The 72,089-nt window shown below is 45.1% G+C and overlaps 1 protein-coding gene across 1 annotated transcript; it reads left to right on the top strand.

Annotated features, from left to right (window-relative positions):
* The first annotated feature begins 15,345 nt into the window (after nt 1-15,345).
* LOC144755276 (zinc finger protein castor homolog 1-like) lies at nt 15,346-64,666 on the top strand. The gene is made up of 3 exons (XM_078644048.1): nt 15,346-15,636; nt 26,339-26,833; nt 63,267-64,666. Exons 2-3 carry the CDS (start codon nt 26,350-26,352, stop codon nt 64,037-64,039), a joined length of 1,257 nt encoding a protein of 418 aa, XP_078500174.1. The 5' UTR covers nt 15,346-15,636; nt 26,339-26,349; the 3' UTR covers nt 64,040-64,666.
* The last annotated feature ends 7,423 nt before the right edge of the window (nt 64,667-72,089 follow it).

The following is a 72,089-nucleotide window of genomic DNA, read 5'->3' as shown; positions in this document are numbered from 1 at the left end:
GAGCACTTTATATATCTCGGAAGGTAGCCCATCAGGGCCTGGAGCCTTACTTTTTTTAGCAGAGTCAATTGCCGAAGCTATTTCAATAGAGCTGATATCTCTGTTAAGATTGATAGAGGCCTGATCATTTAAAGCTTTAACCTGATATTGATCTAGCCATGACTGTATTAATTGCTGTTGTGGTAAGAGGTCTTCCCTATATACTTCGTCGAAATAGTGGTGAAAAGCCTGATCAATATCCGTCCTTTTATCTGAGATAAGATTTGTATTTAATATCTGTACTTCCTTAATAGAGTTCTTCTTGATATCTTTTTTTGTTTTCCAGGCTAAAAGTTTTCCGCTGGCCTCGCCATATTCAAAATGTGCTAATGAGCTAGCCTGCCATCGTTTCCTCAGCCTATCATCTAGTAATTGTTCCAGCTGTAGTTTACATACTAGCAAGTCTTTCTTATTATTCTCTTGATCAGTCAGGCTGGGATCTAGTACATCCTGTTCAAGAGCTTTAATCCTAGCTTCAATCTGGGAAATTTGTGCCTTGTAAGCTGAGTATTTCGCGATCTGGAATGATAACAAACGCCCTCTCAAAAAGGCTTTGTATGTATCCCAGACAACCGAAAGTGAAGCTGTGCCTAAATTAATAGTGAAGAACTCGCTAGATTCCTTAAGTAGTTTATCTACTATTTCCTCTTCCAAGAGAATACTTCTATCTATTGTGTATCTCTTAATCAGCTGGGGACCTGACAATTTTAGAGTTAGAGAGACCGCTGAGTGATCAGAGATGTGGGCACCAAGATGTTTTATCTCCTCTACTTGCTGAACTAGATGTTCCGCTATCAAAAAGAAGTCTAATCTGGACTTGTTTCGTAATTTCTTGTTGTGGAAAGTAAATTCTCTTTTTGTGCCATTTTTTTGTCGCCAGATATCTTCCCATCCAAACTGGATAATTGCATTGGATAGAACAACTCTAGTTTTGGGATTATGTGTGAACCTAACAGTGGTAGATTTATCAAGCTGTGGATCAAGTACTAAATTAAAATCTCCTGCTAGAATCACCGGATCCTCGTAATCTAAAAGTTCAACAAAGAGGTCTTTAAGAGGAAGAGTGTCATCCAGATTGGGACCATAGTACCCCGCTATCGTGAACTTAAATGCATGTTGTTTTATTTTTGCTATGACCCACCTTCCCTTTTTATCACACTTGGATTGTAGCAAAGTTATCTCTGAATTAGCTTTAATCAGTATAGCCACCCCTTTGGTAGTAGTTGGTTGCGAGGTGGTTATCACCTGCTGAATCCAATTTTTTTCTTTGAACATATCTCTTAATTCTTGTTCGGTAGAGTGGGTCTCTTGTAAAATAAGCACTTTTTCAGGTACGTCCTTTAAGTACTGAAGAATTCTCTCTCTCCTATGCTTGACCCGTAGCCCATTAACGTTCCATGAAAGAATACTAAGGTATGATGACTGAGTTACCCTATCCTGCATTATTTCTCATAATGAATGTGTTTAAAATCAGACTTTGAGTATGGCGATTTGGACATTTTCCCCAAATGCTCCCCACCCAGTGCCTTCCCCACCCTCCCCCTCCCATCCTGACCCACCCGTGCTCCCCTGGAGAACCCCCCTCCTTTTCCTGGCCTACTTTCGGCCTTGAGACTCTTTCTCCCGGGTGTCTACTCTATATACAAGAGAGCATTGAAAATATATAATATGTAGCTAATGTGCAGCTAAGTTTTAATGATAAATTAATGGTAGTTAAATGCATGAACTGAAATTCTCAGTACCTTGACTATTCCTTATCTTGCTCTCTTAACTTGTCATCTGTGAGTAGTTGTAGGTATTCTTCTGCCTCATCCAACCTTTTTAGAACTTTCATTTTGTTCTTATACATGACTTTCAGTGATGCCGGAAATTATAGCTGAGCGGTGGCGCCAAGTTGTTTAAAGGGTTCTAGCAGCTTACCAAGCTCCCACTGTCTAGATGCTGTGATGGAAGACACATCTGATCTGATCAGATAGGAGAAGCCATCTGTCATAAGCTCGCTAGTTCTTAATGCCCTGTTGAGGATCTCTTCTTTTAGAGTGTACGTCAGAAAGTGTACCAGGATCTTCCTAGGCCTGCTCTTGTTAGGGTTCTGCCTGAATGGGTCCCTGTGCACTCGTTGGATGTCTTTTATTATCTCTTCTTCAGACATTTCTAGATCTATTGTTTGTTTAATCAATCTGGCGACAAAAGCTTTGATATTTCCCCCTTCTGATCCTTCTGGAATTTTTAAAAGGCGTAGATTATTACGCCTTTGTGCGTTTTCTAAGGATTCCATTTTCTCTTGGAGTCCTTGCTCCTTCAGTCTGAGATCCTCCAGCTTTTTTGTGTGTTGAGTAGCCGTCTTTTTTAGTTCTGCTACTGAGGATTCTAGATCAGTGGTTCTAGCAGCCAAAGCATCGAATTTCTCCTTAATCTCCTGCTGATTAACTAGTGTTGCCTCGAAACCACTTTTAACCTCATGACTCAGGGCTTTTAACATTAGTATTACTGACTGGTCCATATCTGAAACATTTGTGGGAACTGTAGATAAGCTGTCCTCACTGTTAGAGTTCATTATATGCGTTAAGGCTGCTTCTCTTGATTCAAAATCCTTATCTTCAGAACTATATATAGCGTTATGTTTCAAGTTTTCTACAGGCTCAGATTTTTCCTCGAGTCCCAGGTACATCTCTAGCCCCTCCAAAACTTGATACTTATTGGTAGTTTCTAAACTACTTATGGCCACCCCACCTAAAGCCTCTTCCGAGAAATTAAGTTCTAGTACTGAAGGCACAGCTTTAAAATATGCCTTCAAAGAAGGAGGTGGTTTCGTTTTTTCGACTTTTTTCTGAGCTTTAGCACCTTTTTTCCCAGCTTTTTTTAGAGATTTTATTTTCGATTTTGAAATAGCAGTAGGAGGAGTGTCTAGAGAGGCATCTAAATTAGGTTGCTTTCCCCCCTTGCTCCTAAGAGTATATCCCGAAGCCTGGGAGCCTTGAGCCCCTCTTTCTGACATATGCAAGTCTGGGGTTAATGTGTATAATTCTTTCGAAATCTCACTTAGCCCATTGCATTGTGGGTTTGGTAGTTTTAAGTTCCATTTTATATTTTGAGTTTTCCCCCCTGGATGGTAGAGGTTATATCTATAGCCAGCTCTTCTCCCCTTCTTGAGCTCATATGCAGCCTTAAACCATCGTATTAAACGGTGTTCTGATGCATCATACGTTCCTACCTTTAAGGTGCAGGGAGCAGAGTGTAGCAGAAGAGGAGTCACGGCCCTTGCCGTGTCGGTATGAATGAGCCTCTCCAGACTGTTTGTTTGGGCTCTGGAAAATATATGTATAAATGGTGGGAGCAGCGAAAAACACAAGATATTCACAGGTATGTCTCCCTTCAGTGACTTTTGGTGTCCGGTTCTATTTTCCGAATCCCTCTCTCTGCCACCGCCATTCAGTGCTCAGAAGCACAAACAAGCTGATGCGAGCACCTTATGCCCCGGGCTCCGCTTCACATTTTCCCCCTTCCAGCCAACCTGAGCCCTGAGACGTTCGTTTGCTTGTTTGTTTGTGGCAGTTCAAAGAAAGGCGGTAGGAACAGAGAAAACGCAGACAACTCTGCAATGCCTCAGAAGCCGCTCTTACTCACGCCACTCCCCGCTGTCAACGCCGCTGTCAACGCCGGAGAAGCTCAGAGCCGGCACAGGCAACCAGATCGCGGCTCTGCCCACTCAGCTCAGCTCTGCTCTCCGCCCTCCATTACTTTGTCCTCGTGTTGGCGGCTATAGCGTCCCTGCAGCAATTGCTGCTTACGTTGAGAACAACAGAATACCACGAAGGAAAAGAAAGTTAGAGCGATATTTCCAACGCTACCAGCTCATAATCCGCTCACAATCCGCACAGCTCAGCGCAGACACCCGAAGCTCCAGAGCCTCCCGACTAGCCACGCCTGCTAGCCGCCATGTTCTCCCAAGCAGACCATTTCCGCGAGCTCTCCCAACTGCATGGTCAGCACCCGCTGTGCTGGCTCCAGTCCAACGAGTGTAGTTTCCGTCTGCTTCACTCTCTCTGTCAACTTCGTGTACTCTGCTCAGAGGAGACCCAGCCCAACAGTCATTGTGCTGATATCCTGGTGCAATGTGGCCTTCGTATCTGCAATTGCCTCCAAGATCTTAGTCAACTGTAGCTCTACCAGGTCCGTCTGCTTTACGTGCATCCTCTCCTGCCAGGTCCCCTCTTGCTCCTGGGTGGGGGTCTTTTTGCCTTGCTCTGGGCTTACCCATATTGTTAGGGTTGTTCCCTTCCTTATTGCTCGTCAAGTGTATTCAAATGGGGGGGGTTCTATCTTACAGGTCCATCCCCTCACAGTGTGGGTCTTGGTGGTCGCTGCTAGATACTCAGAGATCTGAATAGTCCCAGTGTACCCGCCCCAGCGGGTCGCACCACTCTTCCTCATGGGGACACAACCTTAGAGGCCTCCTTGGAGTTTCTCCCTTTTGGTGTACCTGCACACAGTCCTGATCATGAGGACATTGTAGCGGTTAGAATGCAGGCTCCCTTCCCCCTATCGGCAGCCCTGCATCCGGTGCTGGTCTACTCTATTTGCTATGAGTCCGATTGGGCCAATATTTGCCCAGCACCAAGTCCACACATTGGTGTGGCACTCTGGTCTAGCCTGAGCATGGCCCAGTGTATTTAGCCCCAGTTAATCACTGCTATGCGGTTCCCACATGCCTTCCATATGAGGATCCAGGCCGCATCTAGGTAGCTTCAGCCCCAGTTCACGGCCACCTCCCTCATCCCCACACCTCAGCGAGCCACTTCAGCGCTGTGGCTCCCTCCACTTGCCAAGATCCCCAGCCGGGTGCCAGGTCTTTGTGAACGTTGCCAGTAAGTCTGGTGGGGTGACGTCTGCAGAGGGCCCGGTGTCACCGGCCCCGCCCTGCAGTTGGGTGATCCAGCCCAACTCCATGCACCCCCTCAGATCAGGGGCCCGACTCCTTAGCTCAGGGGGTTTTACTCCCGGATCCCGTGGCACTGTCCACCCAAAACCGCCACTCCTGCCCTCCTGTGGCAAGCAGGGGATAGCAGGGCACAAGGAACCACAGTCTCAACGGAAACACGATCCGCTGCCCCGCTCAGTTTCGGCTGCTCCTGCTGCCCCACTCCGCTCCAGGCACCGGATCCTGGGGAGGCAGCCTCTCAGACTCGCCCAGTCCCAGGCGGGTTCTTCTTACTCCACTTGGCCCCCCAGAGGGCCTCCTGCCCGGCCTCACCATCCACCATCATCTTCAGTGCTCCTCTCGGCCCCGAACGGAGCCCTGCGGCGGGGCTCCGCACCTTCTCTCCACCGTTCCCCGATCTATGCCACAGTTCAGGCATCCCTCACTGCACTTCCTTGTGGTCTCGGCCATAGTCGGGACTCCGGGGCTCCGTTAATGCTCCCGCCGTCGCAGGTACACAGCTCCTCGCAGCCCGTAGGGGGGTCCGCTTCAGCAGTGACGTAACGAAACTTAAGGGGGCCCCCTTGTAAAACACTTGGAGGGGGCCCCTCGGCCGCCCGGCCCAACACCTACCACTTTGCCCCACCGCCCAAACATCTGGCATATTTTGATTTGAAACCTCCAAATGTTAAATGAAATGTCTCAAGATTGTCTTTCTCAAAGATCTAATGAGAAAGCGGGAACCCCTCTTTACATATAAGCTATGCCATTTGTAACATTAATGTCAAAAGCAGATTATTTAACTGACGCAACAAACAGAATAATGCCAAGAAGAGATCTTTTTGTCTCAGGAACTGCAGCAATCAGAACAATGCCAAAGAACGGTCCGATTGTCTCAGGAAATGCCTGTGGCTGAAGAATAACTATGAAGGGTCTGAATTGGAATTGACATTAATGGACAATAACATGAAACTTTGAAAGACAAACCCAAACCAACAATTCCTTAAAAACTCAACTGACAATATACATGAGAGGAACACAAGATATAACTCAGTATCCTGCGAAAGGCAAGAGAAATAGACTGGTGACTTATCTGCATGCCACACACTAGCGACTGTCAAGGGTTGTGCACGATAATAACATGAACTGAGGAAGCAATTTCAATCTCTACCACCATGTCTTTATTAGTAAGCATTACAAAACAGGCAGGCAAACAAGGTTAAGGAAGAAAACTGTTTGGATGCTTCAGAACATTGATGCAGTTGTTTTAATGAATTATTTCGGTAGTGTAAACATTGCTAAATACAAGATTTAAGTGACATGAATTATAGATATGTGCAAGCAACACCATAAATAACACTGCATGTTGAATAAAAACAAACCATATCAGCAAGTACCTAATGACAATCTATACAAACTGTAGTTGGTAAAGCAAAAGAAAAGTACAAATACTTTCAAAGTGCACAATAAAGCAATCACCAGTCCGGCAATAAACAAAAATCAAGCATGTTTAGTAAAACAATTAACTTTCTTCTTGCATCAACGTGAAAATACATTCAAAAACAAGTCCAGCAGTATGTAAAAATGAAGCCAGGTTAGTCAAACAATTCCCTGTTTGGTGTGTGCATAAAGGCACATATATTTCAAAGCAACTGGTAAACAATAACAACTACAGCACCATCCAATAATCAAACTAGTTTAAACTAACAATTCCCTTTTTGAAGGCTCAAATATTTCAAAGTGACTATCAAAACAGTAACAAGTACAGCAGACAGCAGCATACAAAATTCAAACCACTTTAGTCAACCAATGCCCTTTTGGTTTGTATTTGTGCATGAAGGTGCAAATTATTTAAAGTGACAGGTAAAACAATAACAAGTACAGCAAGCAGCATCATACATATATCAAACCTATTTAGTCGAACTAATTCCCCTTTTGTATGTGCACCACCACAGAAACATTTATGCAGTTTGAACATTCTGCACCTTTGCTACAATTTGTTTTTTTTGCTAAACTTTATACACTAAATGTCTTTTCCATGGACCTAGATGTGCCAGCCCACGTGGTAATTAAGGCCATCATATTCGCAGATGGCAACAGGAACATCTTAAGGATATTAGGGGCCGAGCATATTTTGGAGACCCCTATAGGAACAGTTTTGAATTTATGAGTCTATTTCAGCTGTTTCATGTCCTCTTTTGGGCGAGTTATAGACAGTGTACAGACACACCTGTCAAAATTCTAAATGTGTTTACATGTAATATTCAGGGATAGTGATGTGTGTTTTCAATATTGTAACACAGCAGCATATTATTGCAAATAATCTCTGTGACACTCTCCCATTTCTCATTTGTGTGAGGTCCTGATTTGACCAAAAAGACAATGTCATGGATGTTTCATTAAACACAACATTACTCTACAAAATGTCTGTAATAGACACACATCATCAATATTGAAAAAAGCGAAGGAAAGTTGCATTTAAAACAATCTGTTCAAGAATCATTTAATGCGATCAGGGCAATACTCTACAGAACAAAGCAGGTTTTACAGGGGGCCCCTGAAAGTCTGGGGTCCTGGGCCGAAGCCCACTTTGCCCATGTCTCAAAAAATCTCTGGATGGCATCTGACAGACTTTTTGGCGTGCCATCCCTCCTCCTTTTCCATGAATTCCCTTACTACTACTCACCAACAATGCACCTCATCTCTCTGTAGCACCTTTCTGTAAAACAGTAAAAAATTTTTATAGCGCTACACATAAGTTTACTCACAGTCAGTTCTGTGATTTGCATGGTACACGTTCTTTGTAGCAGGCATATTAACCCTCTGCGTTTTGTGGGTGGTAGGTGTGAGTGCCCATGTGAGTGCACGTTAGTGATGCGACAGTGTGAAAGTAGGGTAAGAGAAGTGACTGCAGGGTGAGTGAGGTGACCATATGAATTTGGGTGCGGATGTAATTGCAGAGTGGGACGAAACAATCATGGTTAGTGATGGGCTTGTTTAAGTGAGATTGCAGATCGAGCAGTGAGGGGGACAGCTGAATAAAGTGTGACATGGGTGCAGGGTGAGTAGTGTGCTCATGTGACTGCAGGGTGAGGTACAGGGTAAACAATGCAAGAGCATTGTGAGTGCAGAGCGATAACTATGAGTGCAGGGTGAGCGGGTGAATGGTGGGAGTGCATGGTGATCAGTCAGTGCATTATGATTGCTGTGAGTGCAGGTGAGCGTAGAAGTGGAGGGCAAGAATAGGGAGTGAGTTGTCTGAATGCAGGGTGCATTCCCAGACACTTGAAGTAACTCAGCATGTTATTGATGGTGGCGTAGGGTTTTCAGATATATATGTTAAACTATTGCTATTATGGCATTAATAAGGGATCGAGGGTGAAGGAAATAAATCATGTGCTGATCCTGCAACAAACTTTCAGTCTTGTGATTAGGGTCACCAGCTCATTATTTTGATGTCCGAGATGGGACAAAAATAAGCAGTCACCTAAAGCCGTATTTTCAGCACTTATCTGTTCATACTTCGAACAACAAATATGAATAGAAAGCACTTTTAATAGGGTACAAGGGCTGCCTGAATCATCCAGGACTGATAATTAAAGTGAACAAAGACAGAAAGGTCACATTACATATCAATACATACTTTATTTATAACCCTACTAGCAGCCCGTCACGACGTTGTCCGGGTATGAAATAGAATGTGTGTAATGTGTGTATTTGGCAAGGGCAATTTATTTTAAAATCTCGCAGTAGACAACATTTTTGTTTCATTAGAATAGGGATGGAGAAGGCCCAGCTGCAGCCCTGGTTGATGTTAGCAGGCGCGTGTAATTGGTGTAGTGATCCGCCGCCTGAGCCCGGCTACAGCCCTGGTTGATGTTAGCAGGCGCGTGTAATGTCGTTGAATGAGAGAGTTATCAGCCGCAGGTAAATCCGTTTAATGAGAGAGTTGAGTGACAGCGAGTAGGAGAGGCTGCAGTATTTGTCCCCGCAGACACGCTCATTTGTGTGTTCCCCCGCTTGAGGCCCAGATGCAGGCCTGTTTGATGTTAGCAGGCGCGTGTTTCCCCGCTTGAGGCCCAGCTGCAGCCCTGGTTGATGTTATCAGGCGCGTGTAATTAGTGTACTGATCCGCCGCCTGAGCCCGGCTAGAGCCCTGGTTGATGGTAGCAGGCGCGTGTAATTTCGTTGAATGAGAGAGTTCAGTAACAGCGCGCAGGAGAGGCTGCAGTAATGTTACTTACCAGCCCTCCAGGTGAACGCGTTTGTCACGCCCCCAGCACACGGCCACAGCAAATGATCATCTGATTAATGTACGACCCACATGGCATGAAGGGCGGAACGTAGCACACGCCCCCAGCGTGCCCCTTGATGCGGCGCAATTGCGTTCACATGGCATGAAGGCCGGACACACGCCCCCAGCGTGCCCCTTGATGCTGCGCAGCAACGTAATTGGCGCTTGTATGTACGACTCACATGGCATGAAGGGCAGACACACGCCCCCAGCGTTTGTCACACCCCCAGCGATTGTCACGCCCCCAGCACATGCCCACAGCCCACGATGTGATGGCCGTACCACACGCCCCCAGCGTTAGTCACACCCCCAGCCCACGCCCACAGCACAATACAGACACGCCCACAAGGGACTACTTTGCTGGCATGGTTCTTTTACCTTTTAAATGTATAGAGGAGTTGGCCTAACGGCTAAGGCGCTCGACCTCGGACCTGGGGATCTGGGTTTGAGTCTTGGTAACAACACCAAACATCCTGTGATTCTGGGCAAATCACGTAATCTCCCCGTGCCTAACAAAAATGAATGTGTGTCCTCATGTAACGTAACTGGTGCTATGTAAAGCGCTCTGATACCTGATACAGTTTGGGTCAAGTTCGCGCTATATAAAACTCTGCAAAAAAAATAATATGGTGGCCGTCTGCATAGCCTATGTCCTTCTGCTGCAACTGCCCTTTCCAACGCTGTACTGGGTGTTGTGATTGGTGCTGTGGTTACTGAGATTACCCGCCTCAAAGGTTTGGGCTCTCTCTTTATAATATTAGTATGGATTTAGTGTCAAGACAAGGTCTTTACAGGCTCTTTAAACAACACATGGCTGGTATTTATCTTTTGGCAACCTTACTTTATATTCCTTTTCATGAAATGCATTCTCACACTAGGACAGTAAATGTAAAAATTCAAATGTAAGGAATAGGCAAAGTGGGGGCTCAGGGGTTACTGAAACCAGAAAAAACTAAGCCTCGGTAACCAGTTTACAAAGGTATGTAAATATGCAAATAGTTTCTGGCCTCAAGGCAGTTGCCTTCGACCCCCTTGCTGCTGGGCCTTGAAGCTCAGGTCACCTGCACCCACCGAACGTGACACGCACCATTTAATTTATGAGGCAGGACTGCAATGAGCAACTCACAGGTGCAACCAAGGCCAGTGAGAGAGTGTAGTGCTGCCTGTGCGTGCTACAGCGACGATGGGCCCTTGGAGGTTGGAACACGTGGGCTTCTGCGGGCATAGATGGATTGCCATGTCTGACATTTTCATAATTTCAGTGTAATTAAGAGTGATTTTCAACAACTATGAGTGACATTTTCTTGCGAGCAAAATTATGCAATGAAGACAATCAAAACATATAAATATCAGAAATTACACTCATTTGAGCAAGAGGAAACTTGAAGAAGATCTTAAAACACCATAAATGGTGCAAAGCACCAGAAATGGAAGGGAACTCAGTCATGGAATGGCACGGTATGGCATGTCATTGTATAGTAGATGGTCATGTACTGTGCGTGTCCTTCCCTTCCACAGAGGCCAGTTGTCCATTTTCAAGCCGCGCCATCCTTGAAGACGCAAACCTGCAGTGCAAAGAAACTGCAGCACAATACACAGGGCGCAGTGCTGGCAACGTAGAACCACCTACATTGAAAAAAACATACCTAAACCTCATGCCAGGAAACAGAAATCAAAGGTTTTTGCCAACCTACGGGTTGGAAGTGTGTTTTGTTAAAAGCTGTTAGGAGTGTTTTATAACACAAGGCAGCTGGAACACGGTTTAAGCACATGACATGGCTTGAGGTACACATCATAACCAATATGGAAACCCCTATGTTGTATGTGGGGGTAAAAGGAATATTTAAAACCCCTTCTGATGCTTAATCTGCACATTCCCATGTGATGTTATGTAATACAACATTGCTGCCTGCTGCAGAGGCGCCCCTAAAATTGCCAGCCGTTGCCCACACTGGGCCCTCTCCCTGCCAGCAATCAATCAGGCAAGCACCAGGACTCCAAGGTCCTCTTTGTCCACATGGGACCCAACCCAACAGGATGTGATGCAGCCCCAACATGAATAGTTACAACACACAGATCCATCTTAGCTCCCTAAGTGTGACACTGACTCACGCACGGACAGGCACCATGCTGCATTATTATCAGGCTGAAGCAGTAGCTGTGCAGTAATCTCACAGCAAAACCAACAGCTAGTATGACTGTCAGAAGAGACCCACCTGTTTTAAATTACCCCCAAGATACAAAGAAGCACGGCCGCCAGAAAGCCAGCTACATTTGCCAACAAGCGCTTGAAATAATGCGCGCACGTACCTGCAGCACTGCTGTCAAGTTTTTAAGATTGCTGATGTGCGACATTTCAATTGCGATTGCAATCGCAGAGCCCACCTAGACACCAAAGGCATGCATTAGGCACAAGTGGTCTCAGAAGTGTAAGAAAGTGCACATAACATTCCCAACTTTCAAGGTTGTACACGGCTTTAAACATATTCCAGCCTTACAGGTTCTGTTTTTTCAGAGCGCGAAAAAGCAAAAATCATTGAGAAAGGCCTTTTTCAGAAAAGTAAGGGAAGATGTAGAGCTACCTCTTGTAAGCCTATCGCTTGAGTGAATCAGGTAAAACATCAGAGATTGTCACAATGCACAGGCCTCGATCTATGTGTGCTATAAGGTATGTTTCATAGGGAGAGGTGTGGCACTGTGGCCAGGGCGACTGACGGTGGAATCTGGGGATCACAGTTCGAACCCCGGCACCAGCAGCAGATTAGCCCAGCACCATGTGACTCTGGGCAATAGCTAGCTTAATCTTCCCGACGCCCCCCAGCGCCTAGAGACCCTTACTGGTGATTGTTCGCGCTTTACAAATGTGGATTATTATTATTATTATTATTTCTTTGGTGACTACGCGGCCACCCATTATTTCTAGACTGGAGGCCTATATTATGCTCTCAACTTTGATTATGGCTGCGGCTTTTGCACCGTCACGTGGCAGCAATAAATCACAATTTTTTAATTTTGATTTATTGCAGCCACGCGACGGTGCGCAAGACGCAACCATCCATACCTGCCAAGGTTTCAGATTACTATGTGTGACTTTTTCATAATTTCAGTGTAGTTATCAGTGACATTCAATGACTATGAGTGACACTTCTTCGCGAGAAAAATCAAGCAATGAAGACGAGGGAAACATACAATTATCATTACGAAAGTACCATGACTCCGCAATGCCATTATAACGCATGGCATTACATTTTATATGCTTTTACCACGCATACATTTACAACAAAATTCGTTGTAAATGCATGAATGGTAAAAGCATGTGTTTTTTTTAATGTTTGGATAAGGTAAGTATGGGTATAGGGGTATATGTTTTGGGGTACTGAGGTATATGTTTTGGGATGTTTGGGTATTTTAAGGGTTCAGGTATAGTTTTGGGTTATGGGGTACAGGGGTAGTTTTAGGGTTTAGGGCTAGGTTTGGGTTTTGGGGTATAGGGGTATTTTTAGGGTTCAGGGGTAGATTTGGGTTTTGGGGTACAGGGGTATTTTAAGGGTTCAGGGCTAGGTTTCGGTTTTGGGGTACATGGGTATTTTTAGGGATCAGGGGTAGGTTTGGGTTTTGGGGTACAGGGGTATTTTAAGGGTTCAGGTCTAGGTTTGGGTTTGGGGGTACAGGGGTATTTTAGGGTTCAGGGGTGGTTTTGGGGTACAGTGGGATTTTAGGGTTCAGGGCTAGGTTTGGGTTTTGGGGTACAGGGGTATTTTTAGGGTTCAGGGGTAGGTTTGGGTTTTGAGGTACAGGGGTATTATAGAGTTCAGGGCTAGGTATGGATTTTTGGGTACAGGGGTATTTTTAGGGTTCAGGGCTAGGTTTGGGTTTTGGGGTATAGGGGTATTTTTAGGGTTCAGGGGTAGATTTGGGTTCTGGGGTACAGGGGTATTTTAAGGGTTCAGGGCTAGGTTTGGGTTTTGGGGTACAGGGGTATTTTTAGGGATCAGGGGTAGGTTTGGGTTTTGGGGTACAGGGGTATTTTAAGGGTTCAGGTCTAGGTTTGGGTTTTGGGGTACAGGGGTATTTTAGGGTTCAGGGGTGGTTTTGGGGTACAGTGGGATTTTTAGGGTTCAGGGCTAGGTTTGGGTTTTGGGGTACAGGGGTATTTTTAGTGTTCAGGGGTAGGTTTGGGTTTTGAGGTACAGGGGTATTATAGAGTTCAGGGCTAGGTTTGGGTTTTGGGGTACAGGAGTATTTTTAGGGTTTAGGGATAGGTTTGGGTTTTGGGGTACAGGGTATATTTATAGGGTTAAGATGGGTTAGTGTTTAAGGGTGTTGGGGTATTTTAAGGAGTAAGGGTGGGTTATGATTATGGGGTGCAGGGGTATTCAAAGGGAGCAGGGTGGGATTAGCACACGATATTAGACATGGCATGAAGGGCGGAACGTGCCACACACGCCCCCAGCATTTGTCACGCCCCCAGCAAACGCCCACAGCACAACGCAGACACGCCCACAAGGGACTACTTTGCTGGCACGGTTCTTTTACCTTTTAAATGTATATGGTGGGCGTCTGCATAGCCTATGTCCTTCTGCTGCAACTGGCCTTTCCAACGCTGTATTGGGTGTTGTGATTGGCGCTGTGGTTCTTGAGATTACCCGCCTCAAAGGTTTGGGCTCTCTCTTTATTATATTAGTACTAGCAGCCCGTCCCGACCTTGTCCGGGAGCAATCAGGCTTCCCCGACCCCCGCCCGCCCCGACATTGTGCAGCAGCCCGGCCCCCCGCCCGCCCCGACATTGTCAAGCAGCCCGGGCCCCCGCCCGCCCCGTCCCCCGCCTGCCCCGACCCCCGCCTGCCCGGAGCCTTACCTCAGCCGCCGCTCCTCCCTCGCGTTCCTCATTTCACCGCTCCACCGCTCCTTGCCGCTTACCGCTCCTCCCGCCTGTCCGCCGGTCCTCACCGCCATTCCGCCGTTCACCACCGCTCCTCCCCCGCGCCATGTCCGCCACTCCTCCTCGCGTTCCTGGACGCCGCTCCTCCCCGCGCTCCTGACGTCAGCACGCAGGTCGCGGCCGGCGCTACTTCGAAGGGACTACTTTTTTTTAATGTTAATTTTTTAAATAACCCATATTTTTATACTTTATACAGCCTATGTCCATCTGCACACCCTGATGATTACAGTGATGTATCGGGTGTGTGGATTGGCGCTGTGGTTCCCGAGTTTACCCGCCTCAAAGGTGCAAAGTTCTTCCTTTATAATAATAGTATAGATAGATAGATATAGATATAGATGTATTTATTCAAATTACAGCAGAGGTCTGCTTTAACTATAGCGGACACGCTTATTCAATTTTTTAATATTTAATATACAGTGCGGTCCGCTTTCACTTTAGCGGCCGTGCTACAGAATCTTTTGAAATTGCATTTTTTTTCACTTTAATCTTGTCCACGCCCCTTTGTTTAGAGGCTGCTCACTGTAGCCTGAATATGCGAGCAGCGTCTTTAAAAAAGGGGCGTGGCCACGATTAAAGTGGTCTCGCATTTGCAAGAGTTTGAGCTCTTGGCATTAAAAACAACAATGCCTTTTATATTTGTGTTCCTTTTAAAAACACATAAATAAAAGGCATTGTCATTTACAATGCCAGTAGTTTAAACGCTAGCAAATGCGAGACCTTTGTATTCAAAAGTCTTCTGTTGAAATTGTGCTCTGGCTTTGTGGAATTAAACACACACAGTTGCAGATGCTCAGACAGGCAGAAACACACACTTTTAATGACCTTCGAGAGTGAAAAGAATATCAAACTAAAAATAATTTGTCTACCTGTTTGATGTTTTGCTTAATTCACAGTCAAACATAGAAACAGTTTTTAAATTTTACCAAATACTATATACTTTATTCAATTCAGTCTGCAGACGCCCTGAGCAGGCCTCGTTGACCCCCAGGGGTCATCGGAACTCAGACTTGACCAATGTACTAAGCTGTTCCGTGTTTCGAAGCCTTGCCGTAGTCCGTCTTCTCTGACTATCAATTGTGGAACTGCAGTCCTTCTTTTATATCATTTGCCTTTTACCTTTTTTTTCAGTTTGGAAAGGCTTTGCTTCGTGAGCATACTCAGTAAAAATACACCAACAGCTCATGAAGGGGAAGTAGTATTTGCTTCGTTTTGTTCGGGTGCTTTGTAGGTGTTCTGTTCCCGCATGTCCTGGCGATTAGTGTCTCGTGATTAGGGCATGTGTGTTAGAAGGTACGTGTTGTTTCCCATCCCCTTAAAGCCTCATTGTTCTTCCTGTCACGGCGAGGAAGATACTTCTTTAGAATTTTGGGAGGACATCACACTGAAAGTACAATCAAAGTGTGACACTTTGAGAAGAGAAACATCGACCGCCGTCAGGTAAGCACCTAACGCCATGACCATTGGGCTGCCTTCATCTATGTGTTTTCAGGGCAAGAATCTTCTAACTTTTTTCTATAGAATGAGAATAAATAGGAAGTGGTGCAAGTCCTGTAACGACTGGCATTAAATACTTTTTTAACATTGTAAGGTAGAAGTTAAGTGGTGTTCTTTTGCAGTTAAACTAAAATTCATGTAAATATGATAATCACAGACACTCAACGTCTATTGAGCTGAGCGGGCTTTAGTTCCCCTTCAGCCTACATGGGCTGGACTGGCTGAGCAGGGGTTGTTAACCTGTAGGCTACACGCATTAACGTACAGTTGCAAACCCTGCAAAAAATGCTTCGGTATAGAGGTAAGCATTTATGCTTTCTACAGGGACCTACCACCCGCAAACACGGATTTGAATTCAACTTTCATTTTTTTGAGACTTATAAAAATGGTATCTGTACTCAACATTTACAATGCTGCAAATGTGCCGTAGGACCCACCATGAACAATGACTATAAGAATAATTTCCTGTAACATGAACATTTCCCAAAACATATTGAAGGCTGCAACTAATGGGCGACACACCTAGTTAATATTAACAACTGGATTTATGCCCCCCAGGATCACCCGACATTCGACTTGAATGCATAGGGCTGTAAAAGCATTCTTCTCTACACTACCTCTATGGCGGAAAGGGCACCCAAAGGCTGGCACCAGCGACATAGGTGGCCCTAGTTATGTGGGGTAAGGCGATGAGAACGCTAGGGGGTTGGGGCGGTGCACATAAGATTACAACGAGAAATGCCCCTTTGGAAAGGGACATGGTTGAGGGAGGTGGGCAAATTGCAAGGTTTTGGTGCATGGGACACAATAGTAACTTCCGAAGTAGGCGATATCCTTGAGGCAGGGGAGTTTATGCCCTTCTCTATGGCTCAATTGGACTATTAGCTACATCCAACCCACTTCTTAAAATACGCACAATCCCATCATGCATGGCAGGCAGAGTGGCTCAGAGAGACGGAGATCCTGTAGTATACACCCCTTGAAGGACGTATCTTAATGGAAGAAATGGGCAGGGGTGCCATATCCCAGACATACAGAACGATTAACAATAATATGCCAGACTTGCTGCACCGAGTACGGGAGAGGTGGGTATGAGACCTGGGTAAATTTGAAGACATTGACTGGGAATCCACATTGATGCTCCCTCACGAGGTTGCTATTAAGGCATGCCTACTTCTCATCCAATGTAAAATTCTACATAGGGTCTACTATGATCGCTGCCAACTACATAACATGGGTAGGGCACCCACATCCACCTGTTTAAGATGTGCTGAAGCAGTGGGAACCTATATACCTACACTGTGGGAATGTCCTCAAATACAGGCCTACTGGAATGGTATCACTAAGGAACTTTCACACATACTTCACTCCCACTTTATTTATTTATTTATTTATTCAATTTATAAGGCGCACAGCTACCCGGAGGTTTCCCTTGACCCAAAATAAATCTTGTTGGGAATACCAAATGACGTGTATCTCCCCTGTTTCAAGCTCCTGTTTAGTGGTGGCAAAAAGGGTCATAGCGAGAAGTCCCCTCCCTGGAGATGAGGGATGGACTTTTACATGTCAGCCAAAAAAGTGACCTACCACAGTAGAGGTTACCCCCGTAAATTCCACAAGATCTGGGGGTGGTGAAGGGCTGTCTATGGGCTGGAAACCACAGGAGACTGTGTTGATTCAACGGATGGTACAATGGACTGGCTGGTCCAGCCGGATTAAGCAGTATGAGGTTATACTTGTAAGGGCTGCTTCAGGTCCATCCACAGATGTTGTTTTTTTGTGCCTCTATGCCTGGTTGAATGTATTGATCTTCGTACAAATGAATCGGTGTACCTTTAATATGTATTTGCTGAAATTGATGCTTGTTGCGCATGATTGTCTTCTTTAACTGGTTTTTGGTGTAAAACAGAACCATAAAAATGCATTTAAACAACAATAACATGCCATATATTGATTTGAAATTTTCTATTTTATTATAATCCAGAGGATAAGCCGCATAGCACCAACTCTACAGACACTGCATTGGCTCTGTTGGTCAGCGATTTCTGTTAAACATGACAACAATTGTTGACAGATGCACTGGTAAAGAGTGTCATCTTACATATAGAAGCTATTTTTAACTTGCATTAGTGGGCAGGAACTCTTTCCAGCAAACCATGACTGTAAGTCAATTCTTTTAATGAGTATAATGACTCAACACATATTGAATGGTAACTATGAGTTGGGAAATCCACGCCCCAAATTATCGACATCAGACTTTATCCCCCCTACATTACTGTGAGATAATAAGATTTAATTGCCAAATGGGGAGTAGCATGCGAGATGGGAAATTATGCCCCCTGTCTGTGCACTTTTTCCCCCATTACCAGGTAGATATTCCACCTTCTTTTGGCAGGTAGAACTGTGCTAGGGTTTTACCCCCGAGCTGGTATTTCTGAGTGGTAAAACTGCTCTATAATTCTACATCAGGCATTACTGTTCAGCTTGTAATTTGCCTCTTGATGGAAGGGGTTACATTCCGGCTTTTAGTGCTGGGCAGATCCTTTCACCACTGGCTGGTTTTAGTGTTGTAGTGTGCTAATCTGTTCTTATCTATCGTATTTTATAGCATACTTCATTTCCTGACTGACCCTCTCTCATATGTTATGTTATGTTATATATATTTCTATAGCGCTCGGCTGCCCCAGCAAAGGGGCATCCCGGCGCTTACACTAATACAGGGGGGGGGGGGGGGAGTAGCTGTGGATGTAGATTGCCACTATACAACATGAACATTTATTGGCAGAAGAGGTGGGTTTTTAACGCTTTCCTAAAAGGCAGAAGGTCATTCAGGCCACGGATCTGGGGAGGTAAGGTATTCCAGAGCTTGGCTGCCAAATATCGGAAGGAGCGGACACCCATCCGAGATAACTTGACACGAGGGATGACTGCAAGGTTTTGTCCTTCCGAGCGCAGTGTACGTTGAGGAGTATACGGTGTTAGTAGCGGACTCAGCATAGGTGGAGAAGCGGTTTTCAGAATTTTAAATGCGAGACATAAAGTCTTGAAGTGTATCCTCTTCTCAACTGGAAGCCAGTGGAGTTTGGTTAACGCACTTGCCACTGATTGATGCCGAGGAAGGCCCGTCAGAGCTCTTACTGCTGCATTTTGAACTCGTTGCAGTCTTGCTTTCTCAGCCATGTTTACCCCTAGAAGGAGCGAGCTTGCGTAGTCCAGCCGAGAGAGGATAGTAGCCTGCACTACGAGTTGACGCGTCTGAGGGTCAAAGAACTTAAGGATTGGCTTAAGGTTCCGTAAGATCCCAAAGCATGTGGCAGCAACCTTTCTTGTCTGATGAGTGAAGTTAAGGGCAGAATCCACCCATACTCCAAGATTTTTGAGTCGGGCAGTTTGCCGAGTGACTCCGGCCACCATATGTCGCCCCAGGCTGCTGCCTCTTTTCCCACAACCAGTACCTCTGTCTTCCCAGCGTTAAGCTGTAGGAAGTTATATGTCAACCAGCTAGTAATGTCGGTGAGACTCTGTTTGAAGTTCTGTGCACTCAGGCCACCCGTATCCCTTAGTGTCACCACTAGCTGAGTGTCGTCAGCATAGGATACCAGCGACAGTCCCCCTCTCCTGGCTACCTCAGCTAGTGGTCGAACATATAGGTTAAATAGGGTGGGGCTGAGCGCTGAACCCTGGGGGACACCCTGTCTGATGGAACGCTCTTTAGAGAGGAATGGGGGGATGGACACCCTAAAGGATCTCCCACAGAGGAATGCTTTAAGCCAGTTGAGGGCTTGTCCCGCTATTCCTGCCGCCTCTAACCTGTACAGCAGCACCTCGTGTGATACCGTATGGAAGGCAGCACTGAGATCTAACAAAATCAGTGCTGCCGTCTCGCCAGAGTCTAATATGGCTCGGAGGTGCTCCGTCACACTCAGGAGAGCTATTTCGGTGCTGTGGCCAGCACGAAAGCCATGTTGAGACCTATCAAGTATAGAATTGGTCACAAGAAATTTTGTCAAGATGGTGTTGACATGGGACTCTGCCACTTTAGCTGGCCATGGGAGCAGTGATATAGGTCTAAAATTTTCAGACAGAGTGGGATCTAGCGTAGGTTTTTTTAAAACTGGAGTGACCCATGCCTGTTTCCACCTGGAGGGAATCGTGGCAGTGGAGAAGGACAAGTTAATTATATCCCAAAGAGGGCCCAGTACTGTCCAGTCTGCTGCTCTAAATTGTGCAGGTTTTAGGGGATCTGCAGGCGAACCGGAGTTAATTTTTTTGCAAAGTTTGCAAAAGTCCTCTGGACTAAGCGCAGGTATGTCTGTGAGCTTGGGAGTGGTCATGGCGTCCAGTCCTTTAGTGTACGGTACTGTTGGGAAAGAGTTATAAATCTTCTGGATTTTATCCATGAAGAAGGATGCTAAATTCTCGCATAGCGAGAGTGAAGGGTTAGACTTTTCAACCAATTTTTTGGTACTGAGTTCTTTTAGTATTTTGAAGATGGTTTTGGAGGTATTCTGACTACTGCTAATCTCCTTCGCGTAATATGCGGCTCGAGTTCTGCAAATATTACGATGGTAGTTTTTTTGTGCTTGGACGTATATGACTTTAAGTACTGGGTCATATTCTTTCCTCCATTTACGCTCAGCGGTTTTACACTCTTTCTTAAGGGAGAAAAGGTCTTCATTGTACCATGGGCTAGATTCCTGTGAGCGTGTCCTAATCCATTTAGCCGGAATGAGGGCATCTAGGGCCTGATTGATCCAGCTACAGAAGCCCTCATAACCCAAGTTTGGGTCTACGTTATCGATGTGAGGGTCGGCTATGAGGTGAGAATGCAGATCTTCTAGGCGAAGCTTTCTCCATGGTCTTTTGAGCACACGCTGTGCATCATAGATATTGGGTATTTCTCCGGTGGGGACTGTCATGGTCACCAATCGGTGATCTGTCCAGGGCATGGGGACAGGTGAATCTACTGTCGTGTCCGTTAGATTGGAGAAAATGGGGTCAAGAAGGTGCCCTCCGCTATGTGTGGGGCCACTGACTAGCTGACTGAGTTGGAATGCAGCTAGATCAGCCAGTAGAGTATCTATCTTCTTGTCACTGCTAAGGTCGAAGTGAATATTTAAGTCTCCTACAATATTAAAATTTGCTGTTACTGTCACCAAGGCGCACACTGTGTCAAGGAGAGATTTTATAAAGATGTTATCTTGTCCGGGGGGCCTATATATCAGGATGCCCGAAAGAGTAAATTGCGGGTTAATTTTGACATTAAAACGGGCACATTCACAACCTGTAATGTCTAATTTGGAGAATAGGCACGAGTATTGGGACTTAGCAATCATTGCTATTCCTCCTCCCCTAGCTTGCCTATTAAGTGTGTAGGTAGAATACCCTATGGGTGTGGCTAAGTTAATGACTGAGTGCATGTCGTCTTGCAGCCAGGTCTCAGTGAGGAATAGAATATCTAAGGCATGATTAGTTATTAAGTCGTGGACTTCCAGATGATATTTTTGTAGGGACCTTATATTTAGCTGCGCAATCTTAATTTTTTGGGGGGCTTCTGCAATATGGGACGGAAGTGTCAAGAGCTTAGGAAGGGAAAAGCCGCAAGGGCATTTAAAACAGCCCTTCCTGTGTGTTAGGAGGAGCTTCTTACAAGTATCATTAGTGAACTGGAGATTTAATAGTGCTTCCCTGGAGTAGCTTACTATATCACTCCTGGTAATGCCAGGGTTCATGGCGAGTTGGCGAGGAACAGGCGCGGACGGGCGCAGGTGGGCTTGTTTTAATCGAGTCTTCGGCGTGCTGAGGATGTGCCCGCTGCGCTCGTCCGCTGCGCTCCTATCCCACCAACCTCTTTGAACTTCTGAGGGCCCGTCTGATTGGTGCAGGATGCACAGCGGAAGTCGTAGTCACTTCCGGTGTGCTCCTGTAATCGTCTTCCCCCCACAACAAGCTGATCAAATCAGTGGTGGACCGGGGAATCGAGGAGATCAAATGGTTTAAAAAAATGGCGAACAGACAGTTTTAAAAGTGGGTAGCTCCAATATAAACAAACAAATGCTTGTGAGTAAAATGCAAAATAAAGCGCAGCGCGCCTCTCTTACTATTAGTCAGCTAGGGAGTGCGATTCTCACTGCAGCTTTTATGATGCCGGGCCCCTGATTGGTGCAGGATGCACAGCGGAAGTCGTAGTCACTTCCGGTGTGCTCCTGTAATCGTCTTCCCTCCACGATAAGCTGATCGAATCAGTGGTGGACCGGGGAAGCGAGGAGATCACATTGTTTAAAAAAACGGAGAACAAACAGTTTTAAAATTGGGTAGCTCCAATATAAACAAACAAATGCTTGTGAGTAAAATGCAAAATAATGCGCAGCGCGCCTCTCTTACTATTAGTCAGCTATATGCTATGCTGAAAATAGACTCCCATTAGGCGGTAGAAACGATTCTGGTATTATATGTTAACCATGTCCACTATATGTACTAATAGAGACATCCTAGATGTTACTCTGAAATGGTAACAAATTCACATAGAAAACCTAGATCTACTTTTGCTAGAAACCTGGGTGAGATGAACAAATCTGACACAAAAAAAGAACAATTTATGGTCCTTCCTCACTCTGTCCTTCTGCTGGTAACTAGATATATAAATAGAACCAGCGGTTCTTCACCTTTTGCTTTCCGAGCACCCCACTGATCACAATTGCACGCCGGGCCAGTTCTACAAATTAGACCGCAAACAAAATACAAAAACAAGTATACACCCAAAAAAATTCTCAAATGATGAAATTTTGTACATAATTTATAAACCCAAAAAAACGAAATGTTTGTTTTTCAAAATGTCGTTTTATTTTTAAAAGGTAATACCATATGCTAGACTTTAGTATGTTGTTTTCTCTTTTTGCCCCTAATGCATGTTCTCTTTTTGTCAGGACATATCAGTTATTCAGTTGAGGCGACAAATCGTCCATAATAGATGCATGCGTGCTTTCACCAGTTTTTCAAGCTACAAACTTAATTTTCACCCTTTCAAAATCCTTTATTTTTATTGGATGTTTTCAACTTTTCTTTTTTATGTATGTGTGTGTGTGTGTGTATATATATATATATATATATATATATATATATATATATATATATATATACCTCATTAATTTGCTAAAATTATTTAATTTTGTAAACAATTACAGAGCCCATGTTTAAGTGCCACGGACCACAGGCTAAGAACTGCTGCTGTACAGCGTGTGCATTAAGCAACTGGTGAGGATCAATGCTGTGACTCCCTTTAGAAGATTAATGAGCAGATGACTGAATGTGGCAAAGAGAGAACCCCTCCCTTCCCATTGCCATGGAGTTAACGTGTAAGGTTGACACCAGAATGGCTGCCGGTGGCGTGAAAGCCTGAATAGTGTAGCAGACAACTGGGCTTCGCTGAAGATGCTTGAGTAGATAGTGCTGCCCCTGCTGCGCAGAGTGAGATATCACTAAGTTTCTGTTTGGGATCCTATGTTGGTCTGGAAGTAAACATTCCCTGAAAATGTGATAACATTTGCTAGCCGATGTCCATGGTGAAGCCAGGGGATGCAGGCAAAGTGGGAAATGGAGTCGGTGTGCTTGCTCTTCCCAGCACTTCCAGGGGATTCTGCAGCAATGTTCTTTGTACAGGTGGAGGCAATTACGACCAGTAACAGTGCTCTGGAGAAGAGGTCACAGAAATAAAGAGCACGCTTTAATTTTGTTGCGCAGTGCAGAGGTGCAACTGAGAATCCTATTTACCTGATCTCATAGTGGAGTGGAGCGGGAGGTCTGCCATTAGAGGGGCAATTGGAATGTTCACTGGCAAAAACATCAGAGAGTGCCTTATTGAATTATGACACAGAAGATTTAATTACTGGTAATGATTCCCATCCTTGCTTGTTTCACAAACCGTTACCGCTCTAGCCATGTCTGGAAAGCAAAGAGCTTGGGAAGCAGTAGGCAAACACCAGGAAGGTGAGGACCCCAGCAGAGCTATGCTGAGGAGATCTGTGGATGACTTGTGATCTGATTAAGGGAGCATTTGGACTGAGTCCGAAGAACACTGAGGGGTAGTTTGCCAAATGCCACTATGGATACTAGGGAATGATTACTGAGAGCCATCAAGTGGACTTATGCAAGAATTGAGTCATTGGTGTAAGGCTAGAGACCATTGAACGGAGGGTTAGAGTAGCATCAAATGGAGGGTTGAAAGAAGAGTGCAACTGTGAAATTACCACATTGCATGGGAGCAGATGTTTGTTGGAGGAAGGGGATGGGCTGATCCTGGAAGAAAGTTATATAAGAGGGTGGTAAGGGCTGTACTGGGGCTGGATGGTGGCATAACAGGAGACCTGCTGGGAAAGAATCCAGAAAGTTGTTGGGTGCCAATGAAGGGATGGAAATGGACGAGATATAGGAGGGCAATGCAAAGAAAGACTATGAACCAGTGCTCTCGTAGCACTCCCAGTGAAAGGGTTAAGAGAGTGCCATCGGAGCATTATAGGAGGATTAATTTAATGTTGCACCCTTGGGTGCCTCCCTTAGGCCTACTCTTTTTAACATTTATATCGTTCTATTAATTAAACTGATCAAGAAGTTCGGTTTCAAGGTAGCATTGTATGCTGATGACACCCAAACTATTTTATCAGTATCCAATAATCGACACAACAGCTGAAAAATTTCAAAGCTGCATGTCAAACATCAGTTAATGGGTGAACGTAAATTGCCTCAGTCTCAACTCTGGTCAAACTGAGGTCCTCTTGTTTGGGGAAAAACAACTCTTTCTGGTCACCTGAATTGCGGCCTTCTAGTCTAGGACCGGTTCCCACACCTGTAGAAAAAGTCAGGAACCATGGAGTAATTTTCTTCGACTCTCGTTTAAACGCCAAGTTAATCAAATTGCATCTTTGGTGTTTCTCCTCTTAAAGATCAGTAGAAAGATCATGCCTTTTTATTCCATCTCACCTTCAAAAACTGGTAGTCACAGCTCTCATGTTATCTAAACTCGATTATTGCAATGGACTGTACGTCAATTTACAACAGATTGTTGAGGAAATTCAGATCTTAAAAAACACGGCAGCTCGCCTTATTCTTAACATCCCCAAATATCAGTCAGCATCACATGCTTTATGGGAACTCCACTGGCTGCCAATTCAGAAAAGAATATCTATAAGGCTATTTGCATTGCCTTGCCTATCGGGCCTTACACAACTCTGGCCCAAACTTCTTCGGACCTAAGTTCATCTGGTATAGACCGGCTAGAACACTGCGATCTGCGGGTTAGGACTTTTAGTCGTGCCCACTTTTAAGGAGGCACGGTGTGGAGGAACCAGTTTTGTGATTAGCACCTCAAAGGCATGGAACTCCCTCCCACTCCATCTTAAAGCATCCCCTAATCTTCTCCAATTCAGGAAATCTCTGAAAACTTAGCTTTTCAATCAATAAGTTGGGAACTGTTGTTCTTTTAATTTCCCCACCTTTCTCGTTACCATTTTCCCAGGCAGCGCCAAGACACCTTCTGGTAATTGAGCGCCTTACAAACCATATTACATACCAAAGCTTCGGGGAGCAGCTGTGGAGTGTTGGGGCTTGGCAGGGGATTTGAATAAAGGACCAGATTGTGGGCAGGGCTGTATTTTTAGATATTAATGTTTCCCAGGTTGGAAGTTTCGGATCTCTCTATATCAGCTGAACTGTGGAGGACATTTGGATTAAGATATTTAAGGACCCCAGTAAGCATAATAATCAGATTCACAAATTCAAGATGAGTTGAGAGAACTTTAACCCCTCTCTGGTGTTGGCTTTCTGTAGCTTTGTCTCCATTCAAAGGAAACCAAGGGAAGCAAGTTCTTATGTCTGATGCAGCCTAACCAAACGTGAAATGAGACATGACTAGATCCGGGTCTGTTACAGAAAGTAGGAAGTTTTGCAAAACCAGAAAGTATCTATATGCGCAATTGCTAATGTTATAGGAAATACAATAAAACATTTTATTTCTAAACTGAAATTTTGCACACCAAAATTATAACGTGTGCAAAACTTGTTTGCTCTATTACATATGCATGTCCACATCGTTTTTCACCACTATAAGCTTTTTCAAATAAGGTGCCTGGTATCCTGTCTCTGCCGCTGTATCCACAATTTCACCTGTACTTAATAATCTCAGCAACACAGTTTAACATGCTAATTCACTTTGTGTCTGGACACTGCTTACCAGCTGTAGGTTGTTTTTTAAGCACAAAACCGACAGAAATATTTGTGAACTACAAAGTAGAATTTCTTGATCAGTAACTACTAACTTAACCTCTGTTATGTCCAGCTTAAAAGCATCACGCTTTAATACATGATCTCAAGCACAAATATTGATGGTGCACTCTCCACACATACGAATGTTATTCCTTGCTGTGACAGACTCTGATTTGTGCCTTCGTGGTGAACAAAAAAAAATACCTAAGTGCCTATAACTGTAATCACAGGAAAGTTCGGCACATCAAAGCCTGCTTAGATAGGATTTTCTGGGTAATTTAGTGCGTTGGTACGCAGGCTGTGTCATATCACCTATGTCGTGATAATTATGCTTAGCTCTTGCTGAAATTGTCTAACTCTCCACTGTCTCCCTCTTCCACTCTCTCAGTGACATCTACAATGTCTGCTAAACGCAAGAGTGGACTTAAAGTAAACGCCATCTGTGCCAAGCTTCGCCATCAGGTAGATTCAGATCGTGAGACCGAAGTGATGGAGAATGCAGAGCATGAGATACCAGACACCCATGAGAAGCAAAAGTTCTTGAGTAAAGCACCTTCCAAAATCATGAACATTTCCCAGAGAAGAGAAGACAAAAAGCGGCGCAGAGAAGCCATTGAGAAATGGGTCAATGGAGAGTGTGTGGATGAACCTGTGGGAGAACAAAAGACAGAGGTTTGTGAGAACCCCCCTGAAGATGTCTACATAGTAAAGCCAGAAGACTGCAGTGACAGTGAGGACAATGGCGGCAAATCAGCAGCTCCTCTGAAATCACAAGCCAGTGAACTCTTGGTGAAACTGGCTTCAAAAGCAGCTACTGCCAAAGATCACAGTTTGGCAGTGCTTGGAGAGGATGTGACAACGCAAAGCAGTGCCTTGGCTTCAGGTGAGGCTTGTGTTTGTTGTACTGCTGCTAACATGACCTATTAAATATATTGGGGTGGATTCCTCTCCTGTAAGTGGACCTATAAGATGTCGTCTACACAAAGGTCTTGTGAAAATTTATTGGCAATGGTGACATTGAAGGTCAATTGATGGCGACAGTTTGGTAGTAGGGAGAGAACTTGGGTAGAGTGTTAAAATGTAGGGGTGTGGTGGCATTTTTTATAATAGTAGAAGTTCTCTGGAAAAGAATAGAAGAGTTCCTGGATGAGTTTTGGATATCTGGGAGAGAAGGATGGTGCCCTCAAATATTAATAGCATTTAGAGGGTGTAATGGGGTAGACACAGGGGAGAGTGATGGTGCGTGAGGAAGGGAGATAGAGTGCAGTGAAAATTAAAACAAAATATTCATTAATCTTCTGGATTTCAATTGCACAGTCACTAGCTATAGATACATTTTAAATCTTAAAAATTACAGCGACACAAGGTCTCACATAGAACTGATAACGTTGCTGTACATGAGCAAAGTTATTTACGACAGGGTACTTGGTCAAGAGTAAAGAGAAGGGAAGAATTTAGGGGCTGTTTATAGGAGGGTAAAACAGGGGCGGGAGAGGGTTGGTGGGAGAATGGGAAGGCTCTGGGAGAGGTAGAATGGTGATATGGAAGATGGGCGGAGGGTGGAGAATATGGGGATGGAGTGGGTATGGTTAAACAATTTCCATATTATACAGTTCTGACATAGGGGGGCTCTGGTTAGTAATGCAAAAGAAAGGTTTTATGAGTTAGGTATAGTTTGAACAGCTGAGACTTTAGTAGACATCAAACCGAGGTGGAGGGATTGTGCTGTTCTCATAATCCGCTCTAGGAACTGATTTAGAGCGGTGGAGTTTGGGGGAAGAGAACGCTGAGCATAAATGAATTATAGAACACCAAGATTAGTAGAGAGAACAGTAAATAACAGAACATAAAGGATAATTGCAGAAAAGACAACTGAAGTACACAGGATTAGAGAGCTGCCAGTACTTGAGAAAGGATTGTGGAGCAGGGTTAGAAGGTAAGGCTTGAGAATGTTCTAGTTTTGCTATTGCAGGAAAACATCTAGAATCTTTGATTGATGCCCCAGCATGTATAATGTGGTTGACAAAAAAGGGTTATGTTATGGAGATTTTTAAAGCGCACGATTACCCCGAGGTGTCCTGGCGCTCGTTACTTCTCATTTAGCAGGCCTTACGGAAAGGAAATTATTTATAACAAAAACAAGTCTTCAACCCCTTCCTAATCGCAAGAAGATTGGTGGCATTTCTCAGGTGGAATGGAAGACCATTCCATGCCTTAGCCGCGCATGGGGAGAAGCTTCTGCCACCCCACTGGACTTTTTTTAATGTGTGGGACTGCCACTAGTTTAGTTTCTGATGATCTCAGTGTTCTTGAAGGTCTATACCACTGAAACTGGCGTCTTAAATGGTCAGGTCCCCACCCTTGCAGCGCTTTAAAAACTATACAAAGGGACTTAAACTGTACCCGGTTCTTCACCGGCAGCCAGTGCTGTTTTTTTTATCTCTTTTGAGATCTGGGAGAATTTCTGTATTTTCTTGTAAGAAGTCATGTAGCAGTATTCTGGAGTAGCTGAAGTGTATACAAAAACTTTTGCTGAATATTTAAATATAAACTGTTACAATAGTCCAGCCTCAATAAAACCAAAGCTGTGACCACTGTTTTTCGGCATACCAACGGAGGAAGGCGCACTACCTTCTTAACCGTTCTCAGAACATGCACTGTTTTTGAAACTACCGCGTTTACCTGGGCTCCCAGATTCTTTACCTTTTTGGAGGGGGAGGGGAGTAATCCCAGTGAGGCTGGCCACCAGTAGGGGGTCCAGAAGTTAGGGTCGTTCCCAAAAAACATCACTTCGGTTTTATCCGAGTTCAGTTTTCAGCCATCCATCTTCCAACTGCTTCCATACAAGATTGAAAAGCAGTATCAATTCCCAATTCTTGGCCGGGTAGAAGGGACACCACAATTTGCGTGTCATCCGCATAAGATGTGATCCCGAACCCAAAAGCACTATTGACAGGAGCCAGAGTGGTGAGTGGTGGAGTGATCTATAGTCGTTTAGGTACTGCCTTGCAGGTAAGAACTCTGGGACAAGAATAGAGATTCTGGAAATTTCTACATTCTGACCTTCTAGGTAAAAGGCTTGAGTTTTCACAGAGAGTCTCCTAGGTGCTTTCTGACAGGTATGAAGCTAAATGAATAGTGCTTTTCTACTACGGTGCAGATGCTATTCTTGCAGCTAGAAAGCATGGTTCTTTAGCAAGATTCTGTACCTCACTGCCAGTAATGATATTGACAGGTGATATATACTTAACTTCAAGGTCTTTCTCATTCCTTTAAAGAGCATGGATGCCTCACACTTTCCACAGAATAAGTGTCCCTATGCATCCAGCAGATGTATTTTTGGAATTGTTTACATCTTGCAGGGGAGAGGTATGATGATGTAACTAGCTGGAATAATGCTAAGGCTCATAATTAGGCATGTTTGATATAATCACTATTGTTTAGTTGCCAAATGTTGAATTTTTACTAAGAAAAAGCAGATCTGCCCTCCGCTCTGGTCACCGTTCTCAGAGCTCTGTTTAGACTTTACTTCAGAGTACACAGCTGTGGTGTAAGTTGTCCCAAGAACAGTTTTTTAATCTGTCTCCAAAGAATACCAAGACAAGGTGCACAAAACAGGACATAACTACTCGCAGTTCTAGTCTCTGGAAGTTTTTCTTTGAAAATTAAAATGTGAGGGATTTTTCTATAGGTTACTGCAATCAGCAGTCAGAAGATATCCAATGCGACTTCAGAGAGGTCCCACTTTTTCCACAGTAGTTCACATTATGATAGCTCTACACCCACATTGGCATGACCTGCAGAATTCTGAAATGTTAATCTTAATATTAATGTTCATGTAAAGAGATTTCTAAAGTGCACGGCTACTCTAGAGTGTCCCAGTGCTAAGCAGTATAGTCAATGAAAGAAAGGAAGATGACCTCTACTGCGTGAAGAGCCGTGTCTTGAGCTTTTTCTTTAACACCTTGACTGCTACAGCAATTCCCGCTGGGTGCTGAAAGTCAGATTTACCATTGTTCATGACAAGGTCAGCTCGTCATTAGCACACGACCAGTGTACTGCATGACGAGCTGAGCTCGTCATGAGCATGGAAGGTGTAATGCTTCATTATTTATCTGTCACAAATCCAGAGTGAGATTGTTCAAACCCACTGGGCCCAAAAAAGAATGTCCGCCAGCATAAACCAGACTAACTATTAGAATCCTGCCCAAATGGTTATTGGAGGAACTCAAAATTCTTACCGGATAATAGTAGGCAATCCTGGGAGCTAAATAACCGGGTCCTGGATGATGGAGCGCTCTGTGCATTGACAGAGAGGACTTGAAAAGAATCAATTTTTCCACGGGGAGCCAGTGCAAATTACGCATATGCACAGTAATGTACTCTTTCCTGGGAAGGTCAACTCCAGCCTAGCCGCTTCATTTTGAACAGTCTGAAGTCTTCTCATATGGTACTTTGGCAGGCCAGTATATTGTGCATTGGCATAGTCCAACCTGGCCATAACCAAAGCTAATACCACTGTAATCCTAGTCGGAACTGAAAGGGACCACAGACAGATTTTGCCATATGTAAGATGCCAAAGCACAAGCCTACCACCGAGATGATTTAGTTATGGAAACACATTCTATTATCAACTTTGATCCCCAGGTCTTTTACAGAGTCTACTTGGGTATCCGGTGGAAACACCCCCGAAGGCCAATGTACATCCAAATTAAGAACAAAACTGAACACCTCCTCTCTTTTCGTTGTTACACTTCAGTTTATTATAGGTCATCCACCGAAAAACTGCAGAGAGACAGGGTGGAATGGCCTCATGTTCAATGGGCATCCCTTTATCAAAGGCGAAGAAGATGTGGGTATCATCTGTGTAAGAAATAATCTGAGCCCCACATGATTCCACCACCTTGGACAGGGGAGACATCTAGATATTAAACATTGTGGGGCTGAGCCCTGAGTAACTCCAACGGAGACCTATCGGCTATCAGAGAAGTAAGAAGGTAGCCATACTTCTTGACTCCTGTACTCAAGAAAGGACTTCAACCACTTGCAGGCATTGTCCCTAATGCCAATCTCCTGAAAGCATGCTAGCAGCCTGGCATGTGAAACCATGTCAAATGCTGTAGACAGGTCCCAACAATACCAGTTCTACCCTACCACCCTCATTGATGGTGCGTTTAATCTGTTCAGAGACCTGTAACAAGGCAGTCTGTACCTTGACCTAATAGCCTGAGAGCATATAGAAAGCATATAGAAAACAAGCATCGGGAAAAAAAATCTGAAAGTCCTTCTTCCGTGATTACAGATTTAAGTACCTTGGCTGTGCACACTGTTGCATAGGTGAATGCGAACATGAGATGTTAGATGAGTGTGCATAAATACATTAGTAGGTGCGAGATTGAGTGCATGGATGGATGGGAGACATTGGTTGCATGAATGAAAGACTCATTGCTGCACCGACTCGCCCATTCATGTATCCAGCACATCTCTCACTCAAATTCTGTGATTTCATACGTTATAACCCCCACCCAAACTCGCTACTAATCATCAAGCACCTTTTTGTATTGAAAAGCCAGGGTTTATTAAAAAAAAATGACATTCCTATTCCAAAATACTTTAAGCATCCATAATTTTGTTTTTAAAAGATATATTAATTATTTTACACATTTTCAGTCAAAAGTTAGTTTTATACACTCACTGCTGCTTGTTGTGCGTATCTTTGAGCACATTTCAATTAGTATTATAGTCCTTTCCGGAAGGTGCGTATAGTTTCTATACATGACTAGCCATGCTAATTTACTGTGAGTCTTTACAATCTAATCAGCCATTACTGTGTGCTCACACTTTACAGTGCTATCAATGTGTTGTCGATATGCATATGATGTCATATGTATGACTAGATAAATAAGAAAAAAGAAAAACTACAATGGACAGTAATTCCCTTTTAAAACTGTACATCCCATTAACACTTCCCTTGTCGCCGCAACCACAGAAGCATCTTTTCAATAGTTATTGGCTTAACCTTAGCTCCAGGGCAGCTTTCCCTTCCAAACCATTCTCTGCTCGTCACAATAGGGCCTCCTGGCAATCAGAAGCCCAATACTTGTTTTATTGCTATTAGGAAGATCCTGAGATATCCTGTCCCAATTGCATACTATGATCTATTTCTCAGGTTAATCGGATTGTATGTTCTCTTCCCCTTAATCCCTGAATTTTGAATTGTGTCCCACACCGGAAGGAGCTCAGGTTTACGAAGCAGTCTCTGTAGAGTAACAATCCTTTAGGGGGGGGGGGCCCTCTGCAAAGCGCATGGAGGCCCCCCGGAGCCAGTCTGGAGTTCTCAGGCCAGGGGCCCGACGCCCGTGCACAGTGCCGGAGAGGGCCCCTTAGAGCTCGGGGGCTGCAGGGGCTAATGTTACGCCACTGAGTACTCTTCATGCCTCCATATGTAGTGCTTTCCTAACCCACCCATTTCTGGACTTCCTGCTGCCATTCAGTAATGGGGTGAGAAGGGTCTTTCTACTTTCCCAACTCATGGGCAGTTCTCTCTTGGATATCACAAGTGCTCAATCCATAAATGTCGTCTTCATGTTGTCAGGGCGAAATTAAGTGCCAGTAGACAACAATCTGTAGAACTCTGATGCCAATATTTCCTAAGGTCAAGACCGTTTGAGAGACCATGTCTCAGAAGTTAGCACTTCTAGTTTGGACATGAAGTTTTTACAATAGAATAGTTGTTATTAACTCGTTTTGGGATAATGGCGATAATGTAGGTTTTGTACAGGTTATTTTCAGGTTATTCGCCATCTGATCAGCGAGCTGCACTGATGTGTTCCCATCAATGGGGTCACCCACTCTACGTAGTCCCCAACTCTGCATCGGAAGGTCCATTGAGTATGGGACTCCGGAGTTTGTTGTCTACAGTGCTCTTCCCCCAACAATAGTCTATCACTGTTAGGGTTTTCAGTTTTTAGGTCTCGGCTAAAGACGCGCGGAAGCGTGTCTCCGCCGAGATCTTATGTCACCGAGCGTGCTTCCCAGGAGACACTCCTGGCCGCGCGCAGGCGAATCTAAACTGGCACGCGCATTAGTACGAGCGCTGCGCGAGGCTCCCACACAACACACGCATACATAGAAACAGAAGCGCTCACGTACGCACATACATACAGAACCCCCCCACTCATTATATATATATATATATATATATATATATATATATATATATATATATATATAATATATACACACACACGCGCGCACCGGCCCCCCCTTTAACTTACTGTGGTAATCTGGGGGACTCCGCTCTCCGCACCGGCAGGGAGAGTTGACGCTGCGGCTCCTATCCCGGGACTCCCTCTTGGTCAAGGGAGCCCCGCAACACGCGTGCAACGTCCTGTTGTCGGCCCCGGGGCTCTCCATGCTCGCAGGAGCCCCGGGCCGCTCCACGCATTTCCTCCGCCTGCCTCCTCTTCCGGTCCGGACGCGGCTCCGCCCCCGTCACAGGCGACCTTGCCTGACTTCCGGTCCGGACGCGGCGGAATTCCGGGGGCAGTAAGAGTTATTGTATATTTGGCTGCTAAATGAAAGCGTGTCCATCTGCCACTGACATTTCTTTCCAAGTGTCTTAGCTTTTGATGCTCTGAGAGTGTTCTTAATTTCTCTGAAACAGATCTCCAGCATTTGTTTTCGGTAATGAAATATGTTTGATAATTCGATACATTATTGTAAAAAGGCATATGGAGTCTATGGTTGTCATCCCCATTACAGTTTCTGCGCAACCTACATTATTTACGTTCCCTGGACTTTAAACTGTATTATGCTGTAGAAAGATTTTCTAGTTAAGCATCTTTTTATGTGTTTTCTTTTCAATTCTTGTGTAAATTCTATGTTCGTGGTCTGTCCAAGCGCATGGGGCACGTGGTAAAGATTTCATCTAGGTGATGGTAGGGAAAGGGAGGTTTTTAGTAGAGCCTGATTTTATTGTAGATAAATATATTGTATTAGCATCTTTGCAACTGAACACATTTGCTCCTGTATATCTTTAATTGTGTAAGATCCCTAAATGAAATCTGGTCATTTACTCTTCCTCTCACAGATGTTCAGATGTTACAACTTTATCAGTTCGTGATTTTCTTTTGCACATCTTTAGTTCCCATTTACTTTAAAATACATCTTACTTTTGATAATAGTTAATTTAATTATAGTTATTCTTGGTGTAGTCTTTGGGTTATTGCAGTAATAACTCTTTGCTTTCGGTTTCCATTATTCAACAGTATTAAAAAAGAGGAGTTGAGAGGGGTGGGCAACTTGAAGATGAGGAAAAGGACAGAGGTAGTCTATTGTGAATATTTTAAATTTTCTGTTTTGTCAAAAAGAAATGTCATGAGCAATGCCAATTGCTCTACCTTTAATGATGCCGAGACCATTGCATTGCAAATGCTTGTTCCTTCTGTATTCACTTCAGTCGCATTAGGACTTTAAGAAATGCGTTCAATGTAGGGGAGTTACAGTCCCTCGCATCTCCCCTCTACAGCCTATGATGGATCCATCTTCCTGCCCATTACACCTGAGCTGCTATTTTTAAACAAACATTGGCACATACTATAGGTCTTGGCTTTGAGACCTTATAAGCTTTTAGCCATGCAGAACGTTATCCTAGGTGCTACAACATCTACTATTCTTTAACGTGGACGCTTTACCACTAACAACTGCATTGAGAAGTACTTATTTAAACTTATTTTTGTACACCTTGTAGTCTGAACTCCCATATCTGGAAGTGCGTTCATACGCAATAATAAATAAAAAAAAGTTTTAGTGAAATAAATAATTTGCCCGATAGCACAATTTAAACAAAGGACGTCACAAGGCGTCCAATTTTTTTTCTTGTTTCACTTTGTACAAATCAGCAAATAAATGGGTTTTAATGGGCCTCTACTTACACTAAGGATTGTTTTTATTTTAATGCACTTTTCAAAATATAGCACAAACTCGACCGGAAGGGTATAGGAGACTTTACATTAGCACCAGTTCCATTACATAAACACTCTTTGCAACTCGCTAGCAATACACTCACACGTATTTTTGAAATGCCCCAATGTAAAGATAGAATATAAATGCAATAACAAAATACCATGTTCCAATCGGCATAGGCCATTTATTATGTAAATATGCAAAGGTAAAGAAAGGTTACTCACTGTGTGAAAGACTGGAGCCCCCCTTTCCTTTTTCTTTTTCAGTGTTATATACAGCAAGCTCGACCTTTCAAAGTTTGTTGCTTCTTCTGCAGGGAGCAAGGAGTAAAGGGGGCATGGGAATAAGGGAAAAATAAGGCGCAGAGCATAGGAGAATGAAAGACAGAGTGCATAGGAGAAAGGAAATCAGATGTGGGATTAAGTAAGGCTGAGAGTGAGTGGAAAAAGGAGGACCGAGTGCATGTTAGACCGGAAGGAAGGCAGACGTGGGAGAAAGGAAGGCAGACGTGGGAGAAAGGAAGGCAGACATGGGAAAAGGAAGGTGCAGTGCATAAGGGGGGGGAGGGGGCAAAGAAAGCAGAATGAATGGGGGAAAAGAAAGGCTTGGATGAGGAAAAAAGCAGGCCGAGAGCATGGGAAAAAGGACAGCAAGGGAGAAAGGAAGGCTGAGTGCATTGAAAAAACGTAGGCAGACAGCAAGCAAGGGAGAAAGAAAGGCAGATTGCATAGGAGATAGGAAAGCAGAGTGCATGGAAGAAAGAAAAGCAGAGTACATGGGAAACATGGGGCAAAGTGCATAGTAAAAATTGTTAAGGTAGATTGGGAGAAAGTAAACAAACTTTATCACAGAAAGCAAGGAGGGTATGTGAAAAAAGAAGGCAGCTAATGTGGCAAAAGGGAAGGCAAGGAATGGCAGTAAAGAAGACCGGAAATTAAACGAAATTAAACCTAGGAGAAAAGAAAGTTGAGTGCTTACAAATCACAAAACAAAGTATAGAGCTGAGCAGAACAGAAAACTGAGAGCACGGAAAAATATAAGCAAATTGAGCATTCGAAAGAGGAAAGCGGGGAGCGTGGGAGAATGGAAAGCAGATACTAGCAGAAATAAATTCCTCATCTAAGTCTGAAATAAAAGTCTAGTTTTACATAAAAATATGAAGAACAGTTTCAAATGGTGAACTACATTTAATCCATTTGCCACAAAGGTGGGGACAGTAAACAGTGGAGGAGTAGCGACTGATGTACCGAAACCTTTAAAGGAGCTCTAGTTATGTCTATCTATGGGTGCTCAGTTTTTAGGTTTCGCCTCGCCGAAAGCTGCGCAGCAGACTTTAGCGCAAGGCGAAAGCTTTTGTTTACTAGTATGGACAAAAGTCCCGCCTCTCTGTTCCATTGGCTAGCTCCATAAATGGAGGCTAGCCATTGGAAGAGAGAGGCGTCCGTCTTTCAGCGAGGCGATTGGTGGGCGTTCCCGGCGATTTTATTATTTTTTTATTTTTATTTTTTTATTTTTTTTCCCCCTCATCCTGCCCCTTTGACAACGTCATTGCGGTGGTGGGCGGTTCCTATTTTTTTTTTTTTGGGGGGGAAGGTTTGTTTTGGTCATTGCAGGACGACCGCCGCCGGAAGAAGTCCAGGTGAGTGCTGCCTTCTGCTTTGCCTTTCTTGCCGTTCCCGCCCCCCCTCCCGCTGTCCGTGCCTTTCCTGCCCCCCCCCTCCCGCTGTCCGTGCCTTTCCTGCCCCCCCTCCCGCTGTCCGTGCCTTTCCCGCCCCCCTCCCGCTGTCCGTGCCTTTCCTGCCCCCCATTGTACTTACTCGAATTAATTGTAGGACTGAATGCATATTAAGTATATATGTTGTTCAGTGTGCACATTGATGATTTCTAAATCTATTTTTGATACAGTAGATCAGGAGTCACTTATCCTGTCTGAGGGTCCCGTTCAAATAATCCTTTATGTAATTGCACTTTGAATCATTGTTTGACTTTCTGTATTAGGCGTTTTATAATCGTATCCATTTCCTCCCTTGCTTTGCTTTTTCATTACTGACTCTGCAGTCCTCCTTTATTCATGGTTCTATGGCTCTTCGCACAAAACGGGTGCAGTACGAGTCGTTAAGTTCCCTTTCTACTTCCATGGTCCAGTCGCATCTGAGCTGGCAGCGTGCAAATCAGTTCCTTATTTACTGCTGCAAAATAGAGTTGGTCTTTGAAATCGGTCTGAGCTCGTCCGACACAGCATTCTCTTTAAGGGTCTCTTTGATGAGAATTGTTTTCCCTTATCATGCGTGGTCCCTTGGGAACAGGTACCACATGCGATTTAATCCCTTTTTATCTTAAGATTGGTCTATTTCGGCAGATTCTCTAACATTTCACTTACAAGTTAACCCCATGGAGTTGGGCTTTATACAATGGCTCTTTCATCGTTTGCCTTTGTTGATGCTGCATAGTGGAACTGACCTTTTGTTAAACAATTATGGATTACACTATTGGGAGTCGAAGTTCTATACACCATTTCTTTTTTATCTTTTGGCAGTTCATGTATTTGTATTTTACAACATGTTGATACCATGTACAATACCCACAGGATTCACACGGTCACCTCAGGGTTTACCTTCTTCTTACCCGGTTTTGTGTGTGTGTGTGTGTGTGTGGGTGCAAATGCAATAGGTGTCGCATTTGCGAGAGATTAGGCTATTGGCTTTGTAAATGACTGCCATTTATTTATGTTGTCAAAGCCAACACATAAATAAAACTGTTGTCATTTACAATGCCAATAGCTCTAACTTTTCCAAAGGCGAAACTGTTGCATTGTAAATGCTTGTTTGTTTGTGGCAGGGGAGACGAGTTCTCAGGTCCCAGTATGGAGAAATGCAGCAGGTGCTTTTCTGTGACCTGCAAAACCTGCCCTGCTGTAATTCACTATGAGGATCAAAGAGGGGTATCCCTTCAGCTTTAATAAGCGAGATGGTCAAAGAAAGTAACCAGTTACAACACACTAATACCACACTTTACTAGCGTAGTCAGACTGTCAGATGTGCATTGTGCTATCCATAGGCTTCTTCAGAGCATAAAACAAATGGTCAAGCAGGGTGACAATAGCGAAAATCACGACAGATCAGGTACTGTCACAGCTCCAACATTTGCATTCTAGTTCATGTTAATTGGGCTAGGAGGTCGAAGTAGGGGAGTGCCTTTTTGGATAGTAGTCACTCTACTGGCTGATGAAGGTGTTAGGGTTTAAACATTTCAAGGAACCATTGCTAACAATCTCATTCTTGTTTACTTGCACAAAACGCTAGTAAAAAAAGTTGTCCCTATAGTAGCTTCTAAAGAGTTTCCAAACATGAAACATTTGTGTTCCATTAGTGCCTGATCAACCATCGCCATGCATCTGGTCATTATGTCCCGAGTCTTGCCTCCATATACTATTTTTTCTTGTTCAGTGCAAGTGTAACCGAGTTTTTCACCGCCATCTGGGCACGAGTCAGTCTGTAGCGGCAGACTACTTTTAAAATGGTTTGGGGACCCCAGCACCTGAGCACACTATGGACAGCAAACTGAAAGTTTTACCCCCAGCGTAAGTAGTGTCCTCTTTCTCCTCCGGCCCAGCTCTAATATTGCTTCTCACTTTTGAACCAGCTGAAGTGGTGTTAAGTGTTCTTCAGGAAGTGGATGAGTATGCAGTGCACTACTGCAGTTGCACAGAAACAAGTCCCAGACAGGGTCAACTTTGTGGCCAAAGTTGAGCATTAATGTGAGTTTTCTAATGTGGTTAAAAGGTGTGCACTATTTATCTCGTCTTACCCACGTCCAGTGTGTAGGGTTGAAGGTGACCCTTCAGGTTTCTTAATGTTTCTGGAATTCTGGTTATTCACTATATGACTCATATATGTGTGCATAAAAAATTAGAGTTCTGTGTTTAAAAAACCAACAGAACCCACAGAAGACAGTGTATACAGCGCACAGGGTGTTATCAAGGATGATTTTGAGTGTTTGACGATTTCTTTATGTTTAACTCGTCCTCACTGAAAATTATGAATTGCAGATCACTGGGACCTGAAGTCCATCATAGCTGTGCAAGCCTCTCACTGCCAGCAAGGGTGAATTAGCCCTGCTCAGGAGAATGCAATGGGGTTCCAACTTCATGAACTATCAATTACTGGCTCTCCAAAGCAATTACTTCTCAGTATTCGTGATTACACCGAAGGGAGAGGAGGGATTACAATGGTTGGGGCCCCCGGAGACGGCGTTTGTCGGTGCTGAATTTGGTGTAACTAAGTGCCTGGAAGCCTTTCTTCCCTGCCTGTCATCCCCGCCAATCCTTCCAGACCCTGCCATGTGCCAGCCAAGAGCTTACAGGAAGCACAAAGGCTTGGGATGTTGAACGATTTGCCTCCTTGAGCACAGTGCACACAGGGGCATTGAAGGTCCCCAGCTAACCTTATATATGGTTACGGGCTCCTAGGAACCCATAATGCAATCCTCCCGTCCGCTAAAAACTAACCAAGTGGAATTGTTCTGTTCTTGGTCGGTGCTCCTCAGCTAGAAACGGAAGTGACAAATTAGGAGACAGGAAAGAAGAGCGACACTGGAGTCAACTTGTGCTAAGCAGTAGGTGGGTTCAAAGTCCTGTATTGCATACAGCATGTCTTGAAGTCCGCGAATGCACGCTGCCTAGGCTCTACCTAAAAAGGCATGGGTGGCCTCCCTGGCATCCATCTGTACGCCCACCCGAAAACCGCCCTAACAGTCTTTTTGCCACCACAGGGACCAGATGGGGGTGCTATCCCCATTCTGCCTCACTAGACATGAGGGAAAATAACTTCTGTGGGTGATCCTATCTCCCACGACAGAAGAGGCTTCAAAATGCAACATGGAGACATCAAGTTTTTGCCTTGTAAATTGACCCATTTTGACATTGTTGGAAGCTGTGGTAATTGGGCCAGCTGAGGCTACAGTACTGGGAAACCTACTAATCCCAGCCATTTATGAAAACTGGCATGGCACCACCTCAAAATGGCCCCAGCAGTCTTCTTGCTGGGGCAGGGCACTGCGGTGGGGGGGGGGGAGATGATTGAGGATGGCTGAATGGCCCAATCAGTCTGTCCCCTCTTAAGGGAAAATGTTAAATCTTAATATGCCCTCATATGAGGTTGCCCCCTCATACCCCCAAAAAAATACATTAGGTCGGGGTGTTTAGGAATACAGCGGAGAGTGGCAACTTTGGAAAATGGTGGCCAAGGGCCATTGAAGGAGAGGCAGGGCCATAGCTTACTTTCTTGCTATGTTGTCCTGTGGGCCTATTATATCAGTGCACCATGTGTGCTAATGTCACTTATTGCCATGGGGCAAGGGCTGATGCAGAAGCCTCTCAGAGCAGGCACAGGAGACTTCCCCTACAATACCTCTTTCTCCAGAGGACAAGAAATGTGCACACTCTGCACTAGCAAGGTAATGCAGAGGATGTGAATGTCTTGTTCCCTGTCGCGAGGGGGTTAACCCTTGTGTGGCTTTTCTTTGCTATTGGTATTGATATGGGCTTTCGGGTCAAGGGGTTTACAGTGCCAGCACCTTCCCAGCTACGTTTTATACTGAAATGCCTTCTTAAATCATTCTGCCTTTAAAGCAGGTCTGTGGCAATTCTCTGTTCGATAGGGGTGATATGTGGTTGGCAGTTAACAGAGTGCATGTTATTATTTTGTTAGTTAATATTGCAGGACAGCCACTGGGGAAAATGATCAGGTGCGATTCTATCATCCTGTTTGTTTGGTGGCTGTATAGTATAATATGTATGAAAACACAAACCAACCTGTAATCAAGTTAGTGCTTGCCCTTGACCTGTGGATTACAGGTTCAAGCCCCGCCTTGGATATTTTAGCTGGTCATGTACTCCAGGTTAATACTCTTGAGTACAACTAGAGACCTGCTTACAAGTTATAAGTAAATATATGCAGAGGGTCCAGGTGGCCAGAATTACCAGTGCCGAACTGTATAGTAGCACATATTTACTCCTATTGCAACTTAAACCTTCAGTGAATGGGGATAGCTGTGCAAACTGGATTTATCTGCTAGAGGGCCATGCAGAATTCTGCTTGGTAATTCTGGGCGCAGGAACACCAGTGCTCTCATAATTGTGCCGAGCAGAATTCCACTTGGGAATTTTTCTGGAATTCTGCAAGTTTTAGTTCCACAGAAGAATACAGATGGTAGTATGCACTATTCAGATACACGTAAGTAACAAGCAAAGTATCATTAAAAATGGCAAAGTGATAAACTGCATGGATGAATGTAGGTATCAATATGAAGAAGTAAGTATTTTTCCAAACACCAATGAGACAGGTTTTTTTGACATGGGAAGGATGTGGCACATGTACACATAAGATGGTTGACTGAATGAGGTGCTAAATCAATGAAAAGACTACACAGTGAATGGATACATTTGTCTGTGCATTTATGCATGATGAGTGTATGAGTGAAGGGGACTGAGTAAAGGAACACACATATGGGTGGATAAGCGCCTGTGATTAGACTGTTGTATGGAGGCCAGTGATTTAGAAAGGCATCCATAAAAGAAAGACCTATTTTAAAACTTTAACTGATTATTGCACTAGCCCTACTGGACGCAGCAACTACCCCTACTGGACGCAGCAACATATTAAGGCTGACTGGAGGATTCCAGGCTCCTCCGAGAAGCTTGATGGACTGAAGGTCCTTGTGAGAAAGTCATATTTTTTGCCCTGATCACCCCCATTTTTTAGCTGATACTGGTGGTAACTGACTCTGGCTGTGCCCTGGGCTCTGCTAGACAGGCCCAGGGTCAGTGCTCTGATCAAATAGGTAAATTGTAAATAGGTGTAATTACAATTGGCACTGGCAACCTACATATAAGTCCCTAGTATATGGTAGGGCATGTAGGTTTAAAGGCCCTGTAGATTTGAGGCACTTACGTGTGCAATGCTGTGTTACCTGCTGTCATTTTAAATGTCAGCCCTGCTTTGCAAGCTGCTTTTAAATTGAAATTACATGCAAATTCTACTCTGGCTTTAAAAGTACTTCCCAAGTATTAAACAACCTTATTTTTTACATATATCACCTCTGAGGTCTGACCTAGGTGCCTCCCAGGCTAGAGTGCCATGTACAAATAAGCAGGTACATTTTAAAAGATGTTGTATATGCCCTGGTGAGGGAAAAACTACCAATTTCGTTTTTCGCCATTGTAGCACTTTTAACTCCTTGGGCTAACATGGGAATACTATAATACAGTGTAACTGTTGACTGGAGTAATAATAATAATAATCCTTATTTGTAAAGCTTGAACATATCACCTTTTAAGGTTTCAAGGCACTGGGGGCCTTCGCAAGATTAAATGAGGTCTTGCCCAGAGTCGGATGATGCGAAGCTGAGCTGCCGCCGGGTATTGAACCACGATCCCCGTGCTCCGGTGTCAGACGCTCTGACTGCTGCGCCGTATCTCTTCCACAGTGAGCTAAAATATATTTCAAGGACTTGAAAGATTGGTAATGATAAATCCAAAAAACTTACCACAATTGTATTTTTCATAACTAATAAAGAAAGGAAGTTATAGAACTGACTTTCTTGTGAGCCAAAATTCAGCCTTTTGGCAGCCTCTCCTGTTTGGCCAGCCCTTAACAGGTTTAGCTGAGCTGCTTTGATAAGATAAGTGGCCTGCATAGAGGCAGAGGTTATCTTCTGGGGGGAGAACAGGCCAGGACTGGGCTGGGTAAATCAAAAGCGGCCTTAAAGGAAGCAAGACATTAAGAAATGTCAGCCAGGCCTACCGCCCCTCTTCCTGTAGCCCGCAGCCAGATCGCGGCCCCAACAGTGGCATTTGCAGGAGGTCTGTAAAGGGAGTGTTAAGGGAAATGAACCACACTAGTGTGTTGGCTTAGCCCAGCTCTTACTCCAGGGAGAGGAATTCTCCATCTTGAATTTTAAAGTGCAGTGCTTTTTGGGACAAGAATATGCCACACTTTGGAGGTAGCTGTCATGCTTTTGGGTGCCACTCTGTATCCCAATAGTCAGGGGTGCCCCCCTGCTTCTCGCATCAGAACATTGAATACATTTGTGAGAGCTGTATAGCAACTCAGATCTGCTTCCTGGAACTACAAGAAGAAGGACTTGCTTGCACTCTGAAGGACTGCCTTGCACTCTGAAGGACTGCGTCTGTTGCACACTTTGGAAAACAGCCCTGAGGATTTTGCCTTGCTTCAGAATGTATTATGGAGTGGATTCCCTGAAGCAATAGGTTAACAGAACTTCCCTGCACTATCTCCCTCAAGAGGTCCCCAGCCTGCAGTGTGTCCAGTGGACTTTTATGGAGTTGGCCTGGTGTAGTACCTGCTTCCGAGGAACAACACAGAGACTCTGGAACCTTGGATTTATGTTGTTGTCACTTTGAACCTTCAAGATAAACTTCAGGAACAAGTTCCAGACGTTTGAACCCACTTTTGGAAAAAGCTCCATAAGGTGACCAACTCTACATCGAGAGTCAAGCTGACTACCTTGGACCGCAACCCAGACTCTATTTCAGGTTCGTCCAGCTGAAAGCTCTGAGCTCAAGACTTCAAGGTGTTGACCGGGGCTCCCATGGACCAAGCCAATGAAATCGCTGCGAATCTGGCCTGCCTAAGAGGCCCGCTTGACATTGAGAGAAAATCTTCCAGAAATGGTTTTAAGTGCGAAGGTAGAATTTTGACCGGGACTCCATCACGGTCGGCCTCAAACTTTGACTTTATCCCTTTCAAGCGCGACCAGATGTCCCAAGTTGGCGCTTAATGTTTTTAAGCATTAGAAAGTGTTTATTCTTTAAAAATCATATCTCCAGTTCCCTATATTGGTTTTCTGTCATTTTGGTGTTTTAATCATAAAAATACTTCATATTTGTATAAATTGGTTGTGAACTTTTTTTTAATGAATTTATTTTCATTTATTTGTTTTGCTTTATGCAGATAACCAATGACAAAAACCATTCTCGTGCAACTGACGCTATTGACAGCAAATACATAATGCAGGCCTTAAGAAATATTTAGCATGTGTAGCATTTTCATCCAGGCACAGAGGCATAGGGGTGTTTCCCTTGTGATTTTGTGTGTCCAGCCCAGTGCCTTTGTCGCCTTCCCCAAACTGACAAAACCACTTGTGTCGCTGGTGCAAGTCTATGGGAGCATTTCCCTCCGTAAAGGTAGTGTAGGTAGGAACGCTGTTTCCAAATATGCAAGTTTAAGTCTGAATGTCGGGTTGTTGTGAGGGGCATATATCCATTTATTGATGCTAATTAAATGAGCTGCCCAGTAGTAACTTTCATTGTCCGGGAGAACCAACCCCTTAATATATTGAGATCGTTGTAATGTCCAGAGTGATATCTTGGGTGGCCTCCTTCCCATAACAGGGTTCTCAATTCCTTGTAAACTTTGGTGAACAGCGATTGGGTAATAGGAAAGTATGTGTGTTGGAGCCCGTACAATAGTTTTGGGAGTGTGATCATCTTAAAAAGGGAAGCTCACCTCATCTATCAACATTGGTGTGAAAGTTCACCACCACTCGCCCCAAGTTCCAGCCTGCTTATAGTTCTCTCTGAATAGTCATGAAGATTCCCAGGAATTTGAATCTGTCATCAGCAGCCCAGAGGCCCCGCAGCAGCAGCATCAATGCAACAATTGAGCCCTGCGGGGTGCAAAGAATGGACTTGTCCCAATTGATTTTATATCCTGAGTGGGTCCCATAGTTCTCTAGTATTTCAAATCAGAGTGCGATAGTGGTCCCGGGTCTGTTATGTATAGCAGCATATCATCCAGGTTGTGGATTTTTATTGTGTGTTGTGTCTTACTTATTTAAAGTATCGGTGTTTTTAAATGCTTCACTCACCTGTCTCCTAAGCTAAGCCTGCCTGGTCGTTGCCAGCTACCAAGGGTTGAGCAAGGGAATACTTTGAGATCTTATATTGTGTTGGTGACCTTATTGCTAGTGGTAGGCACATACTTGCCCCTACTAATAACCCACCTTCCAACAGTCTCCCAGGCATGAAAGCATAAAATAGTTTTCTTTTAGGCACAGACAATTAAATGAGTTTGTGTTTCGAACAGCCTGTAATACTTACATCCTGTCAGCTCCATATATTTGAAGATTTCACCTGTACAAAGTTATTTTTTTAAATCTATTTTGAAGAATTTACTTGGGCGAGGAATCCCTCCCCAAATGATTCTAAGACAGTGTTACTACAGCGTGAGAGTCTATTATGAAAACCTCTCTTAGGCTCCTTTGAGCCAATGTATGACTATATATATATATATATATATGTAGATATAGATATAGATATATATATATATAGATATAGATAATATTATATATATATATATATATATATATAGCTAGTGGCGATATGTACAATAGCATACACTGAAACGTATGAGTCTGTTCTCCCATTTAAACACGTTTCTGAGACAATGTCGCATTGACGGACGAAGAACTACAAGCACAGAATGTGAATAGATCAGAATAAATTCCCAAATGAATTATTGGGCAATGCAATACTAGGTACATAGAGGGATAAACATGTGGTAAAGACTGCGTCTAAGGGCCGACTGTGCCTGAAACTGAAAGATTGCATGAAGCAACAATTGAGAAAACTATTACTTAGTATAAACACAAGAAAAAACTGACACAAGCATTTAGCCTTTACAGGGATGTGGTGCGGCACAGACAGCAGCAATACGTTTTGAACCATACTAATAGCAAATAAAAATAATCTGCATGATGGCTCTGATGCATTACAAGTGGCCTAATAACAGTGGAGAATTTTCTAGATTTAAACATCATGCGCATTTAGTGTCCATTACAAATTACCTTTTGAAAGAGTAGTTGCAGGTATGTAACTCATTGCTGTTGTTTTACTGATTGTTGAGCAATAATATTTATAGAGGCACATCAAATCTCAATATTCTGGAGCAGGAATCCACCCAGTTTGAGTTTCTTTATAGAATGTGCTGTCTGTCTCGCTGACGTTTACAGCTCATTTGTGAAAAAATATTGAAATATTTGTCTCAAACAAAAAATGTAGAGAGACATATTTGGGAGAGAATGTGGTGGGTGCAGCTTTGGCAGCCGAAGATATATTGAGAAAAGGAAACTTTGTCCCACGTGCCCTTCCACTGAAGTGCACTACTTATGTGGGAATGAGCATGTGGTGCACAGGCAAAATACTGCTACTTACAATGAGGGTAGCCAGTGGCTGAAGTGGGCTGACCCGGTAACCTGTGCTTTATACTTTGGTGGGCAGAAGCAAATTGTGAACAACATTACACAACACCAATGGATGAAAAGGTCTGATAGAAAGTGCCTCTTTGTATATATGTTTTCAAGACTTTGCTTTGATAAAACAAAAGGTCTTGACTAATGCCAGACCTGTTCCCATATGAAGACAAGTCCACCTAGATACCTAGTTTCAAAAGAAATGTACTATTGCAATTGCATAGTTTAAATAGTTTCTATTAAGAACTGTACATAATTCAAACCCCATGTACAATTTTTTTTTCTCGGTGCTTTGATCCTTATAGTGGATTATCACAGGGCTTCAAATGACTGCAGAAAATCATGACATCCCTTAAAGGCACAAATACTGATACATATTACAATGAGGTGTCTTAAAATATTATTTTCTTAGTATCCATTTATTTATATAATATTTCAGATATACCATGTAGGAATCTAAAAATAAAAAAACATAAAATCACATATAGAAACTTGCCAAATGTGCTCCATCATCTTGGTCCTTTAGCACCCTTTACAAAGTCTCCCTCATGCACACACAATGTAGTCTTTGTACTTCTGAATGGACGTGGGCTAACATGCTTGAAAAAATGTCCTTTTCAATTTGAGATCTAAAATATTCAGATAGACTTGTAACATATAAGAAAGGATAAAATAAACAAATACAAACTTTTTATAGATAGTTCGGAGACCTGACAACATTCTAAGTTAAAAAGTGACCTCAAAATCATCAAAGGTGTGTCCGGACCCCTCATTCTTAACAAAATTAGCATTTTAGAAGGTATCACATGATGTTCCGGGAACACCATCAGAGCTCTCTCTTAACGGCTGGTTAGTTACCCATGCTTAATAAAAAGCATATTTTACAATTTCTACCAAAACTGTGACACCCGACAGGACCACTTTTAGTTTATGTTCTATACCCTTTTTCTGAGGGACACAGGGCAACCCCATTATACTTAAAGATAGGTTTAGTAATAGCAGCATGTTGAGAATGACTTGGTGTCTTCACATGCAGTGATATAGGTGGATACAATTATTGGATGATAGTATGGAGTGTTTTTTACATTAAAGCAACCGTTGTTAGAGATGCTTTTAGCGTTCTTTGGCGGGTGCACCCGCCAACACTGGGTGACCTCTGCAGTTTGGAATGTTCACAGTTTGTTCTCCAGTGTGCTCTCCTGGAACATGTGGGAAGCGCAGACGTTAGTTCGTTATACGTGAAGATGTGCACACTAACTTCACAGAAAATTTGTATGGGCATGCTGCAGTCAAAACCGCATTGTTGTTCCGCAGCAAAGTTAAAGTGTGTTTGATCTGCATTTCCAAGTCTGATGACTTCCATCTTTAATGGAGAAGCATTTGAGAATTATTTTCCTGGTATTTAAGACAAGATAATCACTCTTTTCTAATACAATTGTTGATATGTAGAGCAATTCAGTGTTCTTCGGAGTAAATCTAGCACTGCTCTCATGCTGTTTATATTAGTAAACGGCATGAGAGCAGTGCTAGTATTGGCTGGAACTGGTGACCACAGCACCACTCCATCTGATTCCGGTGGGGCAGTGTTGCTTGTCCAGCTCACTGACAGTTATGTCTAGCGGCCAACCATAAACTGCGCATGTCAGGTTGGCCATATACCGGCCAATCTGACTTGCGCAGTTCAGTCAAACCGCCCTAGCTGCGGGTTGGCAGTAAAGCCACCCCTACTACTGTCTGCTGGGAGAGACCGCTCCATGTTTTTATCTATACAATTTGTATGTAAGCTGGTGTGATGCATTACATGCAAATAATGTAATGGCTGCCGTGCAGGCAGTGGGTCAACGCCCTTTCGCTGCATGTAGAAACCGCCACTGCAGATGTCAGCTAAAGTCTTCTAACAGTTTTGTTCTTTATTTCATCCTATAGATCGTGTTTACAAAATCCTCTAACTTTGCAGTCAAAGAAAGAAAAGTTAAGTGACCTGTGCGATAGTAATGCTGTGTGCAATAAAAGGGTGTAGGATGTCAGTGTTGTTTCTAAAAAAACATTAATATACCGTGCATATGAACTGTACAAATATTTCAAAATATATTTCGGTAGTTTGGAAAGCACATTTTGAAAATTTGGATGTGTGATGGAAACAAATGTTTTAGTAGGATCAGAACAAATCGGAGCATTTTACTTGGTGATGTGCAAATGATACATTTTTGCTAAAACCCAAGTTCCCCATTATCGTTTGTACGCTATATAGTTTTATCAGTAGAACTGCATGCCAGAGTGATAGTTTGTAGTCCATGGAAATAAGCTGTCTGTAAATGACAGTGCAGTATCACATCATGCTTTACTAATATATCTATTAAAAGTGAGCGTTTCTCCGCATGTTCTTAGAAACATTCCTGCCCCGCCCTGGTGACAGTTATCAACCAAGAGCAAGTGATGTATCATGAGTACCTTTTATGTGGGCTAGATTTTTATTATACATGGTGCAAACGTTTAGTCTATTAAATTAAACATTTGCGTTTTTGCTCGCATATTCAATCATACAGAAAAAGGTAAATTGATTAAATAAAATATTTGCCTGGGATCATACAATGAAGGACATTTTATAGGTCAAGCACACTACAGTTTTTTTTCTCCGAACTTTTATATAGCGCAAACTTGACCCAAAGGTATCGGGTATCAGAGTGCTTTACATGAGCACAAGTTGCTTACACAAGGACACATTCGTTTTTGTTCTGCACAGAGAGATTAAGTGATTTGCCCAGAATTGCAGGATGTTGAGCGTCATTGCCGAGACTCTAACCCGGTACCCCAGAGTTGAGTTTGACCGCCCTAGCCGTTGGGCTACATCCTCTTTTCTCAGTTAGGTTGAGTAGATTATTCAAAACACTAGACCTGCAGGCCTGTGGAGTAGAAAGGGTAGAAAGAAGTAAAAATGGAGATAGAGAGTTGGGAGGGGGTGTGGGTTTACAAAAGGTAGAGGGTTGCAAAGTGATAGAAAGTAATAGCAACCACTAATCCAACTACATGAGGAATAATGCAAGGCATCAGTAACAATGATAATGCCTAGCACTATATATTTGTGAAAGAAAAGAACAACCATAGAAATGTATTTTGGCCACACGATCACAAAATCATAGAAATTCTGTCAAAGTACCTAATTTATATATGACATTAGGAAAGTCCAGTCCCATAGTATCTAATCATTGTTATATTGCCTTGATCCATTCTAACCCGCTGATTTTTCAGCATTATGTATAAATTCTCGAAAGCACTATTCTCTTCCTTTTTAGGTCTCGCTGAGCCATCACATGCGCTGCTCGGAGAGACATTTAGTAGGTGATTTTTCAAAGTGCTACTGGCTGGCCTAGCGCTTGCGTTCACGCGAGTGTGCATACGCGCAGCCGCCATCTGTCTCCTCCGACATGGGTCATTAAGTTGCTTGTCCACTCAAGCCTTGCGCGCGATCACTTTCACTTTTGCCGCTCGCATCGTACTTCAAGGCTTGTTCTTGAGCGCCACTACTCAGAGTGTGACTAGAACAGAATCGATCTTCCATAGTTTTGGGTTGGTTTGCAAGACATCTTGCTGCTGAATGAGGTGCTGTGGTGAACCGTCTCCTTTTCCCGCATGGTCTGTTTAAGGGAGAGCTTGTTGATAACATCAGAGCGACCAAACGCTGCTGTTGTGTGTTGGCATCACTTAACCTGACAACAAGCAATAGTCGGTTAGCTTGGGCTACAGCCTACAACTCTGCATGTAACTTGTCACTAATCAGCCATGTGTGAGGAATGTGTAACTGTGAAACGCACAAGGCTTCAGATGAGTACAGGCCAGCGGCGTGGTATAATATCTCAAGAGATGCGGCGGCCGCGCTTGCCGTAACCGGAAGAACCGAACTTTAACTTGCAGTGTAAGAGGAAAGGGGAGTGACATCTCGGAAACAACACTAACCTGATCTGCCTGTTAAACGGTTGTCCTGGTTCTCATTATGTAGGGGCCGGCAGTGGGCGGACACCTACTTCGCTGTGTACAGCAGTGCTCCGCAGCCTTGTAGAGTTAGCAACAGATGATTTTTTTTTTTTTTGGCTCACCGGACCGCAGCACAATCGCCCTTCCCTCCTGTTGTAATTTGAACAGGGCAGTGAGCTCTGTGGTTGCGTGACTGCATTCTCGTGTGTGCTTTCTGAGGAGATGGTGCTGTGATCTGGAGTGGGTGTTTCACGTCTGGCCAGACTGTTGTTTTCTCTCTGTAGTTTCCAGCCAGGGAGCCCTGTCTCCCATCCGCGCAGCAATCAAGAGAAGTAAGCCTTTCCATTTTACTCCTATCTGTTGTTTAATGCCGGGGCACTCTCAGTCATTACACTCACTTTGTGAAAATGTTACACTTTATCGAGAAGTCATGAGGTTAACTTTGCACAGACGCGCTTTTTAATCGTATTACATATGATCAGGATTTTAAATCGGATGAAAAAAGTTTGTGACTTGGGGTGGGGGAGGTGCTTGTCTCTAAATGGTGTGTGGCCTATGTATGTAATGGCATGGCTTAAAAACACAATCCATATTTCTGTGATTTCCATAGTGTGCAACCCAACCGTAATTGTTTGCCTCTCTGAGCTTGTATTATTGCTTCTAAATAAACAAAAACTAAGTATTTGAGTGACCATGTCTTCCGAATACATATTTGACCCACTTATTGGCACTGTGAGACACTCGCGCTGCCTTCATTCTCCACTTCGGAGTTCTCCATCGTGGCCTATTATAAGAAGCTGTAGGCGACTCCGTTTAAAGTATGCATTATGCAAGAGTAATATGCTACAAAGGAAAAATACAAAAAATCACACCCTTGAAATAAGGGAATGCAAGATTAAGAAAAACATGTGAAATATAGGCAGGAACTAAATCACTGACATGGATCACCGTCATGTTTTTAACGTTCATTGTTCTGGTGTTGTCAGTGTTTTCACCAGCAGAGTTAATAACCATGTTATAGGGCCCCATAGAAACCAGTTTTAATGATTTGTTTTTTAATTACTACCTGTTTTGAGAGCCGGTCCACTTAAGCCCCGTATATAACATTGTAAGGTATGCCTTTTTGTTGTGGGTTTTTTGTAGTCGCCAGCGCTCTTGTAAATCGGAAACTATCATGGTTTGTATTTTGTTATGTTCGACGAAATCAGTAAAATCATACTTTATGTTGCCAAACAGCACTACTTTTGGAAAGAAGAAATGGATCAAAACAATACACACTTGTGATATGGCGTTACTGGCAACTCATGCAAATGACTGACCCGGGCATTTTATGTAATCCGACCTAACCTGTTTTAGTGACTTATAAGACTGTCTAATTATATATGCAAGCATATTCTTTTGCGAGCTATATGTATTCCATTCTGGAGGTCATGAGATCGAATCCTTGGCAGGGCTGACTCAGCCTTACATTTTTCTGAGATGAGAAAATTGAATACCATAACTTGGGAAATAGTTGCATGTTGTTTACAAACCTCTTGGAAATGGCGGAAGGGCGATATTTGTAGCTATTCAAACACATCTTAAAGATGTCAATGTTTGGATTAGAGGATGCCCTGTTACATAGGTGCTAGGTATCCGCTCTGGTGCAGGTCAAACAAGCATTGGCATAGCCAATAGGTCTTACCTTTGGGACCTTATAAGTGTTTAGTTATCCAGCAAAATATCCTTGGTGCAGCAACTGTTGCATGGCTAAACACTTACAAGGTCCCAAAGGCGAGACCTATTGGCTATGCCAATGCTTGTTATCTGAGGAGAGTGAGCAGTCGGGCCTCTTCATTGATTCAGTGCATCAATTAACTATCTTCCTGTAGACCAACTAGGCCAAAACTCTATCCAAAGATAATTTAAAATACTAGGTATCCTCTCTTGACTTAAACATTTCACACAGATTTTCAAGTAAGTCCCACAACTTTTCTTACTGGAGTAATAAAAGCAGCCTTTTCTTGGGTTAATGCAAAATATTCCCACCCAGGGATCCAGGCGGTTTCAGAAATGATTTAGACAATGTACTAAAAGGGTGAACTACACTTGCAGACTCACTTTTGGAGTGTAGGTCCAAGATGGCCGCTTGGTAGGAGCTCTAGTCCAGAGCTCCTAGTGCTGGGGATCCCCGTCGTGGAATTATCCCTGCTAGCACCCATCGCTAGTGAGAAAAACAAGTAACTGGATGGAACCTGAAAGTGACGGGTTTAACGTGTTTGGAGTAACACACGTACCTGAAGCACTGGGATTCACCGGATCGTCACCATCGGCGGAGCCCTGGACGCTGGGGGTGGTCGCGGTCAGTAGCGGATCTTCGGTGTTTCCCTGCCGCGGCTGCTTTGATAGCCGGCACCTGTGGACCGTTCCTCTCCGTGGCCCCGGAGGGGGAGTGCGAGTCTGCCCGGACGAGCGCAAGCCTGACCTGACTGCCCGCTTGCCGTGGCTGCTGGCTACAAGTAGTCGCTCAGCCCGCACCGGGATGTATGCCGGTGAACGGAGCCCCTGATCAGTGGCGGGGGGCTACGGTGCATCCTGGAAGAACTGGACGGCGGATCAGCTGCATCGCGGCTTCAGCGGCTGACTGGGTGTGCGAGCCTGCCCTGACTGCCTGCCGGCCGTGGCTGCTGGTCACAGGCTGTCGCGCGGCCTGCACCGGGATCTTCATCGGTGGTCGGCGGCGGAGCCCATGAGCGGGGGCGGTGGAGCTGCAGTGCGTCCTGAGAGGGGGAGGCGGCGGATCAACTGCATCACAGGTTCGGCAGCCCCCAGGAAGACCGTGCTGCATTCGGACCCGGAGAGAAGTCGCTGCGTGGCCCCGCCCCCAGGAAGGGCACCAAAACAAAGCAAAACAACGCGTAGAGCAATACAATCGTCGAGCACTCATTAACATTTAAGAAGATTCACTTCTTTTGGAACCTACAACTAAAAAGAGGACTCTTACAGCGACAACGTGGAAAAAGGACGTTCTGAAGCTAGTAGATTAACAACGACCCCAGGACTATGGCAAGGTATTGTGCATTTTTAATTGGCATTTTTGCACCTTTTTGAAGCCGGTTTTATGTGACTAAAACTTTGGTGATTCTCTGCCCAAAATGGCTGGGGCCATAAAACTGCAGCATTTACTCTCCATTTCCCTGTCTTCCTCAGATGACAGATCTTTTCACCCAAAATGGCTGGGGTCATAAACCAGCAACAACAAATTCCCAGACCCTCACAAAGCTAATCTATTAGCACTGCCTTCCCCTGGCCCTCCAAAATAGACATAGGACTCGCCTCTCCCTACCCTCCTAATAAGATAGAAAAAGGACTTCCCCTAAACTTGGATGCATCCCTGATTTCAGGACATAAGAACAAACATAGGACTACTTTATTCTGTGCTACCTCTCTATCCTGGCAGCCATCTTAACCATGCCTAACGAAGCGGCCATCTTAGGCTAGTCAAATCCTCTACCCCCATGCACACTTACTAACTCCCTCTCCCACTCCCACTCCTCTCCCGCGCACACCATAGCTATTGCTTACGCCCACCCTCACATCCCCCCCTCGCATGCCTCTTCCCCCTTTGTCCAACATGGAACTCACGGGCAAACACACATATAAAATTAACTACCCCCCAGAGCTCTCCAAAAAAAACGCAAAACGTTTTAAGCAAAACTTCTTAAAGTCCCACCCTGAAACGCCCTTCCTAGACACCTACTACTCCCCCATCAATGGAGCAAAGAGCACCGATATCATTCTCTACACTGCACGCAGAGCACAATGGAGAAAAACATTCCTCACCCTGCTCACCATATCGACCACCAGGAAAACTGCTCATGGCATTACACTCTCCACCACACCATCCCAACTCTACCCAGCTAAAGCATCCATCACTATCTACAATAACGGTACTATCTTAATTCAATCCACAGACAGAAACCTCGACCTATTTGACAACCTGTTCCCCACTTTCATAGAACACATCTCCAACGCTCAGATCCCACACCACCTGGCCCCCAATTCCAACACCCCGACCTCCCAGCACCTCCTACCACTAAACACGCACCTCCTTCCTTTCTCCAGTACTCTACTCTATCACCTCCCGGCTACTGACACATCACAGTACTCTATCCCAATCGCGGCTCTCCCCTCCGCCACCAACACCCCCACCCCCTCTACCCCTCTCCCACCGAACCAGCACCCCATTGTTCCGACTAGCTTCCCAGAACAACAAACCTCACCTGACAGCACCCAACGCAACATGACTCTCTCCCAACCCATCACCCCTCTCACTCTTTTCACTCCCGCCACTCCTAGCCCTCACTCTTCCCTCAACCTCTCCCCCCCCACTCTCTGTATTCCCACCACTCCTAGCCCTCTCCTCCCCCTCAACCTCTCCCCCCCACTCTCACTCCCTTCTACCACGCTCTCACCCCCGCAACATCCAGCCTCCAAACGTCCCGCAATTACCTCACTCCCCCTATCATCGATTCCCTGCCCAATAACACCACCACCACCACGAATCCTCTCTCACTCACCCCCTCACTCACCCCCCCACACACACACCTACCCGAACAGCAACACACTCACTAACACTCCCAACTCCAACTCCATCCACCTCACAAGCACCCCTCCCCTCACCGCCCCCCCCCCCCCCCGGTCTCCAGTAACACAGACACTAGCTCTCCATCAATCCCCACCCCCAACACCGTACCCAACACCACGCTGGACACTATCATGTCCACCCTCCTCCAATTGAGAGAACTCCACACCCTCAGAGAGTTTCTCTTCAGACGCCCCAGACACCCCCTTCCCACCTCCACTTCTCGACCTAACAACCTAGCCCCCTCACACCGCTCTCGACCTAACAACCTAGCCCCTCATACCCTACGCACCCCCCACAGTGGACCGCTATCCCCTCTCGCAACACCTCCAACCGCCCGCGACGCACCGTCAGGTCTCTGTCGGACCTCGACATACTCACCCTACTCCGCACATATGTCTCGGCTCGCCAAAACCCCATAGCCACCACACACCTGTCCATTCCTACGATCCTCTCTAACCCTCTTAGGCACCCCACGCATAACAACAGAGGCTCTGTCCCCAACAACCTCACTAAAGTCCCCTTCACTCAAGATCACCCACCCACCCTCTGCATCCCCAAACTCAAATGCACACTTCTCGACTGTAGATCGGCCCAAAGACACTCCTCGGAGGTCGCTGATCTCATCATCTCTCTGAACCTTGACCTAGCCATCCTAACTGAAACATGGTTAACTGAATCCTCTACTCCTATCATGGATATCCTAGTCCCACCCAACTACTGCATCATTAGACTTGACAGACCCAGGAAGACGGGCGGTGGAATTGCATGCATTTACAAGAGCAACCTAGCAATTATTAAAGTCTCCGCCCCCTCTCTTACCTCCTGTGAATACTTCTGCCTTGATGTCATCAGTGAAAACAAACCTGTTTGTTCACTACACATCATCTACCACCCACCTGGGGACAACCTCACCTTCTCCCAACAACTCATGGACATAATCTCAATCAACTCAGGACGGCAAAACACACAAATTTACCTTGGAGACTACAATCTTCACTGGAATGATAGTAGTGACGCAGTGGTCAATAGCCTCAAAAACTACCTTAGCGCCTCTGACCTCACCCAAATTTGCAACAGCCCGACCCATGACAAAGGCTCTATCCTCGACCTCATCATCTCCAAAGAAGGCACTATTCAACTTGATTCAATCCAACCCTGTGACTGGTCAGATCACCATACTGTCACCTTCTACATTAACGAAAAAGTTAAACGGATCCCGGTCCAATCCTCCAAGCCCAAAGTTTGGAAAAGAGACTTGAAGAAACTCAAGCCAAACTCCGTACCCCCTAACAGCTGCAATCTCCTACTTCCCCCTTCCGACGTTACTGACGTTCAGTGCTTAACTGACCAATATCTCAACGCTATGACCTCATTAATCAATGAGGCTGCACCGATGCAACTGAAAAGAGACACCACCAAGATCTCTAAACCTTGGTACGATGGGAGACTCAATGAAGACAGACGGGCCATGCGAATGGCAGAGCGCACCTGGAGATCTGTTCCCTCGGCACAGCACCTAAAGATTCTGAAGAGAAAGAGAAACGCATACTTCAGTAAAATAAAACGCTCAAAGTCAGATTTCTTCAGACTCCAGCTCGACCAAGCAAAAAAACGTCCAAGAAAATTGTTCGAGCTAATTCGATCCCAATCAAGGAACAACCCCAAGCAGTCGACACTATGGGCAATGCACCTTCCTGTGAAGATTTCTCTGCTTTCTTTAAACAAAAAACGGACAACATAAGGAGCGATCTCCTCATCGACGCAAACCTCTACTCCAAAGACCACTGCATAACACCCAATGAACCTAAAAACAATGCGACATGGTCATCCTTTGACACGTACTCTGAAGAAGAAATTGACAATCTACTCAGCACCCTGAAACCATCCAATCACCTCAGTGACCCTCTTCCCGCTAACGCTGTAAAAGACTTCACCCCGTTGATCCTCCCACTCTGGACTAAAATTATCAATAGCTCACTTCAGCAAGGAATCATACCTGACTCCCTCAAAGTTGGACAAGTTACACCTTTACTAAAGAAACCAACAGCAGACCCTACTGATCTAAACAACTACCGCCCTATCACCAACATTCCTACTCTTGCCAAACTGTTGGAAAAATGCGTTCAACTACAATTGACAAAGCACATAGAACAGTTTGATCTCCTCAACCCTCATCAATCAGGCTTCAGAGCAGGGCATAGTACCAAAACGGCTATGGCTCACATAATTGACGATGCCCTCCTTATCCTTCTTGATCTCTCTTCGGCATTCGACACTGTGAAACACGAGAACTTACTCGAACTTTTAAAGACAAGAATGGGCCTCTCAGGGACTGTTCTTCAGTGGTTCACCTCATTTCTTCACAACAGATCTCAGAAATTCAAGAGCAACAACTTGATGTCCTCCCCAGTACCTGTATCATTAGGTGTACCTCAAGGATCCTGCCTATCCCCTACTTTGTTCAACTTAGTTATGGAACCTCTCACCACCTTGCTACGAGCATCCAATGTACACTTCCACATGCACGCCGATGACACTCAACTGTATCTCAAACTACAATCCCCCAAAGACATCATGCGTCTGAACTCAACGATCAGAAGCACCCAATCATGGCTGGCCGAGAACCACCTCAAACTCAATGCTATGAAAACTGAGTTCCTTCTGATCTCACCTCCCGCGAAAATCTCTACCACTCAAACTTGGCTTAAACACCTAACTGCACTCAATGTCCAGCCGACCATCGTGGACTCAGCAAAATCTCTAGGCATAACACTGGACACCAATCTCAACATGCAACAGCATATCAGCAAGGCAACTAAGGGAGCGAACTTCCAAATAAATACCTTGAGGAAACTTAAACCCTTCCTCCCAGCCAAAGACTTCCAAACTGCACTACAAGCGCTAATCATCCCTCGCATAGACTACGGTAGCATCGCCCTCTGCGGCCTCCCCCTAACTACAACTGCACCCCTGAGAGCCTCACTAAACGCGGCAGCGAGACTCATCACTGGATCAAAAAAACATTCACATATCTCCCATGACTTCAAATCCCTGAACTGGCTGCCTTTTGAAGCCAGAATACATCTGAAAATTGCCTGCTTGACACACAAGGCTATACACCTGAACTCACCCAGCTACCTCACTCAGAAGCTGACAATTTCAGGCGGCTCGAGATCCACCAGAAGCACAAAGAATCTTCTGCTGAAACCTCGAAGATTCCGGAAGGAAAGAACTTACAAACGCTCCTTCTCAGGAATGGCGCCTAGGATCTGGAACTCACTCCCTCCTGAAACCAGGCTCATCCCCTCCACTTTTCTTTTTAAGAAAGAAGTTAAAGCTATCCTCATGGCTAAATACACCTGAATTGCCACCCTTGATCTTTTAAGACTCTGCGTCGATATGTACTCGTGCTTGATCCATTTGCACAGTTGTTTTTACCTGGATTACCGACCTTACCCGATTAATATTACTTCCTCCTATCTGTATTCTATGCTCCCTCGTGTACCCACCCTCCCTTGCCTATGTAAAGCGCTCTGTTATCTGCAAAGATCTTGTTCGCGCTATATAAAACTTTCAAAATCAATTAAATAAATAAATAGGTCTTGTGCAGTACAAAAATGTATCCTCCATATTTGGAATTAAGTACACATCTGACTCCATCATCAGTGAATCAAATTCCTGCTTGAGCTAAAATGAATTTGATGGAACAACCCACACTAGAACCCTCCTTGTAGGATGAAACCTATGATGAAGAGTCCAATAGCCACATTTCCTGAGCAACTGTATTGCTTGTTAGGTCTCGCTGAGCCAGCGCATGCGCTGCTCTACGAGACATTTAGTGTGTGGCTCCAGAAAATGCTACCACGCGCTTTTGCTTGTGGCGGCCTAGAGCTTGCGCTTACGCGCTTGTGCGTGCGCGTGCCTCGCTCCGCCTCTCCAATGCTCGCTACGCCTCTCCTTCCTCTTGTCTTAAGGCTGTAACACAATGAGGCTCAAGAATACTTCTGAGGGGGGCAGGGGCAACATGTGTGAGCATGGTTGCTTTTGCGGGCGATCAGGGATGGGCAGCAAAGGAAAAGGAGTCTGTCTCTTCCTTACTGCCCAGAGAAGACACAGACAATGTCCTCTTCTTTTCTGTGCTGGCAGCTGCCCACACCCCCTCTCTCTTCCTATTATTCCCTCTCTTTCTGTCTTGCTCTTTACTTACAGACAACCGTGACTTGAAGAAACGGTTCACAACGTCTCTTTCCTTCTTTCATTTAGTTGCTTCCCTGTGAAATGGATCCAAAAAAGAAAAACACTCTTGCGGGAAATGCCCTTTTTCTGAAATTTTTCTATTCCAAAGTGCAGCCTCGTGATAAGGAGAAATAAAAGGTTTTTAATATGAAAAATAAATACATAACTAAATAAAGCAAGGCAGAGCGGTTGCAAAGTGGCCAGATTGGTTTTAATCACACCCAAACACATCAGCCTCACTTTACAGACTTTGCAGTGAAGCGCTACTTTTCTTTTCTTGTCTTTCTTTGAACAGCATTGTTGTCCCCAGGTGGGGAAGTGCACCATTCCTGGATGCATTGGCATCAAAGGCATATTCACAGGATAAGCCCCCAGTCCAATTTTTATTTGCTTGTTATTTTGATTTCATCATATTTGTGTGGCTAAATTGGGCTGAGAGATTACCACCACCCAGTCCACCAGTGTCTCCTATTAAAGAAAACAGCATAACAGGTGGCAGAATATCACATTTAAAGAAATTGTTGGTAGCCAGCAGGCTAACCAGTCCCACGACACGCAACCAAGATGAGTCCACAGGCTTTTGAATGTTTAGAACAATAAGCAAAACTTTATAAAACCACAAAAGATGTGAAGGATTTAAATGAGAATTGCGATCTTACAGCAATAACGTCACTATTGTGTGCTGAAAATTGCAAATGTTCACCGAAACAAAGAAAATAACTTTACCAGAAAAAAAATAGGGAAACAGCTTGCTGCACAGAGCCGAAGGACATGCGTCTTGTGTTGGCAACCAGTGTGGATTGGCCACCGCCAAAGGTGTTGCCTAGTGTGTGTTTGAAATTAAGTAGCAGGGACTTGCTGCCCACAGGGGCCAACCACTGCTGTGCTTGGCCAATGGCTGTGAGTAGCCAGGGTTAGCTGCTTGCAATGGATTGGACGAAGGCCTGTCTGAAAGCCATGCCACACAGCAGTTCCCTGCTGTGAAGACTGTCTGAAAGTGTTACCCGACTATGGTGTGATGGGCCATGTTCTGCTGCCAACCCCGCTGTGCACAGCTGAAGGCCTTGCGTTGTGGGGGTTGAAAATTAAGTTTAAAAAAAAAAAACATTTGAAAAGTGAGTTATTCTCTGGCCCAAAATCACTGAAATTCTCTAGTTTTCTTTAGCAATTCACACAACATACACCATAATCCTCACCATTTACCATGCTCAAAACATAAAACGCCATAGAAACAAAAACAAGCATTGGCATAGCCAATAGGTCTTGCTTTTGGGACCTTATAAGTATTTAGTTATGCAGCATAATATCCTTGGTGCAACATCAACTGTTGCGTGGCTAAACACTTATAAGGTCGCAAAGGCGAGACCTATTGGATATGTCAATGCTTGCTTTAGTGATTAGGAAAGGGCGTGTTTAGTGCGTCCCTTTCTAATACCGAATCGCATCGGTATGTATGAATGTTTGTGACTGTATTTGCGGTTGCAAAACACTCGCATTTTACCACCTAGCTGTTCTTGACCAACCACTGCTGCTTATAGACCTTTGGCCATGTGCATTAGGAGTTGACTGCCTGCAGAGGGCTGGGAGAAGAGCCGCTACAAAAGCCAGGTGCTGCTAACTACCCCTGCTCCATGTAATCGAAGGTCGTGTGCAGCTGGGGTTGGGTGCCTGTGGTGAGTTGAGCACACTTGCTGGGCATGAGGTTAGGTGCAAGGAACAGTTGGATGTTATACAGAATCGAAAAATCCAAATAAACTGACATGACCAACATTTAATGTGCGGTTATGATTTGCTTTGGTTATAAGACCTTGATGTACGTTCTTCTTTGTAGTGAAGAACACACCTGCTGGATGGTGGTGAATAAGTCATCGGGAATCAATAGGATCGATTTTTATTGCATGGTTATACACAGTGATAGCATAAAACAGAAGATAGACTGAATATTAATTATTTCTTTTAAACATTTCATTTCAAAATAAATAATATTAAATATGGAACATTAGTTTGAAAATTCCTATGCATATTACAATCTGAATATATGCATGCCTGTAATAACATAAACTTCTTATCCAGCCTCGCATTTCAATCCTTTGAAAAAAACTCAACACACTAAAACAATCTAAAGTTAAAGTGAAGTTCTTGTTAGAACACCTAAATTAATAGAGCTTACATTCAGAAATAAATCTAAGATATTCACCGTTAATATATTCTGCAGCATCATGAATAATGGCATTATTTCACTTGAGATGTCACCAATGATGTCATTTAACATGTCAAATTTGCCATCCAGGTGGTCTCTTTCATTTACATACGACCACCATTGTGAACTTCTTTTTTATCCAAGCCTCAAGTTTGGCATTTTGTGATTTGATCTTTTGACTGGCTAAAATGTAATGTGCCACACTCACCACGATCAGCCCGCTCTCGCTTTATTCAAGATATTTGCCTGCTGACCTTAAAGTGAAGTGCTCCTTCTCCAATATAAACCAAAAATAGTTAACTCTTCAAAACAAACCCCACTTCACTGTTGGCACTTTGGTCACATAGGTAAAGTTTCTTTGGATTCAAGTAGAAAGGCACGCTCTAGAGGTACCAGCAGATTCATTTGGCTTTATAAGCATAGGGTTATATTGACTAGACAACAGGGTAATTGCACCTAAAATCCTGCCCAGCAGGTACTGCCCCCTTTCTGTGCCTCAATCAACCACTTAATCAGACTTCAAGTACTGTGTAACATAACATTATTCGACAATTAAATCACACCACAATGCTGATCATAGTTCTCCACTCCGAAATCTTGTTTTACAGGCTATTCTCAGTTCAAGTAAAATGCCTTTTGCTTAGGCCCCACAGGGTCGGATTAGGATCACAATTAGGCCCACGCACTCCCCAAAAAATCTCCCACATTCCTGGACCGTCCCTTCCATGGATCACCAACTGGTTTGTCTCATTGGGATCTAGCTGGTTGCTTTTTCGTTATTATTTTTTGTTGTTTTATATAGTGTGAACTCCTACCAAAGGCACTCTGTCAATGCACATGAGCACCGTTTACATTACACAAGATCCAATTTATTTTTTATTGTAGGTGAGATGATTTTGTTTTAGGGGAGATTAATAGATTTGCCCAGAATCACAGAATGTTGAGCTGACGCCGGGACTTGAACGAAGTTCCAACGTCGGCAGCTCTGGCCATAAGCTACATCCAATTTTTTTTCTTCCTATGAGAAAGATGGTCTCAAAGCGAAACCTATGCAAGGACTTGCTCCCCCAACAAGGTCTAAAAGACACGTTCGCCAAGGTGACAACACCTGGCTCCTAGGGAAACCTCCTCTCCAGCCCACTAAAGCCTCATGGCGATGACCTGCGAGGGGCAAGATCAGGCAAAGCACACAGCTGTTGCTTCTCAGATGAAAATGGCCCACTGGCACAAAATCACCTGGCCCCCAGCAAGACCCCTGCATACACCCACCCTTACCACACCCACCATGGCCTGAACGTGATGGCCCGGCAGGTGATGACACTTTCTGGCAGGGCAGGCCAGGCCACAGGAGGCAGGACATCAAGGTGAAGATGCCCCAAAGGCCAAAGCAACACATTTACAGCATGGCAGGGGAGTGCCCATGATACTGGTGCCACATTAAAGTTCTGTACACCACTTCAAATTGAAGTTTCATAAGGTTTTAAATTGTTAGTGATCGGATAAACAAATTTGAGATTTATGATAAATGGTTTTACATTTTTTTACCTGTACTTTGTAGGTCTGCCAAGAAGAAAATGATTTAATTTTAATAATAGTTTTTGGAATTGTCTTCCAGCCATTAGCACAAATGCACCTTATTCATTGCTGCTCTCTATTATTGCTGCTAACTTTTCACTATAAAGCTGTATATGTATTCTATCGGCAAAAATAATGTTCTTAACCTATTGTGTTTTATTCCTGATTGTAATGATTTGTATTAATCAAAAAATAAGGTTACAACTACTTGTGCCACATTAAAGTGGTCTAGCGGGAACTGGGGAAGAAAGTAAGTCTCTTGAGCTGGTTTACAAAAGGCCCTAAAAACCGGCCTACAGGTGGCCCTGAGGCACTGGCCCATTCCCCAATGCCCAACTCCATACCTTCCCAATCCGACCCTGGGCCTAGGAGGTGTAACACTTCGCAAATGTGTTAGGTGCTCATAGATAATGGGTAGCAAGCAATGAATGTCTTATCTCTAAATCTTTACCAATTTTTTCTCTGCAGATTTCACAGTGTGTGGCTACAGCAGCCCTGCCGTTCCTGATTTCCTGAGTATCTTTGGCAACAGCGACCAGGGAGTGAAGGAGGACACTAGCAGGAAGATCAGCTTTGACAGTCTCTTTATACCTACCTCAGAATGTGGCATGTCTTCCTTCCGCAGAGATGACAGTGTGAGCAAGCGGGTTAGAATCTCCAAGTATGAGAAAACCATTCAGAAACTGAAGGCTGGGGAACCATTGGGCTGGCTCCCTCAAGAAGCGAAGAGTGAGGAGATGGAATTTAAGAGTGACCATGACAAGAACAGTAGCAATAATTTTAACAGCCGGAACTGGATGCTAAGCATGGACTCTAAAGCTACCATCTTGCCCCTACCGTCTAGGAGCAGCACCCGTGTGCAGGGCTTGGTGTCAAGGGGTTCAAAGTATGACCTACTTATACAAAATCTTAAGACAGGTGAGGCACTGAGTCCACAGAACTCTAACACTTACAAGAAGCCCTCCAAGTATGACCTGGAGAATATCAAATATCTTCACCTTTTTAAGACCGGAGAGGATCTACAGGAAATGAGTGGGGTAAACACTTTTAAAATGGGGGATGTAGTTCAACATTCCAAATGTGATCTCACTGACATTCAGCAAACTAACCGAGATAAAGCAGCAGAAACGAACCCAAGCCTGACCCCAGTCACTCTCATCAGCACTCCTTGCACTTTGGTCGTCACTGCTGGACAAACAGTGCAGATACCAGTCAATAATTTTAAAAAACCTAGTCGCTAGTACTACTGTACATATTGATTGACCAGAGTTGCCATTTATGGAATTGTTATTGTTAAGCTAAGCAAGATGGGATCGAGCTGCATCTTGATGCTCCCAACTGTAACCTTTGTATGGTTATAATGTGCGTATTTGGATTTGGCCATGAATATTACTATTAGGGTTTCAGTCAACAGGCAAGCTTGAGGGTGACCCTAAGTTTTTGATTTGGCTTTACTTTTAAAACAGCCATCTCTCTTATCACTCATAGAACCAAAAGGAAAGCTTCTCAAATCAATATTCCGACGTATATCTGAACTTTTCGATCTATTTGTGCAAGACATGAAAATTGTGTGCATTCTGTATCAATGTACCAGAATTGATATATGTGACATCGTTTAAAATAAACAATAATATACCCACACAAAATAGTACACAAGGGGACTATGGTAATCCAGGTGTTGCAGTAGAGGAGAAAAGAAACTACTTCAAAGATGGAAAATAAAAGTCTGTTGGTTCGTGGAGATGCAATAGGTGAATATGGAAGGTATCGATGAACATAGGAGGAAGTCAACTATGCACTGGATTCTGGATATCACTGGTTCGTGCTCTATTAAAAATAAAGCAATTCATATTCTTATTAGCTGCAAATAAGGTAATATCTACTTATTGCAACACGTAAAGCTGGAAGAGTGTTATTGAGCAATGTCTTTAAAAAGCATTGACATGATAATATAACATTTGGGCTAGTTAAATCACAGGTTTTTCCTTGGGTACTTCTGGAACGGCATTCTAATTGTACTTATAGCTGAGGCCTTGGACATCATTTATATGAACATGTTTCAGTCTCCTCCAACAATAGCATCAAAAAGTTTAGGGGCTCCTCGTCTACAGTCAAGGAAAACTGGGCATTGCTAGAACAGTGATCCAATAGATGAAACTGAATGAGAAACTAGAGTACAGAGAAACCACCTAAATGTGCTCTACATTTTGATAAATATGTTCCACCACTTTACAAATTGTATATTTAGTGCACATTTGCGTAACAGGATTTTACCGTAGTGGTTCTGAATTTTGAAAAAGCGCCTATGGCTGCTTTTGACATAGTTACATTGTTGTTGGTATTTTCCTGTCTCCCTTACTTTCAGAGAAAGTTTTCCTTTTTGACTGTTGTTTTCTTATGTTTATAAAGGATTCGTGTAACCACAGATTCTTTAATTTAGCATACTTCCCAGCTGTTAGGCTCCATCTGGAAACTCTTCATAGAAGAACTTCCAAACACTGCTATGTGGCTGTGGAGCGGAGCCACATATAAGCACAAACCCTGCACGCTGCTGTCAGTTCCTTCCTTTCCATGCCTTTGAAAGCAGATCCGGAGATCTGCTCCCTCTTTCAGTGGTATGTGACAATTTTCAAATCGAAGTCCAGTATGAAAGGGACCAATGCTTCCGCCTACAATATAAGGGTTCAAAGCATGCCCAGACTGCAGAAAACAGATGTCGATAACAGACACACATAAGGTGTGCCTTTGGTGCTTCGGCTCGGGACACAACTCCACGAACTGCAATGAGTATTCACTCATGCATACTAGGGCAGTCCGGGACCTGAAGGAAGCCTATACTTTTTTTTTGTAAAACAGTTTTTATTGCAGAGTTCAATACAAGGTGTACAATACGTTTGCAATTAGTTTATGCGGGACCGGAAGTTCCGGCACTCAGTCTAGGTTTTGCATACACGGCCTCATGGCCCACATCCCGGAGGCAGGGCGGCAAAGAAATATAAAGGACATATTCCTAGTCTCAGGGTGTAAACTTTGTCATCGGTCCTCCGCTGTCTGCTTTTAAATTTTTCCCCGCCTCAACCTTCTACTTTTCCTCCCCCCCCACCCCCCTGGTGTCTGCGCTCGCGTCTGGTGTTTGTGCATTCCATCGTGTAGGTAGTCTCAGGAGCCTTGTATCGATGAATGGGTGTGAGTGTCCGGTGTCGGTTCTGGGATTAGAGTCACCCCCCCCCCCCCGGAGTCCCTGGGTCTACAGGTTCTTCCTCCTCCTCACTCTCCACTGTACTGTCCCTAAGAGCTTGGACCATCGTTTCCCATGCTAATGCTGCTTCCTGGGCCTTCTCGTCTGGTTTGCGTCTGGCCATTTGGTATCTTAATTGTGCTCTCTGCTGTAGCCCATTTCAAGAACTCGTGCAGCCATTTCCGATGTGATGGCGCTACCTTTGCTTTCCATCCCCTGGTGAGCTCCCTCTTTGCGATAAGTAGGCCCATATCTATAAACCTACTAGATAGTTTGGTTTTTCGTGTGTGCGGGAACCAGTGCAAGAGTGTAACCGCACTGTCGTATTGCAGCTCCCTATCTGTCACTTCGTCAGGACTTCTCCCACCTCCCTCCAATAATCCTGCAACTGTGGACAGCCTCGTAGCATGTGTAAGAAATCTGCCCCTAATAGTGAACATCTGGGACATGCTGCGTCCTCAGCGCCAAAGTATTGCATAATTTTTTGTGGGGTGAGGTAGGCCCTATGTAGTATGTAAAGATGGATTAATTGGAAACGGGCGTTCCTGGTGCTTTTCTTGGTTCTCTGAACCAGCTGTGACCACGTTGTGTCCGGGATGTCTTTCTGCAGGTCTATCTCCCATTGTGTCTTGAGGCGAGTTAGGGGTGGTATATTTTCAGTGTGCAATCTGGAGTAAAGGCACGTAACCGCCTTGTAGGTCCCTGCCGCCATCATCGTGTATTGGCACGCCAAAGAAGTTTTGGGCTTGACTAGTCCCTCCACCCAATGTGCCTGTATAGCTCGCACTACTGCCGCGTGCAGTAAATAGTCCCCTCTCGGGAGATCATATTGGTCCTGCAGAGTTTGGTACGGTGTCATCACCCCATCAGTATAAAGGTCCCCCACCATCTGTAGACCAGCTTCCTCCCAGAGTTGGAGGTTCGACCAGTCTCCCCCGTGCGGCAGGGCTGTTAACATTCCTAATGGGATTTCAGGCGCATACGGATGCCCCGGGCCAGCTCGTTTCTGCATGCGATTCTAACATAGTCTCAACGTCCGTTCTTCTTGGGACAATCCTCCGATCACTAGTTTCTGCTGCAGAGCAATATACTCTAATATATGCCTTGGGGTGCCCATGTCTCTCTCGTGATCCGGACCCCGATACACCCTTGCCACCTCTTGTGTATAGAACTGCAGTTGTGCTGCCAGGTAGTAGAGCTCGAATTCAGGGACCGCTAATCCCCACTCGGTCTTCGGGCGAGTCAGAGTCGTCAGTGCTATCCTCCGCCTGCCTGTCCCCCAGAGGAACGACACTATTCGAGATTTTAGATGTTTGAAGATTTTGCCTGGTATCCATATGGGAAGTGTTCTAAAAAAGTACAGCAATCTCGGTAGGGCGATCATTTTGAGGAGGGATACCCGGCCCGTCATGGACAAAGGAAGGGTGGCCCAGAAGGTCATGTTGCCCTGCAATGCTCGGATGCATCGACCAACATTGCCGTCCAATAAATCCGCAGGGTCGTGGTAAATATAGACCCCGAGATAGTGCAAGCAGGATGATTCCCAGCGTATGTTGAGGTTAGTCAAAGGGCACCTCTCCATTTTCCGGAGGGGGAAGATGCAAGTTCACATTTAAGCCCGAGACTCTTCCGAATCTCGCCAGCAGACCCTCCGCCCCCTTCACCGCCTCATCGGCATTATCCAGGAATAATAAAAGGTCGTCAGCGTACAGCGATATATAGTGGTGGGTTCCTCCGACAACCAATCCGCAAAACGAATCTCCACTTCTAGCCAACATCGCTAGCGGCTCCATCGCCAAAGCGAATAGCAAGGGGGAAAGTGCGCAACCCTGCCTAGTTCCCCTGTTCACCTCATATCGGTCCGAGATCAGCGCCCCTACCCTCACCCTGGCGCCTGCCGATGCATAGAGCACCTTCGTCCACTGTATATAACCCTCTCCCAGTCCAAAACCTTTCATCACCTCATACAGGTAGTCCCATTCTCGGCTATCGAAAGCCGTTTCTATGTCAACCGACAGCACCATAGGGGCACCTGCGGTCTGTGGAGGATCTGCTATGAGCCGAAGCAGTCTACGGATGTTGTGCGAAGTGTTCCTAGTAGGGATAAAACCTGACTGGTCTCTATGTATCCGGCCCTGCATATGTGTCACAAGTCTACCGGCTAGGATTGTGCTCAGTATTTTATAATCCGTCGTCAGCATCGATAATGGTCGATACGAGGCTGGATCTGAGCCATCTCTACGCGGTTTTAGCAGGGGTATCATGATCGCTTCGCGCATTGATTCGGGTAACTGTCCCCTTTCCTTGGCCTCCGCATATATTGTATGTAGCCGCGGGGCCAGTAAGTCTATGTATTTGCCATAGAACTCAATAGGCAGTCCGTCTATACCTGCCGTTTTGTTATGCGCCATTCTCTTGACAGCCCCTCTTATTTCGGTGAGGTCAATCGGGCCTCCGATGGCTTTAGCTTGTTCCTCTTCCAGTTGGGGCAACTGTATCTCGCCTAACAAGGATTCTATCGCTTCAAATCGAGCCCCCGGGCCTTTCTCGTACAGTTTTCCGTAGTATGTTCGAAAGCACTGCAGTATATCTGGTTGGGTGTTGAACACTTCTCCGCTCGACCCCTTCAGGGACAATATCGGGGCGCTACCCCTGCTGGGGTTGGCCAGCCAGGCCAGGAGCGCTCCAGTCTTGTCCCCTTCAGCGAGAGCCTTAGTTAAATAAGTTTTATAATCAAAGCTGCGCAGGCGCTCTACCTCCCCTGCCACTGCCTCCCGCGCCGCACGTACCTCTTCTTGCAGATCGGGGCGGCCAGGCCGCAACCTCTCTGCTGTTCTCAGCGTTCGCTCAGCCTTGTCCAGATCGTCGACTAGCGTCCGCCGTGCCCCCGCAAACTTCCCTATACAATGGCCTCTCACCACTACCTTGAGTGCGTCCCATTCTACGGCTCTGGAGGAGGCCGACTCCTCATTCTCTGCAAAATATTGTGAGATCCTGACTTCTAAGGCTGCACTGAATGGTGGGTCATCCAACGTATCCGGTCGGAGCCGCCAAGTCGGGATCAGCGTGATCTCCGTCATCCAGTCTAACGTGAGGAGCAAGGGGTTGTGTTCTGATATCATGCGTGCTAGGTATTCAGTCCGGGTAACCATCGGCAATACTGCCGGCGAGCACAGGAAAGCATCTATACGGACATGGAGGTCGTGCATGCTGGAGTAGAAGGAGTAGTCTCTCTCTGCCGGGTGTTGTACCCGCCACACATCCGACAGATCCCACTTCTCCTGCCAATTCGATCTGTGTTTTGCTAATCTGTGTACTGGGGAAGCATGAAGGGGAGGATGTGACCTATCCAGAGTGGTGTCTGCTATTGAGTTGAAGTCCCCTCCCAACAGTGATGCTCCAGTGAGGTATGTAGCTAGTTGTCTGGACAACGTAGTGAAATACGGCGCTTGTTCAGTGTTCGGTGCATAAATGCCACAGAGTGCTATCTGGCGGCCCCTGAGCAGGCCTTCAATTGCTACAAATCGCCCATTGGGGTCTATTATGTGCGTGGAGGCTTGGAAGGGAACCCCCGCCCGAATCCAAATTAGTACTCCCCTGGCATACGCTGAATACGTGGTGTAAAACAATTGACCCCTCCATCTTCTTTGCAGTGCAACCCCTTCTTTTTTAGTTAGGTGAGTTTCCTGCAGAATAGCAATGTGAACCCCTCTGCGGACAAGATAGGAATGTACTTTGTGTCTTTTCGTCATCGAATTCAGTCCCCGCACATTCCAGAACACACATTTTAACAACCCCACATTATCCATTATCTCGGTGTGGTCGATCTAGGGCCACTATCAACAGCGACCAGACGCTAGTTGCGACACCATTCCCTCCCTCTCTCAACAAATGCATACCCACCCCGTCCCGCACTCCAGTCCCTCCCAGCACAATCTCCTCCTCTTCCCTCCAGCCCATGCCCTGAGTGTCCCCAACTTCTCCAGGCCCCCTCCCCCTCCCTAGAACAGGACTTAACTGCAAAAGAGTTATCCCCATCCAAACAAAGAGCAACGTGCTCTCAAAACGTTCTACTCCGCAGTCTGTACCGCGGCGGCCTTATGGGCCTCTGGGTGCGTGAACTAGCTTCCCCTGTGTGCCAGTGTTTCCCTGTTCCCCCGCCCCTCAAAATACTTCCAAACTCACGTTAGTCCAGTCTCACAGCTGCCTGTTCAAACGGTCTCATGTGCCATAGTAGCTAGGTTAGAGTGGCCATTTCCCCATGTCCCTGTTTCAGCTGCCAAAGACCTCTTCCGCAGTTTGTGGTGTGACAGTCGGGCCCCTAGTGCTGTCCACTTCAGAAAGTTCGGTCTCAGAGCCCGTTCCCGCTTCCTCCGATATCAGTGCATTCTCCAGCTGCCTGGGAACCCCACCCGACACTTCCTTCACCGCCTGCAGCGCTGCCTTCCGCTCTTCTACCGTTTGCGATTCCGTCGGTTTCTTCCGGTGTTGCCCTCGTTTCCGAAGCCGTTTGGATCGTCGCACCGAGCCCTGGCGGAGCTCCTCCTCAGCTCTGTAGCGGGCTCCATCTGTTCCAGCCTTGTAGGTGTCCCACCATGACCAAGCCTCCGCCGAGGTAGTGAAGAACAAAGCCTTTTCGTCTACGGAGACCCGCAGCCGTGCTGGGAATAAAGGCAAATATTGCAGTCCCTCTGCGCGCAGTTCTTTTTTAATGGACAGGAACGAGGCTCTAAGTTTTTGGGTTTCAAAGGTGTAGTCCGGGAACAGCGTAACGTTACAGTTATCCACTTGGAACAGCCCCGACTCTCTTGCCCGCCGCAACAGCCAGTCTCTGTCCTTGTAGTGGAGCAGTTTGATCACCACCGGTCGGGGGGGCAGACCCGGTTTCGGGGGCCTGGCAGGGACCCGGTGCGCTCTCTTTAGCGTGAAGAAGGGGGAGAGGCCCTCCGGGGCTACCACCGTTCGCAGCCAGGTGTCCAGATAACCCATCATGTCCGTCCCCTCCTTTTTCTCCGGAAGGCCTACTAAGCGCACGTTGTTCCGGCGGCTGCGGTTTTCCGCGTCTTCCGCCCGTCGCTCTAGTGCTTGGATTCGGTCCAGGGCATCCGTGAGTTTACCATCCAGTGTTTTGTGTTCCGGCCCAATTTCCTTCAGGAGGTTCTCCGCATCCTTGACCCTATCTGCTAGTTTCACATGATCAGCTCGCAGGAGTCCCAGCCCTGTTGCCACCTGAGCAATGTCCTGGTGTAGAGCGTCCTTTGTGGCTGCTATAGCTTCAAGGATTTTGTCCTGCATCGGTTGCAACTCCGATTGAGGCTGCTGTGTGTCCTCTACAGTCTCAGAGGTCTGTCCCCCATCTCCCTTGGGCCCCCGTGGTTTCCCCATCACTCCTCCGAATCACCAGCCGAGGCACCCGGGCAAGTCAGGGTAGGCGGTCTGCTCTTATATTTTGCGCGGCTTGGGATCACTGCGTTGGTAGTGGCCAACAATTCGTAGGGGCTCTAGTGGCTCATCCGCTGTGGATGTGTCCCTCCCCTTCAGGGGTATCTGTGGTCTCCCAGCACAGTGAAGGGCCCCAGCTGTGGCCAGGTCCTCTCCTCCTCCCAGTTCAGACTTCCTCGCGCAACCGTCCAGCTCCCTCCTCTCTGATATCACTGTAGCGGCCTCCCGGGCTCCAAACACTCACCCGCACATTCCAGGGGGGGCTGAACCCAGCGCCAGGGAGCCAGTCGCTTCAGAGCCAGTTGTGTCGTGCCCCGACGTTGCTCGCCTCCAGGGCTCCTCTCAGGTCCGCTGTTGGAGCTGGTCAGGCGTCGTACCCCTGTTGTCGAGGTCCCTGGGGGCTGTCTCCCCTCGCCCAGTGTAAAGTAGATCGCACCCCAGGGCCGATGTTGGGCTTAGCCGGGGTCAATCCCAGGGCCCAAAGGTGTACGTTCGATTAGGTGACGCTTCACCAAAGATACGTGGGGACTCCACCAGCCTCTTCAGCGTCTGGCTCCACGTTCCTTCCCTGCTGCTCTCTCACCTATAGGTTTCACAGGTGCCATGCAGTG

The sequence above is a fragment of the Lissotriton helveticus genome, chromosome 5_1 (genome assembly GCF_964261635.1).
Source record: "Lissotriton helveticus chromosome 5_1, aLisHel1.1, whole genome shotgun sequence".
NCBI lineage: Eukaryota > Metazoa > Chordata > Amphibia > Caudata > Salamandridae > Lissotriton > Lissotriton helveticus.
This window is presented reverse-complemented; position numbering and strand designations above follow the sequence as displayed.

Bases quoted from the DNA above. Each gene is read 5' to 3' on its own strand.
- LOC144755276 (XM_078644048.1), top strand. From the start codon at position 26,350: ATGTCTGCTAAACGCAAGAGTGGACTTAAAGTAAACGCCATCTGTGCC. The intron at 26,834-63,266 runs GTGAGGCTTGTG...TTTTCTCTGCAG, and splicing joins AAGCAGTGCCTTGGCTTCAG to ATTTCACAGTGTGTGGCTAC.